This window comes from Capsella rubella, unplaced genomic scaffold (genome assembly GCF_000375325.1).
Source record: "Capsella rubella cultivar Monte Gargano unplaced genomic scaffold, Caprub1_0 scaffold_4, whole genome shotgun sequence".
NCBI lineage: Eukaryota > Viridiplantae > Streptophyta > Magnoliopsida > Brassicales > Brassicaceae > Capsella > Capsella rubella.
This window is the reverse complement of record NW_006238920.1, coordinates 14359787-14426667: the sequence shown is the minus strand read 5'-3', so window position 1 is coordinate 14426667 and position 66881 is coordinate 14359787. Positions and strand designations below refer to the sequence as shown.

The 66881-nt window shown below is 35.8% G+C and overlaps 17 protein-coding genes across 24 annotated transcripts in view; 8 read left to right on the top strand and 9 right to left on the bottom strand.

The window, feature by feature from the left end:
- LOC17890399 (homeobox-leucine zipper protein ATHB-7) overlaps positions 1-364 on the top strand; it is a 1568-nt gene extending 1204 nt beyond the window's left edge. Inside the window, exon 2 of the mRNA XM_006294783.2 lies at positions 1-364. This exon is cut by the window's left edge and continues 376 nt beyond it. Coding sequence (XP_006294845.1) covers positions 1-44 — 44 coding nt within the window. The 3' untranslated portion in view covers positions 45-364.
- Positions 365-8591: 8227 nt separating this feature from the next.
- Positions 8592-10688, top strand: LOC17888418 (cytochrome P450 78A6). The gene is made up of 2 exons (XM_006293923.2): positions 8592-9636; positions 9862-10688. The coding sequence occupies exons 1-2, from the start codon at positions 8659-8661 to the stop codon at positions 10477-10479; spliced, it is 1596 nt and encodes a 531-aa protein (XP_006293985.1). The 5' UTR covers positions 8592-8658; the 3' UTR covers positions 10480-10688.
- Positions 10689-11365: 677 nt separating this feature from the next.
- LOC17888757 (cytochrome B5) lies at positions 11366-12429 on the bottom strand. 2 transcript variants are annotated; one of them, XM_006295161.2, is made up of 4 exons: positions 12313-12429; positions 12123-12227; positions 11944-12010; positions 11366-11848 (listed from the first exon to the last, which is right to left on the bottom strand). In XM_006295161.2, exons 2-4 carry the CDS (start codon positions 12198-12200, stop codon positions 11595-11597), a joined length of 399 nt encoding a protein of 132 aa, XP_006295223.1. In that variant the 5' UTR covers positions 12201-12227; positions 12313-12429; the 3' UTR covers positions 11366-11594. The 2 variants fall into 2 exon arrangements, with proteins under 2 accessions (XP_006295223.1, XP_023640460.1); XM_023784692.1 differs by having other exon boundaries at positions 12123-12427.
- Positions 12430-12979: 550 nt separating this feature from the next.
- On the bottom strand, positions 12980-14894 carry LOC17887846. The gene is made up of 6 exons (XM_006293445.2): positions 14838-14894; positions 14673-14718; positions 14152-14477; positions 13624-13941; positions 13274-13406; positions 12980-13179 (listed from the first exon to the last, which is right to left on the bottom strand). The coding sequence occupies exons 1-6, from the start codon at positions 14841-14843 to the stop codon at positions 13166-13168; spliced, it is 843 nt and encodes a 280-aa protein (XP_006293507.2). The 5' UTR covers positions 14844-14894; the 3' UTR covers positions 12980-13165.
- Positions 14895-16855: 1961 nt separating this feature from the next.
- On the bottom strand, positions 16856-18411 carry LOC17890151 (proline-rich receptor-like protein kinase PERK9). The gene has a single exon (XM_023784337.1). It carries the CDS (start codon positions 18369-18371, stop codon positions 17157-17159), a length of 1215 nt encoding a protein of 404 aa, XP_023640105.1. The 5' UTR covers positions 18372-18411; the 3' UTR covers positions 16856-17156.
- Positions 18412-22675: 4264 nt separating this feature from the next.
- LOC17889590 (AAA-ATPase At2g46620) lies at positions 22676-24867 on the top strand. The gene has a single exon (XM_006294037.2). The coding sequence runs from the start codon at positions 23175-23177 to the stop codon at positions 24642-24644; it is 1470 nt and encodes a 489-aa protein (XP_006294099.1). The 5' UTR covers positions 22676-23174; the 3' UTR covers positions 24645-24867.
- A 1714-nt stretch (positions 24868-26581) lies between these two features.
- On the bottom strand, positions 26582-27157 carry LOC17890543 (calcium-binding protein KIC). Its single transcript, XM_006295658.2, has one exon. It carries the CDS (start codon positions 27097-27099, stop codon positions 26698-26700), a length of 402 nt encoding a protein of 133 aa, XP_006295720.1. The 5' UTR covers positions 27100-27157; the 3' UTR covers positions 26582-26697.
- Positions 27158-28017: 860 nt separating this feature from the next.
- On the bottom strand, positions 28018-30421 carry LOC17888873 (dof zinc finger protein DOF2.5). Of its 2 annotated transcripts, none has more exons than XM_006294385.2 (2): positions 30251-30421; positions 28018-29546 (listed from the first exon to the last, which is right to left on the bottom strand). In XM_006294385.2, exons 1-2 carry the CDS (start codon positions 30272-30274, stop codon positions 28452-28454), a joined length of 1119 nt encoding a protein of 372 aa, XP_006294447.1. In that variant the 5' UTR covers positions 30275-30421; the 3' UTR covers positions 28018-28451. The 2 variants fall into 2 exon arrangements, with proteins under 2 accessions (XP_006294447.1, XP_023639741.1); XM_023783973.1 differs by lacking the exon at positions 30251-30421 and adding an exon at positions 29881-30204.
- A 2160-nt stretch (positions 30422-32581) lies between these two features.
- LOC17889000 (pyridoxine/pyridoxamine 5'-phosphate oxidase 2) lies at positions 32582-33915 on the top strand. The gene is made up of 7 exons (XM_006296246.2): positions 32582-32717; positions 32830-32879; positions 32966-33023; positions 33122-33154; positions 33223-33318; positions 33436-33603; positions 33703-33915. Exons 1-7 carry the CDS (start codon positions 32583-32585, stop codon positions 33802-33804), a joined length of 642 nt encoding a protein of 213 aa, XP_006296308.1. The 5' UTR covers position 32582; the 3' UTR covers positions 33805-33915.
- A 71-nt stretch (positions 33916-33986) lies between these two features.
- Positions 33987-36547, bottom strand: LOC17889421 (laccase-6). The gene is made up of 6 exons (XM_006296392.2): positions 36266-36547; positions 35957-36108; positions 35615-35859; positions 35408-35536; positions 34384-35325; positions 33987-34304 (listed from the first exon to the last, which is right to left on the bottom strand). The coding sequence occupies exons 1-6, from the start codon at positions 36374-36376 to the stop codon at positions 34174-34176; spliced, it is 1710 nt and encodes a 569-aa protein (XP_006296454.1). The 5' UTR covers positions 36377-36547; the 3' UTR covers positions 33987-34173.
- On the top strand, positions 36382-36688 carry LOC111831120. Its single transcript, XM_023784671.1, has 2 exons — positions 36382-36398; positions 36452-36688. The coding sequence occupies exons 1-2, from the start codon at positions 36382-36384 to the stop codon at positions 36606-36608; spliced, it is 174 nt and encodes a 57-aa protein (XP_023640439.1). The 3' UTR covers positions 36609-36688.
- Positions 36689-37758: 1070 nt separating this feature from the next.
- On the top strand, positions 37759-48063 carry LOC17889449. Of its 3 annotated transcripts, XM_023783970.1 has the most exons (17): positions 37759-38149; positions 38361-40787; positions 40950-41051; positions 41222-41660; positions 41991-42219; positions 42396-42560; positions 42688-42960; positions 43046-43291; positions 43573-43923; positions 44043-45410; positions 45484-45540; positions 45884-46294; positions 46488-46711; positions 46872-47005; positions 47117-47338; positions 47432-47610; positions 47740-48063. In XM_023783970.1, the coding sequence occupies exons 1-17, from the start codon at positions 37774-37776 to the stop codon at positions 47845-47847; spliced, it is 7311 nt and encodes a 2436-aa protein (XP_023639738.1). In that variant the 5' UTR covers positions 37759-37773; the 3' UTR covers positions 47848-48063. The 3 variants fall into 3 exon arrangements, with proteins under 3 accessions (XP_023639738.1, XP_006293549.1, XP_006293548.1); XM_006293487.2 differs by having other exon boundaries at positions 38361-41051; XM_006293486.2 differs by having other exon boundaries at positions 38061-38149; positions 38381-41051.
- A 1656-nt stretch (positions 48064-49719) lies between these two features.
- LOC17890532 lies at positions 49720-51983 on the top strand. Of its 3 annotated transcripts, none has more exons than XM_006294121.2 (2): positions 49720-49872; positions 50494-51983. In XM_006294121.2, the coding sequence occupies exon 2, from the start codon at positions 50509-50511 to the stop codon at positions 51685-51687; it is 1179 nt and encodes a 392-aa protein (XP_006294183.2). In that variant the 5' UTR covers positions 49720-49872; positions 50494-50508; the 3' UTR covers positions 51688-51983. The 3 variants fall into 3 exon arrangements, with proteins under 3 accessions (XP_006294183.2, XP_023639740.1, XP_023639739.1); XM_023783972.1 differs by having other exon boundaries at positions 49783-49872; positions 50519-51983; XM_023783971.1 differs by lacking the exon at positions 49720-49872 and adding an exon at positions 49880-50155.
- Positions 51984-52212: 229 nt separating this feature from the next.
- LOC111830969 lies at positions 52213-53435 on the top strand. The gene is made up of 3 exons (XM_023783974.1): positions 52213-52359; positions 52704-52786; positions 53192-53435. Exons 1-3 carry the CDS (start codon positions 52281-52283, stop codon positions 53225-53227), a joined length of 198 nt encoding a protein of 65 aa, XP_023639742.1. The 5' UTR covers positions 52213-52280; the 3' UTR covers positions 53228-53435.
- LOC17889913 lies at positions 53281-54359 on the bottom strand. The gene is made up of 2 exons (XM_006296307.2): positions 53761-54359; positions 53281-53683 (listed from the first exon to the last, which is right to left on the bottom strand). Exons 1-2 carry the CDS (start codon positions 54211-54213, stop codon positions 53612-53614), a joined length of 525 nt encoding a protein of 174 aa, XP_006296369.1. The 5' UTR covers positions 54214-54359; the 3' UTR covers positions 53281-53611.
- A 1333-nt stretch (positions 54360-55692) lies between these two features.
- On the bottom strand, positions 55693-59296 carry LOC17889120 (auxin response factor 11). Its single transcript, XM_006293794.2, has 13 exons — positions 59079-59296; positions 58748-58863; positions 58493-58648; positions 58249-58401; positions 58064-58148; positions 57898-57988; positions 57661-57825; positions 57475-57588; positions 57308-57380; positions 57057-57207; positions 56534-56889; positions 56239-56426; positions 55693-56120 (listed from the first exon to the last, which is right to left on the bottom strand). Exons 1-13 carry the CDS (start codon positions 59113-59115, stop codon positions 55985-55987), a joined length of 1821 nt encoding a protein of 606 aa, XP_006293856.1. The 5' UTR covers positions 59116-59296; the 3' UTR covers positions 55693-55984.
- A 5886-nt stretch (positions 59297-65182) lies between these two features.
- LOC17887898 (exportin-2) overlaps positions 65183-66881 on the bottom strand; it is a 3552-nt gene continuing 1853 nt past the window's right edge. Inside the window, exons 1-2 of one of the 2 annotated variants that reach the window (XM_023783967.1) lie at positions 65660-66881; positions 65183-65568 (exon numbers count right to left, since the gene is read on the bottom strand). The exon at positions 65660-66881 is cut by the window's right edge and continues 1853 nt beyond it. In XM_023783967.1, the coding sequence (XP_023639735.1) occupies positions 65666-66881 (1216 nt within the window). In that variant the 3' untranslated portion in view covers positions 65183-65568; positions 65660-65665. The remainder of the gene's footprint in view (positions 65569-65659) is intronic. The other variant, XM_023783968.1, reaches the window with a different exon arrangement.

Genomic DNA, 66881 nt, shown 5'->3' with positions numbered 1-66881 from the left:
ACCAGTCTAGCAGCAATTACCCTTGGTGGGATTTTTGGTCATGAAACTTAAGCTCTTGAAAAGATGGATGAAACATATTCTAATCGGAATTTATCGGTCTGCATCGCATGAGCCGGAGCCACGGATATAGAGGTGTTCGGTCCAGCAAACGACTCGCCGACAGTGGGAATTTTGCAGGGTTTTGAGCTGAAATTTCATGGTTTGTCTGTATAAATTGTGTTAGAAAGTCGTATATTACCACTTAGTCTTTGTATTTCTGTTTTAAGTAGTAAGTACTCATTATGCTTTGTAGCTAAAGTAGTATAAGTTTTAAGACTTGATTTGGATGAATAAAAAATCAAAAGGCAGAGAATCATATATAATATATGTAAATTGATCAAGACAAGAACTATAAGTTGGGTTTAGTGACAGAACATTGATATTTAACATAATAAATAAAGAAGAATGATGAAACCCATTGAACATAATAAGTTTTGTAACTCATAAAGATTTTGAAGGACCATACATTTTATTTCGAGCAATCATAGTATCGAAAACAGAGTAGCCTGCCGCTGACTCTCTCTCCCCAAGTTTTAACCTAAAAGCGCCGTCAGCCTCAATTTCCGTTGGAATCTCATAATCAATTAAAATAGATAACCAAAAGGGTTGAGAAATTTGGATCCATCTACCCACAAGTGGAAACCCTTATAAGGATTTATATCACGTTGTAATGGCCTTTGCTGAGCGTTCCCTTTCCTTTAATGAGAAAAAGGAAAAAAAGTGAGCAAATAGGTAGGTCGATCTTATACATGTCTAAGCTCCGTTTGATAGTTTCTGATCTTACTCCAAGCGGCTGAGAGCGAGAGAGTTGGAGAAAGCGGATTTGAAGTTGTACATTACGATGTCAGAAATTTTGAAGAATTCAAAAGATGAGAATGGTGAAATTTGCAGCTTTCTCCTTTATAACTCACACGTGCTTCTTGTCTCTGTGATTGTCGAGAGGAGGAGGTCCTAGACTATTTTCATAAAACTACTGAGTATGTATTTGTTTGGGACTCAAGTTTCCTTTTCTTTTCTGCTTTTACTTCTTTTTTTTTTCTTGTTTCCTTTTTTCAGTTAGGTTAGGAAATCCCATACGACGCCGTCTTTTTAGCTACAGATCATATGGGCTTTTATAATAAACCTTGTAATATATATGGATATTTTTCTATAGCGAGCCCATATATTAAACTTATGGCAAAACTCTAGTCTCTTGCAACTATGAATTTAGGAACTACAGAATGCAAGGTTTGATCTCAATTGTTTGGTTTGATACACAACCGAATTAATCGAAAGTTTTATTTCAGATAGTGTGTATATATATAAATAATAGAGTCGGTATATTGAAAAAGTGACAAAAGGTCGATATATGCAGTCAAAAGTGGTATAATTTGATACATGTATATATATTAAACTCTTGTTGATTAGCAAAAGTATTCAAAGTGTGTGTATGTTGGATAGAGAGATGTGATTCATTTGCATGCAAGTTGAGTCTACGAGACACCGTGATTAATAATACTCTTTAATTTCAGAATCAGATCTCTATCTAGCTTAGACTGTCACTGTGCTATCGAATCTTAATTTTAATAGATTGTTAATTCATCAGTGCATTAGCTGAAGACCAATTTCATTTTATTATTTTAAATGTTTCTTTTTCTTTTATCTTCCTTTCATTGTTTTCTTTTTAATAAGAATTTCATCTTCAGTGTTAAAATTACGCAAAAGGATTCGATATAGAAGTATGCAAAATAATAAACAAAATAATATATTTTTTTTTCTATTGATGTAATTAGTCATGCATACGCATAGTAATCGATAATACTGCATCACAATCAAACAACGAACCCAAAGATGTCAATTTATATATCGGTTTATGAAATTAGTCGTCATGTATACTACATACGTGGTAATATATACATGTATTAATCGAAATAATGCATAACCTGATTGGTTAACATTCGAGATCGGTCGTACGAAATGCTTATATTTGTATGAATTGATATTCTCTCACGTCGATTGTTGATTATTATCCTATACTAAACCGCCTAATAATAATCGTATGTTTTTCAGCAAACAAGAGCAAAGATACTCTAATATTTTATAGCTACATTATTTTTTGGTTGGGTGGCATTTATATATATGGACACTAAAGTGTGACAAAGTTGAAGAAAGCTGTTAAATTCTCTTCCAAATAGTTTACTTCGAAATATTTGTATTATTCGGGTGTCCATGTAAACAACATGTTGCGCCATATCTTGCATACTCTTTTTTCTTTTTCTTTTCTTTTCTCGAAAGATCTTACTTTAATTTGGTAGATTTCGAATATCTAGGCATGTACAAATTAATATGTCAACATATCTCCAAACGTGTCTAGATGTTTCCCATATATATTATATTTTATAAAGAGAAAAGGGAGGAGAACAAGAGTCAACCCCTTTCAAGAAGTTAAACCACATGATTGTGAAATTATTTGTTAGGATTTGGACCAGCGATCGTTATAACTTGCATTTTTATTCGAGATCGTTACTTTTTTTTTTTTTTTTGGACAATGAGATCGTTACTTTTATATGATATAGAATTATAGATATGTTGAATCAACCGGAAAAATTATTGATATTGTGGCTATTGTTTTTAATTAGTACTCTACCAGTAAGATGGTTAGTAAGTCAAAGTGTATCATAATAGTATCGACGAAAGTTTTAATGTGATCCATATCATCCGATCCGGACAGTGCAGTGGAGACTTCCATAATATTCTTTTGGGGGAAAAAAAGTAAACGTATATTATATATAGAAAGATTTTTTTAAAAAGAGGAATTTTCAATTATTAGAGGAGCTTTTGACACATTGTCAACAAAATGGAAGATGGTGGTGTACTGAAGTACTGATATTCTGAGTAAGATCATGGCGTCGAATCGAATTCATCATTCAAATTGTTAAGCAAAAGTGGTTAGGCTATCTATATAAATATTACCAATTATATTTCCAACACATAAAACCCATCGCAGATTTTTTTATTTATTTATCAAACGAACTTATATTATGTACTTCCTCATTTTAATATTAAATAGTGCTTGACAGATGAAAAAAAATAATAATAATAATAAATCAGTTAGATATTTATTTTTATTGCTGATTGGATATAACAGCACCAAGAAATTTGCTAAAGAACAAGAATATATCGTATGACAGATAAATAAGTAGAGTACTAGATTTATTTTGTTAAAGGACTGGAAAACAGAATATTATTTAGTTTGAAACAAAAATAAAATAAATTAAAAGAGATTGGGAGCAGAATTAATGTTTTTTGTCCAACTGTTGACCAATAGTGTAAAGAAAAAAATATGATGCTTGTGTAATCTTTTAACTTGAAAAATATTACTAGTAAGTTACGATAAATTTTATAAATGAAAAAAACGATGGAAATATATTAAATTAAAATCATAACTTAAAACAGATATTTTCCCCGTTTATACGTTTTTATATAGTGTAAAGTATCATAAACCAGTGAATGACGAGTTGACGACAATAAAAATAAAGCAGAGATAGACAAAACACGAAAGTAAAGACAATATTCGCAAAGCTTTCATCTTATTATCATCTGTTGACAGAAATAATTAGGGAGATTTTTCAACCAATTTTTTTTTTTGAGAGACTAATTAAACGAATTAATTTGGTCATACATACATATACAGTATATCGAAATCATTAAATGTTGGGGACAAAACAAAATTCAATAACCAACGTTTCTTTTTTAATGTCCTCTTCGGTTCGTCAATATGTGGAAAAAAGCAAGAACGACCGACGTAAACAAATAATTGAAAGGATAGATTTTGTACTAATCGGAAAATTCAAAACTTTGGTCTATACATTATATTTTTATCCACACTACACTCATATAGTTGGATATATAATACTAACACTATATGCAAAGTTGGATATATAATTTATGTTATATTTGATCTTTGTCTAGCAAGACTGCAACAAATATCTATAAAACAACCTAACATTTCTTTACTGTGGCATGTATCATGTATGGTTCAAATGCTATTGATAATGCAATTTGTTTACTGCCGAATGGATCTTTATGGATCCACTATTGATATATAAGGGAACATATGTATATCTTGCTATTTAAGTTTTCAACGACTTTTCTAACTCTAAGAAAATATCTTGCATAGACTTTTAATTTCATATATGCATGTAACCATATATCTCTGATCTCTAGGACGTTATTCGACATATCTAAGGTAATTATATATAAGCAAATCTCTCTTAGTTATTCGATATATGTAAGGTGATTCTCGGAATAATGTCGCGAGTCCAATTGCATTAAGATGTATAAAGTACAAAGATGCTGTGTTTATCTAGCTATGGCGGTCCACTAAGGAACCATAGGGTATTACGTTGTATAATTAACCAAGCCTAGGTATGCTACCTTTAATCGATAAAATATTATAAATAAAAATTTAGTTTGTAATGAAAACGACTTTTTAAATTTCGACAAAAAAAAAAAAAATCTTTTGAAATTCATTACTGTTTTACTATTGTTAGTACTGTTGGCTATTTATAAAGCAGTATTGCCTACAAATACTTTTGACTATAGGTTATATTGCATGGTACTATTCAACTCGATATAATTATTGTTATGTATGGTCAATTTTGAAATTAACACATTAACGACATTTTAGATTGCCCCATTTAAAAGGGCAACGATCACACATTAGGTTAGGTTCTTATAGAGACACCCCCGGTCCAAGAAATCGACGTATCAAATACCCAAAAAAATCGATTGATGAATGACCCTATTCGGTTCTTTGTCCTCCTCAATTTTTTATGTATTAGCAAATCCCACTTTTTTTCTTTTTTTTTTTCTTTTCTTTTTGGTGCCTCTGTTTATTATCTAGCTAGATAGATTTGCTGATGGCATACGTAACCATATAAATGAGAATAGTTAACTATTAAAACATGTTAATTAATTACATATAACTAATGTATACTTTTTTCCTTTTTTTCTTAACTAATGTATACGTTCAGAGTAGCACGTTAACAAAATACAGGCACTTTCGTTTCATATGACAATTATTAGCTAATACACTTTCTAAAATTACAAGTACCATCAAGTTTATATTGTAATGACCAAATTGTGAATAAATAGGTCTAAGCTGGGGGAAGTTGCAATCACTATCAAACTATTTATTGACCCAAAGTCTAGTCTTTGGCTTGATCCTCACTTATTAGAGACCACAACAAAACAAAACAAAACAAAGCAAAACATATACATAAATAAGCATGACAAAACAAGATGCATGCGCACACTTATGTACAAACATGCATAGTTTTGTAAAGATTTTTGTTGTTTCTGTAAAGTTATGCGATTTTAACTTTTTAAGATAAAAAGAAAATAAAGTTACACAGCAAATGCTAAGTTGAAGTTAGATCAACGGCCAGGCACTTCTTACTGCGAGACGGGAGAAATATGAGACCGTTGATGTAAGCCATCGACAAGCACTTGATAAACCGAAAGTTAGGGACCATATAGATTTTGTGTTTAAGCAGATCATGTGGATTGTCTGATTATAGCCTTGCAAATAACCATTTTGCCCTTGCCTTTGAATATGTCTATGTTTAGGCGGTGGGTAATATGGTCATTAATGTTAGGTAAGTACGTAGAATACTTGCCAAGTGTGCATATGTGTCAATTATATCACACACTGAAAATATGACACGATCAAGCGCTTTGTCCTCACATGTGTGGCGTAACGGAAAGCGAAGGATCCTGATCAGTCGAATCTGGAAACGAGATCGACGATGTAAATCAGATGGTACCGTCACTTGGGGTACACAAGACCGCACATAGCCAACAACAAAGATCCACCGCAACATTTGTGTCTGAGGAACATGTTTTATCTTTCGTTGCGAAAATTTCAAAACTCAAATGGTTCTCTTTTATTTATTTGTATAAGTTTTGTATCATATTGCAAAAAAAAATATTATAAGCAAGTATCTTATTAAACCTTGTTTACTACGATTCTCTATATATCGTATATATGGGAGAAATACTACGATTCTTCTATTTCATATGGAATTTTTCTATGGATAGAAGAATATTCTAGTTTTAAAACAAACATTTGTTTTTTTTTTTTGGCTCACAACAAAACATTTTCTATGCTCACAATAAATCATGCGGCTTTCAGAATATACAAATGGGTGAAGTAATATATATATATATATAAATAGGTAAATATGTGATAAGATGACATTAAACTAATGATTGTATAGTGGTTAATATTTTGTACATATAATTATAAATTGTAATTAGTTAAGCTAAATAAACAGCTATAAGTTGAACACATTGTATATAGGATATAGCTGTCATAGCGTCATGTAACACATATAGGGAGGTTAACAAGCTAATGAATAAATTTAATTTTGTCTCGTGGATAAGTAGCAAGTACAACCGTATACGCTATTACCTGTTTACATTAAAATCTTTTTTAACTTTTTCAAAACACGGTTGATTATAATGAATTATTTGTCCTTTTGTCAAATATGTAATAGCATGTTGGATTATCATATTAATGGAGAAAACCAAATTAAAAACTAGTGAAAACGCACATGTTAACAAGCCATTGGAGAACTCCTTAATCGCTCCCACGTCCGTGATTAAAAAAATGTATCAAGAATTAGAAAGTGTACAAGCGGTTATAAGTTATTAACTCCCCAATCCTGACTAATTAATCATAGAACTAGTCAAATATTATAATAATAATGAAGATTAAATATCCATAGATTATATATAGTGCACACACATTCGCATTTTTATTTCTTTATTGGATACTGCTAAGATCACATTTTAGATTCTTCTATAGTTTGGTATAAACCTAATTAATCAAGTCTTTACCAAAAACCTAGACTGTAAATAGATTTTTTTCCGATTAGTTTTGGAAAATGGGACTACAGTATATGTCAGTAAAATCCAAATTGTTTTAAGCTTTAGTTATTGAATTATATACGTTAGGGTTAGATTTTACCATGAGACACTGAACAGTAAGAAGGGGTGAAGAAGATTCATCCCATGGGATTGGAAAGCTTTAGGAGTCACGCGCCAGCGTATGACGGCGCTAAACCGTTGAATCTCAACTCAAGTATTTTGCTTACTAGTAACGGATCTAACCGTACCATTATAATTTTTGTTTATGAATTAAATACGATATAAATTTTGGAATTAAATATAATATTTATATACGTGTATTGAAAGAAAACTATGAAATACTTTTTTATATAACAAAAGTACAAAACTATGAAACATTGTTTGAGATGAAACACAACAACAAAATTGTAAAACTATTTTAGTGTACGTATATATAAAGTAAACAGACAGATAAGTGATTTTAGATAAGAGAGTCCTGCGCTGCGTCTTATCTAGACCGCTGCCAGCCGGATTGAAATTCCAGTTGTTGGAAGAGCTACTGCAACTAAAGCAACAGATACTAGAACTATTGAATTCACAGCTACTTCTGCAACTAACTACTGAGACTCTTACTTGAATCATTTATGGAACTCTCGTCGGAGCCTGTTCTTTCTTCTACGAAGCCTCCTGTAAAGGCAGGTCAACTGGATTAGTGTCTTCATTTAACAGATAAAATCCATTTAACTAATACAAGCAGACTCCATGATTTATGTTTGATATTCAACGGTTATGACGATAATTAAGCAGTGTAAAACATTAAGTTAATAGATGTAACCATCACAGCACACCTATTTTATAACAACAAATATTTTCTTTATAATTAAATAGTAAGATTCATATTTCTCTGATTTGCGACATAAGCCACCTGTTGCTATAAGTGAAACTTGTTTTTGTTACATTCAAAGTTTAAACGTAACTCCATTAATTTTACAATTATTCGTTACATTCAGGAATCCATTTATAAACGATTACATTCAAAGTGGTGTTGCTTTTTTTGTTTGTTTTTAAACACCTTTAATTTGATGTTTATTTGTCAAATAGATCGTTGAACAAGACTCTCCAATCATCGTTATCTTGTGGCTCAACAGTCTTGCTTTTATTTTCCTTTACATAAAAAAGAAAAAAAAAAAACAAAAAACTAGAATCAAATCTACAAGCACTATCAAATTTGTTTTCAATTATAAGATATCCATCCAAAAGAGATTCACAATCAACGTCGATCGAGCTTGGCAACTATAATTTATCTAGGGAAGTTACATTTACATATTTTGTTCCAAGACGTATTTTATGTACCCTCTTACCAATATTACGGTATGTTATATAACTTGGCATTGCTCTATGCTCGCCCTACTATATATACATATTAGCTAAAGCGAAAATAGTATGATATGAAAATTATATACATGTCGAAGTCGAACAATGAACACATTCTCAACAAAGACAGAACAATAAAATAAAACAACTACACAAAAATATACTATTATATAAGAAAAACCCTTTAAATTATATATACTCTAAAAAGGACATTATATACACTGTAGACAAAGGAGAGTTCTCTATATAAATACCGAAGCCATCTGCGAAGCTCTAAACCCCACAGACCAAAAGACACTCTCCTTTTGTTTTTCTCTTTCTCTTCCTCTTCACTTACTTTGCTTTGATCTTGCCATGGCTACGAAACTCGAAAGCTCCTTGATCTTTGCCCTTTTGTCCAAATGCAGCGTACTTAGCCAAACTAACCTCGCTTTCTCTCTCCTCGCCGTCACAATCATCTGGCTCGCCGTATCTCTCTTCTTCTGGACCTATCGCGGAGGACCCGCTTGGGGCAAATACCTATTCCGCCGGTTAGCATCCGGTTCTTACAAGACCGGAAACGTTATTCCCGGTCCAAGAGGATTACCTCTTGTTGGAAGCATGTCACTCATGTCAAGCACTCTAGCTCACCGCCGAATCGCTGATGTAGCTGAGAAATTTGGAGCCAAGCGGCTCATGGCTTTCAGCTTAGGCGAGACCCGTGTGATCGTCACGTGCAATCCCGACGTCGCCAAAGAGATTCTGAATAGCCCTGTTTTCGCTGACCGGCCGGTTAAAGAATCCGCTTACTCTCTGATGTTTAACAGAGCAATCGGTTTCGCTCCACATGGTGTTTACTGGCGAACGCTTCGCCGTATCGCTTCGAGCCATCTCTTTAGCCCGAAACAAATAAGACGAGCGGAGGCGCAGCGCCGCGTGATCTCGAGCCAGATGGTTGAGTTTCTTGAAAAACAGAGTAGTAACAACGGACTCTGTTTTGTACGTGAGTTGCTTAAATCTGCGTCGCTTAACAACATGATGTGCTCTGTTTTCGGACAAGAGTACGAGCTTGAACAAGACCATGCTGAGTTACGTGAATTGGTCGAAGAAGGTTATGATCTACTCGGAACATTGAATTGGAGCGATCACCTTCCTTGGTTATCGGAGTTTGATCCTCAGAGTATCCGGTCCAGATGTTCAACACTCGTACCGAAGGTAAACCGGTTTGTATCCCGGATTATATCAGAACACCGTAATCAAACCGGTGATTCGCCTCGTGATTTCGTCGACGTTTTGCTCTCTCTCCATGGCTCGGATAAACTATCCGACCCGGACATAATCGCCGTTCTTTGGGTATGCATACCATTTCTTTAATTATATTTTGTTTTATAAATTGCTTAGAATTTTGGATTAGAAACATGGAATTTGAGAGAGAATGTGACATGTGGAAGTGGTGGGATAATCAAAGATGTTTGACATCAAATTAGTAAAAAAAAATATTTATTAACAGATTCTATAAAAAGTAACAAGTGCACTAAAAAAAATATATCGCATTTTGATTTTGGGTTATTATTACAGGAGATGATATTCAGAGGAACAGACACGGTTGCGGTTCTAATCGAGTGGATCCTGGCAAGGATGGTCCTTCATCCAGATATTCAATCGACGGTACATGATGAGCTAGATCTAGTGGTCGGAAAATCAAGAGCCGTAGATGAATCTGACTTGGCTTCGCTTCCATATCTGACGGCTGTGGTGAAAGAAGTATTGAGGCTTCACCCTCCAGGCCCACTACTATCATGGGCCCGTTTGGCCATAACTGACACGATCGTTGATGGTCGTCTCGTTCCGGCAGGGACCACCGCAATGGTGAACATGTGGGCCGTATCGCATGATCCACACGTGTGGGTTGATCCTTTGGAGTTTAAACCCGAGAGGTTCGTGGCGAAAGATGGAGAGGTGGAGTTCTCGGTTCTCGGGTCGGATTTGAGACTTGCACCGTTCGGGTCGGGTCGTCGGATCTGTCCAGGGAAAAATCTAGGTTTGGCTACCGTTACGTTTTGGACCGCGACGTTGTTGCATGAGTTTGAATGGGGACCGTCCGATGTGAACGGCGTTGACTTATCCGAGAAACTAAGGCTTTCGTGTGAGATGGCTAGTCCTCTTGCTGCTAAAGTGTGCCGTAGGCGCAGTTGAAAAATCGTACAAGAAAGTTTATTACTGGAAACAAATTATTATTAAGCAGCTTTTTTCGTTTCGCTAGAACTAACATTTTGATACGTGATGTGTTCCTTTTGCCTTTTGTGCGTGCGTTTGTGTGTTGTGACTTGTGAGTCTGAGAGGAGAGTAATGTGTTTGTTACTTTGTTCTAGGTTGTACATATACATGAAAAAGTAATTTTTATTTATATTTTATATAATTATATTTACACCATATTGCGTTTTAGTTAATTTCAGACATATTCGACTGTGGGAAGATATTGGTTACTTCCCAACTCAAAAATCGTAGGTTTGATATTTGTAACATTTGAATATAAATAATTGAATGAACTCAATTACACATCAAGATTGCAACTGGATATTAAATTATGAAATCAGTATTGAGATCTTGGAGAACGATCTTTGCAAGTCCACAAACATTCTTTGATTTCTTATAACAATCACTTGTTTAATACTAAGTTGCATAAAAACATGATTCTCTTAGTTTGTTCTATCAAAATTCATTTCACGCTTTAAAACTAACTTTCTTGAAAGAAAAAAAAACTTAACTTAAAGAATGATATTTTTGATATTTTCTATTTGTATATACAATACTGTACATGAAAACAACAGCACTTGAAGACCAAGTAAAATAAGTATATAACTAGTGTATCACATTCTAACATTTTTAAATTTTCCTCGAATTTGTGGTAAATTAAAAACAAACATTCTTCATTTCTTTTGTGTCCTCTTCCTTTGTTTTGTTGTCATGCTTATTCTTTGTTTTTTTATACATGTGTTTGTATATCATATAGTATGCCTCACCCATTTTTTTTTTTTTTGTAGTAAAAAATAATAAATTAGTTGGTTGTTTTCATAATTAATGACAGTAATAACAAAACCTCATGGTATAAGAAGATATTGGCATATATCAACAAGGGCCTATTGCTACGGCCCATTAGCATAAAATAGACAATAATAAAATCAAATCCTGAATCATGGGCCAAATGTTCGTACAAGAAGCCCGTTATTACGAACACACAAACACCAAGAACAGTAATAAGAAAACTCTATGATCGATCTTTTCATCATAATTCTTGGTTTTTCTTTGGATTACTTGTTGTTGTAGAATCTGAGAGCGAAGGCAACACAAAGAATCAAGAGAGGAATCAAGTAAACGAACAGCTTGTTTGCAGGTTCTTCTTTAGTTATTTCCGCCGTCGTAGACTCCTTCTCCCACGGCGGAGTATACTTCTTCGTCACTGGAACCGTTGACTGGTCAATGTCACCGATACAGTACTTTTTCATTTGCTCTTTCGCATCCTTGCTATGGTTCACATCATCGAAGTCGGTCGACGCGTCTTTGCCTTTACATATTACATCCCACAAACTCACAAAATTTACAAACCGATATATTAAGAAACCAAACCGGATTATTAAACCAACTCGTATTTATACGTACCGGTGACGGCGAGGAGAACATTATCACCGCCAGGATGTTCGTCCATGAAGGTACTGATGTCATAGACCTGTGGGAGATTCATTCACTTGTCTTATTAGATACAAAAGAAACAGAGGATTTTAAAACTTTGGATTTTGATTAAAGAAAGTATAATAAGTAAAAATAAGATGGAGAGGTACCTTTCCATGGATGAGAATCCAACAATCGTTCTTGCACTTATGTTTAGCTACGTCATGAAACGATATTAGATTCGCCATTTGATCTGCTCTTGCCTAAGAATTAATCTTGAAACAGAGAACTTCAAATAAATCTGATTGAAACAAAATCAAGAAAGCAAGATTGTGAGGAGAAGAGTTCCTACGAACCTACCGGTCTATATATAAGCAGCTTCTCGAGACCACACGCCTTGTGTTTATATAATGAATTCTTGAATACTGTTTTGTTATTTCTTGACTTTTATTAAAGTTACCGTCCTACTGTGTATAAAGGGTAAATAATATAGTTCTAACGTTTTGAACATGTAGGATGAACGTAGCAATTTATATATGACCAGTTACATAGTTTTTGGTTGACGTATAATATTCAAAGCGAAAATCGAAAGTAAGTAGAACAGGGTACCTACCATAGTAAAACGTGAAGAATATGGATTTTGTAAGTTAATTGGTAGCTGAAATGGAAAATGCCCTCCAAGGGTCCAAGTGGTCAGCGACTTCAGGTTGGTGAAGCTCTTTTCACGTTTTATTTTTCTTTCGGAAAAAAAGAAAAGGTCAAGCATAACTTTTTTAAATGTTCTTTTTAATTTTAAAGAAGCCTTCAGAATCACTTTTCTAATTAGGCCCAATAACGCAAAAGGGCTTTCTGTTTTCTGTAAGTTGAATTTTAGATTATAAGTTAAATAGTTAAATTGACTTCCACAACCAGAAAAAAATATTTAAACGGAAACTTTCGAGAACGATGATATACATTAGAATATTAGATAGATACGTCTAAATAAAAGCACAGAACATCATTCTAATTTATAAAACAAAATAGCCATATTCAACAAATAGTAGTGACAACTTAGTAATTGTTTGTAATAATAACAAAAAAGCATATATTCTTAACGATACCAACACATTCTGAAATTACAGAAAAGGAGAAACAAAATCACATATAATATAGAAACCAATATGGATCCAATAATGATTGCTCTTGTACGACATCATCGATCTCTCTAAGCCTTCTAGGCCATGCAATCTGTTCCACAAAGCAGATTATTAATTAGTTAGAAAAGAGATACTCATATCGAACACATTATCTTAAATAATTGAAAAAGAGAGACAAGACGGACCTTGAATGTGAAGAAGATAACGTGACTCGAGAGCTTCACATTTCTGAGTTGGCTTGTATGGAACATCTTTCTTAGAAGCCTTAGTCCTATCTATATCTGGATGGATCTTCTTCTTTAGCATTCTCTTTATCATCTACAATATTATATACACACACGTATATGAAGTTGCAATTTGAATGAATAGTTACCCCACATATGAGTACACTTATGAAGCAACAAAAGTTATGATAATAATAACAGACACGCAACATTATCTAGAGCCTGTCGTGACGTCATTTCGCTGGAATTATAGAGGCACATGTAACATGTTCATCATATACAAATTGAATTATATATAAAAATTTAGTTACCTGATGCATTTTCTTGATTGGACGCGAGTCTTTTTCTTCGTCTTTGGACTTTGACATGACCATCTTCTTTTTAACAAGTGAGAACTTCCTACTTAGCTTTGACCCGTTTGGTTTATGATATTTAACCTCCTCCTCGTCAAGATTAGGGCTCTTGGATTTCTTGCCCTCCCACTTGTTAACCTCTTTGTCTCGGTCCTCCATGAAAAGCTCCGCAAGTGTTGTCCTCTTCTTCTGTGGTTCTATCTCGTTCTCGACCACCAAAGCGACAACTGGCGTTTCAGTGGTTTTGATCGACCCAAAGTGATCAGTGTCCAATACCTTGTGCATATTATAACTAATTAATACCGTAAACATCAAGCAAAACAATCTTAAGAAAGTGTATTAGTATGTATAATCTCTACATCTCTAAACACACACACATTCAATTGAGACATGCGTGTCTATGTATAATCTATTTTCTATTTGGTAAAACGACTCGAGGATAAATATGTACACCACTATAGTTTATCTGAACTATTACGTACGTACCTCGATTACATCTTCATGATGATCATAAAACTTATTTGCATCGGAGATAAGAGGATCCAATTCCTGGTCGACGTTCTTGATGATGCTACCATCGATTACGACATAGTCGAGATCCACACTCCCGCATTCATCATCATCTTTTTCATCTGTTTCTTTAAAGTTCAAGGTGTCGAAACCAAATGTGCCGATGGTGAGAACTCCATCGAACCAATTATCAAGAGCATCCACTAACCCAACTTGATCCAATATAGCGTTCGTGTTTTTCTCTATCTCACTTGTTCCCTCGCTTGTCTTCTTTTTCTCGTTTTTCGCCACACCATCTATTTCTTTTCACCGCATGAAAATAATATACAAGCATCGATCTAAATATATGTTGGAGAAAATGTGGGAATGCTATTTTCAACAAGGATGCCTTTTTAATATAAAACTATATATTAAACAGGGAAATCATATGACTATAAAAAGTAAAACTACTATTCAGTTAAGCATAATATTTTAATAGACAAATAAAGAAAACTAACCTTTGATGACATTTTGGTGCAGCTTTCTCTGCACCCAGTTAAAGATCTTCGGAAAAATCGAGAAAACAATAAAAGATTTATAGTTCCGAAATATCTATAGAACTAAATATCGAAGCAAATAAAAATCATACGATTTAAACAAGTAAGAATAATATATTAACGTACCATCATATAGCTAGTTTTCTCTAGTTCTTTGTTGTCAGTAGAAAGAGTGAAAGGTTTCACAAAGCAAAAGAATAGTGTGAAATGAGAAATCTATCAAGACACTTAAATAAAGAGAGTCCTTTAGCTACTGACACGTGTCAACTAGAGCGAGAGTGGGTTAGTTAGGTCTGACTTTTGGGAGGCAAAGGCCAATAAGTAGGTGCCACATGTCAGTGATGTTGTTGTGCTTATCTGGTCGTCACAAACACTATTCGTTCTCCCCCTCCCTATATTATTATGAAAATTAACTTTTTGACCCGATTACTTATTCATAATCAAACTTTGACCTAATAGTTTTTTTTAAATCATTTTCACTTTTAGTGTTTTCCGTGTTTCATTTCTTGTAATCTTGTAGGTAGACTTCTGTTGCTTTCAATGCTTTATATCATTTGATTAGACATTGAAGGTAGAATTCGTTGCACTAAAGCGATAGATTTTGGTTTCAATCAATTTTTAAAAATATTGGATCAGCTAGCTTTGGATTCCCTCAGGATGTTCCAAATATAATGGAAGCAATTTAGCCACTGTGGTCATTATAATATAAATGTCGCGGAATGTCGTCGCGGATCGTTCCTTCACTATCAACAACAATGTATTTTTAAACTCTAGCGATCAAAATTTTAAGAGTGATAATCATCAACTTTTATTAGAAAAGTATATCTTCAAAATTGGAAACAGCTACGCCAGTTCTCTTGAGAGAACCACTTGCTAATTAAGATACTTAAATTATTGACAATATTTCAAATTACATGTACAATTGTAATGGATCGATCAAGTGCCTAATTATTAATTTATGGAATTCTAATTTGTGAACAATATATAAACTTCTCTAAGTTGCGCTAATTTGTGAGGTCGTCGGATACCTTATCGAATCGTCAAAGACAGAATAGATTAGGAGGACTGTTGCATAATGCATGCACATGCATAGTACCCTCCAAGCTTTGGAAGAGCACACAATACCCCACACATACTGTTAGGATTTGGACACTTCACACTCCTTTCTCTTTGTCAGTTGCTTCTTGTTCTCAAACTTTTGTTATCTTTTGCCTAATTATACGACAACAATATATATAGGGGAATTACATAAGTTTCTGAAATTATCGTAGTAAAATGTACACTAAATATCCATGTATTGCGTCTTTATTAAATAGTGATGTTTTTGCTCTTGAATAAAGTAAAAAAAAAAAACAATATTACAAAAATCGAATGGAAAGGTCCAAACAAATTCAAAACTTAATGTTTATTTTCAATGATTGATATAATTAAAATGTATAAGACATATATAGGGTAAATAGATAAGATGTTAGCGATATACATTACTTTTTTTTTAATGTCATAGAGACGTTAGCTAGATATACCTATCTAGGGATCTATACTCATCAAACCATTTCCTTTCTATGTTACTAAAAGAGAGTACTACAAATATACTACTTGACAAAACAAATAATAAATAAGATCCCTCTGGCTTTTCACCTCCTCCAAGTTCTATAATTCTATTTATTCATTAAAAAATTCTTAGTTTAGTTCTGCACTCTATATTTCGGATACGGTTACAATCACTACAAAAGATCTTGGAGACGAATAAAAATTTTCCATTACAAATTAAATAAAAGAAGCATATACATTTGTTGGGGTCCTTGGGGATAATTTGAGGATAAATAAGTACATGGGGATAATTTGAAGCGTTGGCGTCCTGTTATGTCTCATATTGGACACTCGAACCAGTTAGACATTTATTTATAGAAGTAGTTGACTTGAAAGCCACTAGGTTAATAACAAGGTTTGGTTCGCTGTTCCTCGTGAAATTGTCGCTTGTAAGTTGTGTGACCATAATCGTTTGAAAGATTATCCAAATCACTACCCAAATTTCCAAAAGATAAATATACAACCGCAATACAAATTGTATGTAGGCACAAAATATGAAATGGGCCTGTGCAGTAAATTTAATTTGGCCCTTCATAGTAATATGAGGCTTCCTGTGTATAGTAAAGTAATTGATAATCTCATTGATCCATGTAACAGAGAAACAAAGGGCGTTACAAGAAATTAGAAAAGACCGTTTCAAGAAACGAATCAAAGCCTTCAAACGAATGAGAGGTTTCTATAAGCTTTATAAAAGAATCAGAATCCAGTCAAACCCACTCATGTTTTTTCTTTATTCTTTCTTTTCTTCTTTATTTTAATAAAATTGAATTTATTGCAAAACCTTTAGTGTTTTTTTGTTTGTTTTGTTCTTTTTTTTTTTAATATTCGCAAAGGTGAGATATTTTTGATATTTCATCAGTCGGTATATCCGCGATTATTACCGTAATCGTTGACGTGGAAACCATTGTCGGAGCCAGGTTTCCGGGAGATTTTAAGATGAACGCCGGGATCGTGATGAGACGCCGTCGAGTTGTAAACAATGGAGTTGTTTATCATCTGCACGTTACTGTTCATAAAAGCTTTCATCGGGAGGTTACTATTGCCATTGATGTTAGGGTTCTTCGTCGTTTTCTTCTTTCCTTCTCCTTCGTCGCTACTGCTACTGCTGCTGCTTTGAAGTTTCCGTCCTTTCTCTCCGGTGCCGTGAAAAACCTTAGAGGTATGTGTTCCTGAACCTCCGGTTTTGTTGCTTGGAGGAGATCGCAGGATCTCCATTACAGCACCTTTGTTTTCACCTGCAATTGTGATGACACGTGTTCCCATTATGCTCTCAGAATCGGACGAAGATGGTTGGCGATGCATCTTCCGGGGGTTGTTGCCTTGATAGTTATGGTTTTGGTTTTGGTTATGGTTCTGGTTATAGTTCTGGTTGTGGTTGTGGTTGTTGTTGTGGTTATAGCTATGATGATTTGATTCATGGAGTTGGCTTGTTTTCTCGGCAGTGAGGATGTTTTTCTGAGTGGTGTCACGTTCCGAATGTAACTGAGCAGGTGGAAGAGAGTAAGGAGAGAGTACTCTTGGTGATGGTGCTTTCCGATGATTCTCTGAATCAGATGTTACAGACCGAGTTTTCACTGACTCAGACGTTGAAGACCGACTTGAATGAGCTGGACTCGGTGGTGATTTTGGTTTTCGCTGGGGTAAGGCTTCTTGGACCTCCTTGGGAGATGGTGGCGGCGTGTATGACAACCGAGGTGGTGGCGGCGGCGGCGTAGCAGCCTTTGGTGGGGTCGGTGGTGACATGTGGCGGCTTGGAGGTGACTGATATGGGGACCGCTCTTGAGGAGGTGAAGGTGGAGGAGCCTTCGTCTGACGTGAAGGGGTAAGAGGCTGTTGCTGCTGACGTGGAGGGGAAGGAGGCTGTTGCTGCTGACGTGGAGGTGAAGGAGGTTGTCGCTGACGTGGAGGTGACGACGGTTGTCTTGGCGGTGGTCTGACTATGACCGGACGACGAGGGGTTTGTCGGGTTTGAGGTTGAGGTTGAGGTTGAGGTGGAGGTGGGTCGCTTGAGCCTTGTGATGTAGGCCTAGCGATGCTAGAGAGACGGAACCATGGACGAACGTTAGACATTATGTTTCTATTCGAAATGTAGTACGATGTTAGTGTGGCAAAAAACACAATGGAACGATTGAGATGTGTAACCAAAGCTTATATATAGATAAAAAATATAGAAATAAACAAGTGTGTTGAAGAAAAGTGAAGCACGAGAAACATGGAAAGGAAAAAAAGTGAAAATGGAGAAAGGTATCAGATCCATGCAATGAGATTTCCAGCTTGCAAAAACCACATTTTACGACTGGTATCAATCGATAAGAGCCACTTTCAAGCTTTTCCTTATAACTTATCTATCACCGTTGATAAAAGTTTATTTCGATTCTAAATTCGTTGTTACGCGCGTCTGTGAAAAAAAGGTAAAAAAACACTCTGCATCTTGTCACACCGATATGTAAAAGACGATTAGATTGGCAGAACAAAATCTGTACTTGCATGCATATATAATGTTTTTTCAGTCCGTAATTATTATACTGTATGTGAAATTTGCTCGACCAACAAAATGGGGTATATATAATATTACCATTACTTGATTGACTTAGTTTCAACTTAATGCATAATTTTTTACATTTTGTTAGTAGTATGTTTGTATTTGAAAGATTGCCCGTTAAGTCGTTAACACTAACCAATTAAGAAGAGTATAATGTTTCTCCACTAATTATTCATAGATTCTCCTCTCTTTTATCTCGATTTGACTACTAACTAGAATATTTAGGGCAACATTATTGCAAGGTTCTTAAAACCGAAAATTTATACCAACGGTTTATATAGGTCTGATTTTTGGACAAGTTGCTTTAATGCAAGGATTATTAAAATGCATCGAAAGGGAAACTTCAGAAACCAAACATCGAATACTAATAAGCAGTGAAAAAAGTATCTCTGTGTTAAAGCATCTTCGTCGGCTTTTCTTTATCATATATCTATATAATATAATTGTATTGATCACACTGCTCTGAGCCACTAATTCTTTCCTTTAAGAACAAAACAATATATATTTTAGTTTATATATACGACTTTTCAGAAAAATATACAACGGTTCGAAGTGTATTATCGGTTGCTCATAGGCATCAAAAGTGCGTAGCATCTAAGCCTCACTTCTTCTTTTTTTTTTTTTTCCTTTCAATTTTACTTTTTGTATCACCGCTAATATATGTAATATATATTCTGCATTTTCTCCTAAAAACATTATATATGTAGCAAGCGTCAACATAATAATTAAGAATCTTAAAAATCTATTACAAATTTAATAACTTCTTATGTTATAAGAGAGAAATTTTCTTTGTTCGACAACTAATTTAATGTACGAAAAAATGATATAATCACATTTTTTGTTTATTTTAAAATATCAACAAAATTACTAGATAGGAGTGTAATTTCCAATATAAACATATGCATACATATATATATATATAATATAGTATATATGCACAGTATCTTTAAAATTCGCTTCAACATCTTATTGTCCCTTTCTAACAATCTTATTCATTGATGCAAAAATTACTAAATTTAGTAACTTATGAAACTAAAAGTTTATAGATTCACCAACGCTTCTCCATAGCTGAATGGTCGATAAAGATATATGTAAGGGGTTTGAAACTTGTGTAACATGACCAAATGGGCGACCCTTTTGTATATTGTGTAAAGGCCCATCATTCTTTAGAGGTCGATTCACTTCAAATAATGGCCTTTTCCCCATACTTCAGTGTCCTTCAACGCCTTGCTTCAGCGTATTCAGAATATAAATGACAGATTCCTATTCAACTTTCAAATCATAGTCAATAATATAATTCGGTTTGTTTGGTATTCTCTAGCTCATATAACCCTTTTGAATCTAATATGTTTCTTTACTATTCAAGTCAACGTCAAAGAAAGACTATGCTCCATCGTTGGAAACACGTTTTTCTTGTTTGTTACTATTATAGTTTAGTAGTTTTGTTAGGTTTTGTCTCGAATAGTCAAAATTCCCAAACACATGGAATGGTTTTGTCGAATTATATATGTCAATATATAAATATATTAATATAGTCACTGTATATAATATATTGATACATTGCAGAAAAATTCCTTCTCTAATGTGGTTTGCACATGCAAAATATGCTAAACTGGCCCAAACTTGGACTAAGCAAAAACAAAAACCTCTACATTTAGTCAATTTTTATAACCCATGTCCGGGATTGATTTTCCTGAATGCGTTTTTATATAACTAAGTTTGCAACTAACAATATATGTGCGTTTTAGCTAGTTACAATGGAGTTTTATCAAAATTTATACTTTTTTTGTTGATCAGCTCAACGTTATGTATAGTTTGGTTATAAGATCATGATGAATGCACATACCGATGACGTTAAACTAGTACAACTTTACAGGCAATCGATTAGTGCAGAAAATGTAAAGCAAAAGCTGATAAAAAATATCGAAAGACACAGCATTCTTAAGAAAAGAAGAGAGAAAAGTAGTCACTATTTCCATTGCATGTAATTATTGTTAATATTGGACCACCGTGTATGATGGGTATGGCTTCAGAAATTTTGAATATTTCCCATTTGCTAAATCATTCAAAATCCTTTCGAGTCCGCCTATAGGTTGACAGCAAAACATTTATAATTCCCACTTTTACATATCTATATATCAGCGAAGCTATTCTCCTCTGCAAATTACCAAAAAAAATTACGATGAAAAACCAAAAAAAGTATATTTAAGACACATATCATTTTAATAGTAACCCATTTTTGTAAGTTAATTATAAGACGAAACATATATAAGTTTGCATGATATCAGATTCAGAAATACCAAAACTAAGCAAAATTAAATCATCATGACTGCTTTTAACAAAAAAAAAAAGAAAAAAAAGAAAAAGACTTTTATAGATTCACGTAAACGAAATGAAATGTTGAATTCTTGAACCCAAATAACAAAACACCAAACACATGCAATCTTAAAAAAAGGCCACAGGTGTCTTAAATTATGAACAAGACAAGTGTCTTGTAAGTTGTTAACTGTAGTGAGTTAATTATGATTATAGTCTATTGTGATATTGTCCAAATACGGATTAATCCCCCTTTTGAATGACGGTGTTTTGGTCGGCTAAACTCCTTCGTGCTAGGCTGATTTTTGGGTGCACGTGAACCAAATACACAAAACATCTAAACATAAGAAATTAGGATCGTAACTTTTCTTTTTGTTACAAGAGTAACTGTTTGTAATAAATAATGGGATTTAGCTACTCTCATTTGTCAGTGCTAACTATTAATCTGACGCCCTAGCTACATACCAGCAATGTAAAAGCTACAAATTGTTGAAATGATGTGCTTTTCTCATCACTGATTAATTAAAATTTAATTAGTAGACGTCCAAAACAATGAGTCAGCTATATTATTATTCTGCTATACCTATATTATAGGAATAAATATGCGGTTATTACGGAATGATAAAATAGTTTTCTAATTTTAATGAAAAATGTTTAGTTGGTAGTGGAGACTAAAAGCTTTTGTGGTTAATCATGAAATATGAAGTATACAAAAAGATGTCTTTTGATCTAATTGATGGATATATTCGTTCATTCTTTGTCATCAGAAGAAACTAAAAACAAGTGTCAAGTCTAGTCATTCATAATATAACTAGTCATCTCTCTAACTAATTAATATTCCTAATATTAAACTTTACGAGTTGGTTATCAATTAAAACGCTTCAATATCTCAAAGGTTTACGCCGCTTGACAAAAACTGATAAAATAAATTAAAGTTGCTTAAACTCATCTTGCGCCGACCTTAAAAAATTTGGCTGACAAATTAAATTTTAAAAAAAAAACAAAAAATGACAGATAAATTTAGCTTGTTGCTTAAGTGAATTAGCTAAAAACTCCTGTCCTTGATACCGATTGTGTAATAAATAAATACATGTGGAATATTCGAGTTATGAAAACAAAATAATTATCTATTGTATCCAACAAAAGAAAAAACAAAAAACAAATAAAACCTGTTGCCTTAATATTCTCAAATGAAGTTGACTTTAGAAGTTCGTATAGGCACGATAGTTAATTGAAACTACTGTAGTTAGCAACAACTAAGAATATTTCAGATGCCGTATTAAATGCACTATGTATCATGTTTACCAATAAATCACCCTGTGTTAATATTTGCCAATAAATATTTTTAAAAATATATATTACACTTATCCACTTGATTTTTTATTCATGTATATATATTTTCTCATCTTTATATTTTTTTTTTTATAAAAATGTATTGTGTTGTGTAATTAAAGAAATACATGAATAAAACACCAACACCAAAAAAGAAAAAAAAATATGTCTACAAAGGAATGATTTGTTTCCTCCTATTTATTACTCTAATTTGTTTTATGCCATGTGGGAGAAGGAGTACGTACCTAAAGAGAAAACCAAATCTTCGAAATCACCTGTCAAATAGAGAGAGAGAAGTGTGATTTGAACCTTTCAAACAAATAATCGCCGTCACCTTGATTTTACATAAATCAACCCTTTTGATTGCTCAGTTGCATCGTCTCCGTCACGCCTAATTTATTTATTTATTAAAAAAAATATATACGATAACTATTCCTCGTCGTCCTTTTCGGCTTTCTCCGAGTGTTTTCGTTCGTTCTTCTTAATTAATATTCCTGAGGAACGAACTCTCTTGTTCTATATATCTCCCGTCAAATAAAAAATCACTCTCTTCTCTTCTTTTTCTCACAATTCTCCGGACATGCCTTTGATTTCTTCTATATTCTCTACTCTAACCACCTCTTCTTCTTTTTCATCGTTTTGCTAACAGATTCTGAGAATATTTTGTTTTTGGTTTTGTTTCCATGGGGATTCTCTGGGATTCGATTCTCTTGTTACTCGTGGCTGCGTTTGCTCTGTTCTTAATTAGGATCGCGTTATTCAAAACTGGATTCATCTACATGGTCAAGCTCTGGAGGAGGAACCTCATCGACATGTTTCACGTTTACCAATTCTACAAAGTTCCAGAGTTCAACGACAACCTGCAAGAGAATCACCTCTACCGCAAAGTGTACGCCTATCTCAATTCCTTAAGCTCCATCGAGAATTCCGATTTCACGAACCTCTTCACCGGGAAAAAGTCTAACGAGATCATCCTCCGTTTAGATCGGAACCAAGTCGTTGGCGACGAGTTTCTTGGCGCTAGAGTTTGCTGGATCAATGGACACGACGAAGACGGCGTTAGACACTTCGTTTTGAAGATTCGTAAAGCTGACAAACGAAGGATCCTCGGCTCCTATCTCCAGCATATACACACAGTGTCCGATGAGCTTGAACAGAGGAACACAGACCTCAAGCTCTTCATGAACGTCGATGTTCTCAGTAATAACAAGAAGAAGAACGGACGGTGGAGATCCATCCCCTTCGATCACCCTTGCACCTTTGACAACATCGCCATGGAAACGGATCTTAAAAACAAGGTCAAATCCGATCTCGAATCTTTCCTCAAAGGCAAACAGTACTATAACCGTCTCGGCCGTGTTTGGAAACGGAGTTACCTCCTCTACGGACCTTCCGGCACCGGAAAATCAAGCTTCGTCGCGGCCATGGCGAATTTCTTGGACTACGATGTCTACGATATAGATCTCACCAAAGTCGTGGATGATTCCGATCTTAAGATGCTTCTCTTACAAACGAGAGGCAAATCCGTGATCGTCATCGAGGATCTGGATCGGTACCTCTCGGCGAAATCAACGGCTGTGAGTTTATCAGGGATTTTGAATTTTACTGATAGTATCCTCAGCTCTTGCACCGCCGATGAACGGATCATGGTCTTTACCATGACTGGGAAAGAACTAATTGACCCGGCTATGCTTCGACCGGGTCGGGTCGACGTTCACATCCATTTCCCTTTATGTGATTTCACGGCGTTTAAAACGCTCGCTAACAACTACTTGGGCGTTAAAGAGCATAAGCTTTTCTCTCAAGTCGAAGGAATATTCCAAAACGGCGCGTCTTTGAGCCCCGCCGAGATAGGTGAGCTCATGATCGCCAATCGTAACTCGCCGACTCGGGCTTTGAAGTATGTCATCAACGCTTTGCAGACTGATGGCGATCGCAGAGGAACTGGACGGCGTTTGCTTCTTGAAAGCGGTTCCAGAAGAGCGACGACGGAGGAAGTCTCCGAAGATATGAGTGGATCGCTTTGCGGCGGTGGAGGAGGAGGGAGTTCGCCGGCGGTGAAAGAGTTTAGGAAGCTGTATGGGTTGTTGAGGATTAAAAGTAGTAGAAAATCTGGATCGTTCGATGTGGCACGAGAGATCAGGGACGGCTAGTGATTAAAACGTTTTTAAGAGTCAGCAGCCACGTGGGCTGGTTTTATTGGTTGAGAGAGTCTGGACAAAAGCGCAGACTAGAGAATGTTTACTCTGTTTTTTTCTTTGTGGTTGTCCTTTAGTTTAATGTACAGAAGGTTTTATAAGGTTTTGCTTTTTGTTTTTTTTTTCTTTTGCTATGAAAGAAATTGAAAAGCTAGCACAGATTCTGGGTTTATAACCACTTGATAACTGAAGAAATACCAAATATGCCCTGGATGATAGCGTCAGCCGTCCATAACACGCTTTTGCACTTGTACTCCTTTTGCTATGTTGTAGTGTTTAACTTCTTAGGCATTACTGTTCGAAGAGTGAATGTTGAGAGAATTCAAACGGAACATGAGTGTGTTAGGGCACCTCCAAAGGGAGGTTTATAATGGGGTTGTTAGATTTAATGTAATTAAAATTAAATCATAAATGATTAATTAGCTAAAGGTCGCTCCTAAACTAACGAGTTTAAACATCGGTGCTTAAAAGAACGTGGCATTTAGCCATTGGTTGTGCACTCTTTAATTATTAAATGGTTAATTTTATTTTTTTCTCTTTCTCTTTCGCCGACAAAATCTCTCTATCTTACCCAGAAACCAAATTCGAAAACCCGACCAAATCTATTAAAATCTCGAAACTTTAAGTCTTTTTTGTGGTTGGAAATGGAAGCTTTTGTGAAGGATGAAGAATACAGTTTCAGGGAAGTGGTGTTGCCGTCGTTTATTTCGGTGGTTCCGGAACCGGAACGAGAGAGAGAGAGAGCAGAGAGATGAGGAGAGGAAGAACCTACCATTGGAGGGGAAAAAAACTAAAGACTTCAATTGAAATTCTTAACTTCAAAAATACCAAAATTTATTCCTAAAAAATAGTTATGAACCCTTCATAAGGTTCAACCATTGGAGATGGTCTTAGCGATTGTGTTTAACAGCGGAGTTGTCGTATTCATGGGATTGCCAACTTCTTCCTGCAAATAGAACACCACATTAGAATGGTGAAGCGAGGCTAAGCAATCATTCAAAATTGAACAAAGAATTAGGTTTTTATTTTTATTACCCTCTCATAGGCTACATTCTACAACTATACATCTTTATTCACTACTACATCATGGAACGTCTCTACATCTTATGTACCAGCCTCCACAGTCGATGCATGTGTTGTATATTTATTTTAGTTTCATTGTTGTCGTTGTTGACATGTTGTTGTCTTTCTATAGGTGAAAATGTGTTTTCTCATTGACTAACTCTTGTTCTTTGTAGGCTGAAACAGAGTGTCAAGTTATGTGCTCTGCTTTGTTATATCTTGTGTTTTTATCTTCTTTCAGGTTATCCTTTTGTGTATTTTGAGGATGTGCGTGATGCTGATTGCTGAAGATGCAATCCGTGGGAATGACATTACCATTCTTCTGTTTTTCAGGGTGAACGTGGGAAGCCTCAAAATCAGAGGCCTACAAAAGACACTCTTTGTCATCAACTTTGTCCGATATGGAGAGACACTTCGAGCCATATGGTGTAGTGTTCGTATTAGGCGAAATTTTGCTTTGTTAGATTTGCAACCCAGGAAGATGCAACCAAGTCCCTTGACTGTACACAAAACAGATAAAAAAACACACACACAGACACACTTATTAGTACCTTTTTAATCTAACAGATAGTGATTGGCCAAGTAATATTCCCTTTCTTGGCAGCAGAATATTGGATAGGGTTGTTTCCGTTGAGTATGCTTTGAGGGATGATGATGAAAGATTGAAAGGTAGGCGGCTAGTGGAAGAAGGAGATCTTCTAGTACGAGTCTTGACCACTTATGACTTGAGTGGTATACGCTACATATCATATGTGGTGTAGTAGACGTATTAGTAGTTTCTTATAATGACAATGATCTCTTTTGGAATCGGAATATTATCAAAGATTGGGTTCTGTCAAATCATATAAGTTTTTCATGATCAAAGAGAGCTCTTTCATTTATATTCAGAAACATTTGATAAGAAGAAAGATAATAATACACAAGAAAGGAGGATAGGATGGGATGATCAAGGAAGAGAAGAGTGATTGTGATTAGAGAGTTCTTGGGTGAGTGCTTTCTCCAGCCAAGTTTGTGCATCTTCCATCATCTCGGGGCTTAACCGAACCATGAGAACGCAGAATTCGGTTTGGTTAAGAGCACCATCTCCATCGAGGTCACCTTCTCTAACCATTCCTTCAGCATCTTCCTTGCTCATACCTTGAATCCCAAGTATCCCTGAGTTTCGTCTTAGAGACTCGGCTGTGATGAGATCTCTCTGTGGATCCGCAAGCAAACTGAAACCTTTGCATAACTCTGATACAAAGTCTTCAACATCCATCTTATCCGCCATAACCGGTAACATATCTTCGTATTTGGTCTCCATCTTCGTGGTACTTTCTAGTATCATGGATTTCTCGGTTGGTTCCATTAGAGGAAGATGATAGAGAAGAGAGAGAGAGAAGAGATTTTGGTGAACTAATTTGATTAGTCCAATGGAATATATAAGTGAGTGGCGTATCTGTACCGATGTGAATGTCACGTTCGAGCCTAATCTGTGTGGTCTAAGACTCTCTCTTGAACTATAGCCGTTGGATTCTAATAATGAAGGGCTGTGATTCCATTCCAAGATAGATGCGAGTCAGTGAGTACGGAAGCAGCTGATTATTAGGTGGTTTCGTGGAAAGTTCTAAATGGGCCGTGAACACGACGCATTCCCACTCCACATATATATTATTTATCCAAAAGGTAAGCTTCGGAGAAGTTTCGTATTCTTGATTTCTTGTGCCGTATCTTTCGATTTCTTGTTTGTTTTCAATGCTATTTTGACAGTGATAAACGACATTGCATCAATTAAATATCTCTTCCTCCGTCCAAGCCTTAACCGAGTTGACGTAACGGTAATTTCTATTTTGAGATGTCACTACTATTTCGTTAATTAATTTCTCCCCCAAACTAACAGTTTGAAACACTATACGTATATGATTCCGCACGATAAATAACAGTTTAGAATGGATCACTAACCACATCAAATTTTATTCACTACAAAATAATCTACATATTAACGATCCATAAGTCAAAGTATATTGATCTTTGTTGTTGACTTTTATTTTAATCAAAAGAAAACATAGAATGTGGTTCATATATTATAATATAATTACTTTTAAAAATTAATGAAACTAGATAATCGGTTATTTGGTTTTCAAAGAATTTTAACATATGTCAAAAGAAAAATCACATATAAAAAACAAAGTGCATGAGTTTGAAGAAAACTATTCTTTGTTATACAGGATAATTTCGTTATTAATCTCCCAAGCAACATTCGATTTAAAGTGTTCATCACACTAACTTATAAATCGAGAATATTTATATGAATAAAATCTGTAACGAAACCACTTATACGTACAGTTAGAAGAAGCGATGAATACATTAGTTACATACCCACCCATGTAACAACACTCGGGAGATTCGTATTCACATATTCTTCTACCCATACACAACGCCGTGATTTATATACTACTTCATCAACAAACCAAAATGAAAGAAAAAAAAGACCCAACCCAAATTACCATCAAACCCAACTATAAAAACATTTAGAAAATAATAAATATTAATTTAAACCAAATTTTTTAAAAAAAAAACCCAAAAAGAAAGTAGAATAAAAAGACTATGTTGTGTTAGCTAAGTTCTGACAACTTTAACTAAAGTAACCCATGTGAGGCAAAAGATCATGAAAGAGAATTAGAAAGCTAATTTCATAATCTCCTTTTTGATCATTTTGCTTCACCATGAAGATCCTCCTCCTGTAGTACTGAACATCCCACTCCAATATCCATTAGTAGGGCTTGGATTATTATTATTATGATTTCCATGACTCTTCTGCTGTTGATTATCATCATGATCAACTTCTTGTGTTATGCTTGACGAAAGCTCCTTCATCTGATCCCCAAATGGAAACAAAACTCTACCTTCCTGATGATGATCATTATGAGCTTCGGACCTGTTGTTGTTGTTGCTGTTATGTCCAAGCCCTTGGTGATCAGTAGAGAAGGAGAGATTACTTGGCTTGTAATCCACCATTGTTGGAAAACCTGAAGAAGTGTAGAGCACAGTGTTTGAATCCATCATTGGACCGGGAGGCATGAATGAGTTGATCCCTGATCTTGAGGAAACATTAACTCCGGTTCTTAAAAGCTCAAGAGCTGAAACAGGAGACGACGAGGAGCCATAGAGAGAAGAAGATGATGAAGGCTGCTGATGAGTTATGTTACCATTTCCCTCCATCTTCGGCATCTGAAGAAACTGAGACATATGAACATGATGATGATGATCTTGCATGACGGGGAAAGACAACAAGTTGAGATCTTGCGATGACCCTTTTGATTTATTAGGGATTTGGTTGGAGAAGAGAATTGGTGGGTTTAGATCTGGAAGTGTTGTGGTCAAACCAAGTGAAGATGGCATCGTTTGAAGAATGTTGGATGAGGAAGAAGAAGTTGATCTCTTGTTCTTTCTTGAGCTTCCCCCCACAGGAACATTCCTAAGAGATCCACCTTCGGTCCAATACCTTCGACAACCTTTACAAAAGTATCTTGGTTGTGTGAGACTATAGTTGTTGTAGTAACAAAACTTTGTGTTGGTTGAGTTACATCTTGGACAATTTAGTTTCTCTAGTGGTCTTGCTTTCCTCTCCGCCACAACCGCCGTATTGTTATTGTTGTTGCTTACGCCGGAGACGGGGGCTCCAGCGGCTGAGACACCGTTAGATGAGAGAATGGTGTTTGGTCTTGCATTAGATGTTGTGTTTGATTGATGTGTGCTGCTATTGGGAATCATGATCTGCTCCATTGGTTTTACGTTCATCATTTCTTGAAAACCCTAGAAAATGATTTTTAAATAGTTAATTAGAGCTTAATTTGAACACACATAAGGACTCATAAGTTAAATAATAAACTAATTAATTAAGACATTAAACACATGATTACTTCCCCCTAAAATTTGCAATTCTAAGCACTAATTAAACTGAGATATATACATATGAAACATGCACATTAGATTTTTCCTTGTTTGATATATACAGAACTATATATGTATACATGATTTGGTGGAAAAAGGAAAAGAGATGAACACCAAGAACAAAGGGTAAATAACAAATCATGACTTTCTTTTAATATCTTAATTAGTTTCTCAAATCTAATTAATGATTAATTACATGAAAAGGCTGAGAAAAAGTGCCGTGAGCTGCCCTATAACATCTTTCTAATTTTTTTCTTTCCGACCTCGAAACCTACAAAAATACTACTAATAGTATTCCCATGCAAATTATTGAAATATATGTGCACAAAATCTTAAATACACAAATCTCCATTCTCCATAACCACAAATTATTCATCTATTTATATAAGAGCACATGAGGACAGAGAAATAATGATATATATGATGCATATGATTAAGTATGAAAAATTTCACGGATCATGGAGGAAGGTAAGAGAAAGAAAAGAGAGAAAAAGGAGGAAGTAGTTAAGAAGAAGAAGAAGAAGAAGAAACAAAAGAGAAGTGTCAAAGGAAGATCTTTTAAGCACCTGTGTCCACTTCGTAGCGTCCATGACTTCCGACAAAGAGAAAGCCAGAGAGAGAGAGAGAGAGATATATGTGTGTGTGGGTTTTGAGTAAAGGCCAAAGAGAAGAATGTTTTTGGAGAACTTTTTTTTTTTTTTTTTTTTTTTGCCTTTTCTTTGTTTGTGAGTGATGGCTCTTCTATGCGTTGCCTTTCACTTTATGGGTGATGAAAAAGAGCCAGCGAAGAAGACGGAGAAGAGAAGAACCCAAATTTTAACTTATTATCTAAGAGAATATAGCTACTATACTTATACTGAAGATGTGTATGGAGTACAAACATTCGGTTCTACTAAACCTATAGTTTAAATATGATTTAATCAATAGACAGATAAATACCTGTCTAATATATAGAAGAGACTTACTTATTATTTACTAACATATTTTTTTTTGGATATAGATATGAGGTTGGAATAGTATTTGTTATGCCATTATAGCTAGGATTTTCAACATGAAAAGAATGTAGATTCAGATATTATATTTATGTTTTGTAATTTCATAATTTCATCCGTCTAATTCGGGAGAAAAAAATGGACTAAACTTTTATGAAAATTTCGGTTATAAAAAGATTAAAAGTTGGAAAAAAAGAAAAGTTGGGTTTGTTGATTTTGACTAGTGATGATGTCTCGTGACCGCTCTCTCTTGCTAGCTCTTTCTGGTCCCTCATAAAAAAAAAAAAAAAATATACTTTTCTAAGAGAGAAAAATCGTGTGTAAGGAATGATGTCCTCTTGCTAAAATAATGTATATTTGTGAAAATGGATATAAAACTCTTTGTGTGTATCATAATGCAATGCATAGTGTGAGTGGAACTATGAGTTGTAAGCTATTTCTCGGCCTCCCATTTTGTGATTGGATACTATTTGTTGGCCATATGGTCCATCAAATCGCCTAGCTAGATTTTTAAAATCCCAATACCATACCTATATGTATATACACCACATGTCTTGCGTACATGTGATTAGTGGCTTTTGACACCTAAATTTAGCTCGACTTTAAAAAAAACTTTACTATTATCAGTATTCAATAATATATAACTGGTACGATCTCCGTTTTGTGTAAGTAACCGATGAGTTTCGTCAATGGTTTAAAAAATCCAAAACTTAAAAAAGAATATTGATCATCATGTTTTTATAAGTCTTTATTTTGTAGTTCACTAACACACCTTTGCAATCGAATATCTAAAAGACAAAAAAAAAACAGAATTATGTCAATCTATAATTCATTTTGTTTATAATGATTACGACATAACATAATGTTACCAAACAACACCAATATCTAGTTACATTGAAGTCTATTACCTTAGCTTTTCAGATGTCATTACATCATACATATCTAAAGTGAAATATGATTTTAATTAAAAGTGATAAAGATCAAACATCTTATATTAAAACTATACTATATACTGTGATATATATAATATGTACACGGAAAATTCATGAGAAGTATAATAAAAACCGTGTGAACCATCTAGGTTGTAAATGATTCTACATGAGCGATAAAGCAACAAAAAATAATCCGTTTAGGAAAGAAAAAAAAACGAAGAAACATGCTTTATTGTTGTAATGAATGAATTTGACTACTTTACATCAATTCATAGATTCATATCGGCAATCGCTACAATTATACAACGAATAATAAACTAAAAAGAAATCCAAGTGATAGAAAGGTTTGTAAATAAAATATATAAAGTAAAGAGATTGCATCTATTTGGAATTTTCGAGGAGGAGAATTTTGAAAAAGAGGACGAGGGAGAGACGAAGAAGAAGATGAAGAATTATTAAAAAAAAAAAAAAAAAAAAAAAAGAGAAGACCGACAGGAAGCGACAAAAAGGAGGTGGAGCTGGGTCCCACAATTCATGGCGTGATTGAGTTTTAATTTTATTTTATTTATATTTCTTACAAAAATACAAATAATAATCTTTAAGATACTGTTCTAGTTTTTTTTTTTTTTTTTTAATTTTCTTAGCTGATGTTGACATCTGTCTTCTCTTACCCAACACCTTCCCCCACCCAATAAAAATATCTCTCTCTCCATCTACTCGTGTCGTTTTACTGTTTCAGCTTTCCCTTGCCTGCCGTTTTACTTTAACGACTTGCCAGTTGCCACTTGTCACTTAAGTCGGTTAGCAAGTATTTGTAATTTTCCTTTTATCTGTTTTGAGTTTTAATTGTTTAATAGATACGGCAAGCCCAATACAAATTATGGCTCAATAGGCCCGATAACACTAAACAACCAACACGACACCGTTTTTGCTGTGGTGGGGGATGATCCAATACACAAGTTTCCATCGCTAACATGGCACACACAAGTCGGAACTCGGAAGAAAGTGATAAGAAGACGATGGGAACAACTGTGGCGCCATGGAAGCAGCTGCTCTTTGGTGCCATTGAGGCTAATTCTCATCTAACCCACTCTTCTTACCTTCAGCTCGTATGTTTCTTCTTCTTCTTCTTTCTCATCTTTTTTTTTTAATATATATATTTTTTATTTTCTCTCAATTTGTTGATGATTTTGTGTGTGTGTGTGTGTGTGTGTGTTTCAGGCGACGATTGGTTTAAACGGACGGCCTTCGAATCGTACTGTTGTATTCAGGTGATCTATGAATGCGTGATATTTCTGGGTTTAGTTGTATTATGATTCTTGTCAGGTAGTGAACAATTTTTGTTGGTGTTTTTTAGGGGATTTGAAGAGAACGGTGATAGAATTCAAATCAACACCGATCTTCGTAGTCGTAAGGTCTTATGAATTTTCCAAACTTTGTTTGTTTATGCTACTTGCAGATATTTTTCAAAAGCTCTCTTTGATCCTGAAAAATTTCTGCATTTTTGTTGCAGATTGAAGAGCTTAAGCATTGTCCTTTTTCTGAGGTAAGCAATTTATTTTAGGTCGATTTTAATCACGAGTTAATTCTATTATGGTGTTTTTTCTTTTCAAGATATGTTGGTATTTCTCGGATACTTGGGAGCAATTCCGGATCAATGGAAGAATTGAGGTCATTGATGCGTCGAATCCTGACCAGACTAAGCTTCAGGTTGGAAATACATCTTTAAACCTTATAACTCTCTGTAACTATTTAGTACTATCTTTGAATGGGAGAAACAGTTTTTTGGTGTTTATCGTTTTGATTTTGATTGCTCCATGTATATAGCAAAGAGAGAAAGCTTGGTTTGCTAATTCCTTGAGGTCAAGGCTTATCTACATTTGTCCTACTCCTGGTAGTCCTTACAACAGTGAGCAACCAAGCCAAGAAGTTAAATTAGATCCCTCAAGTGGTCCAGTTCCTGAGTACTGCCTTATGCTTCTAGAGCCACAAGAGGTTTTGTTTTTTTTTTTGTTTTTTGTTTTTCAACTTTCTTTCTTAAGTTGTCCCCTACGTAGAAGCAGGTTTTCCATGAATGATTTCCCTTAATGACAGGTTGATTACTTGAATCTGAAAAGCAATCAGAGGCTTTTGTTTTCGTCGACGGCTAGTGGAACAGGAGAAAAGTGCTGGACTTCAGAAAAGGTTAACCCATAATTAACTTTTAATGTCTAATAGGGTGATTAAAGAATTTCTTATTTATGTTTGTGGATTTCCCTTGTGTGATACGCCAGTTTGTAGCAATTCATAATACTTTTACTTTTTACTCTTGGCTTTCTAGCGTGAGACAATCTTTGTTTTTTTTTTTTTTGGGGTTAGATCATATTAAAAAATCTGAATAAAAGAATCTGAATCTTTTTCGTCTATACCATATTCTCTATCCCTTTGAATGACATTTCATATGCTCTAGAATAATGAATAAGAGCAAGGAAAATAGAAGCGAGTACTTCTCTTCCTGTGGTTGTTGCAAAAAAATTCTTCCTCTGGAAACTAGTTCCCTGTCACCATTTGTTAATTTCAATTAAGCTAGCACTTTGGTAGATCTGTAGGAGGATGAGGCAGACTCTCCTGCACCTTCTTGCCATTTTTCACTATAAACATCGTGCTCATTCCCCATGTTTGATGTATGTCGAAATGACAATGCAATAACCAGAGGCCTATTCATTATAAAAGGAAGAATTTATCAGAAAATGTAATGTGTGTTGTGATGTAAGGAGTTTTTTTGTAAGAGAATACCTGGATTGTTGGCAACAAAACGAATTGCGGCCCATCCTCCTACTGGGACTCCTATAGTGTTCAAGTATGGAGGATCCTCCAGGTTAAATTGTGCTGTTTGTTGATCATAGTTACCTGTTCCATAGCCGATAACATAAAAGCTGTGTCCATGAAGATGAATTGGATGATTTTCTGTTGTGAGTGTGCCAGTATTCTGGAAGATGATTTGTATCCTGCTCCCATACTCGAAAACTATTGCTCTGGTCCCATTTGCAGCCTGAGTGTCATTGGCTATGTCATTGGGCGCCCCATTGACAAAGTCATAAGTTTTCTCCGGCGTGGTTGGGAAATCTAAAGTGAAGTAACCTTCCAGTTGCTTGTAATAAGCTTCCAAGATCGAGACTTTAGGTTCGACGAAGCTGATGTTGTTCATTGAAGCTGCTAGTCGTCCTTTTCTGGGACCTTGGCACTTGTTGTTTGGATTTTCAGAGTTACACTTGTTTACGTTTATCCCGATTGTGATGAAGAGATGAGCGTCAACATTTCTTGGAACATCAACTGCATTTAGACTTCTGAGCCCATCCATGACAGTCTTAACAGCAATATTATCATTAAACATAGGTAATTTGGCTGGTACTGTTACACTGTTAGGCAATGCACCAATGTATTGGAAATTAGCTGTTGCTGATATGTTTTGAAACTTGACGTTCTTTGCAGACTCATACGGACCCATGGCGATGTAGTATCTCCCAACGGCTTGATCAGCTGTGACAAGAACGTTCATTGTCTGCCCAGGTACAAGCATCACACGCTCTGTTGCAAATGGTTTGGTGTACTCACCATCTACTTCCACTATGGTCAATTTGTGATTAGCTATGGTGAAGAAGGTCTCCATGTTAATGCCAGCATTTATCAGCCTTAGTAGGTACGTCTTCCTTGGCATTATCTTAATCTTATAAACATCTGAAATATAAAGATAGAAAAAGGTTCTATGATCTGTTTTCTCCATATATACCAATCATACTATTGTTCATCTGATATTTACCATTAGAGGAGCAATTGTAGTTAGGTCCTGGTTGACCATTAATTGTGAATGCATCTGCTGGAGGCGGAGGTCCTCCACTCTCCAGTACATTTTGTTCCAGCTCTACCACGTTCTTAAGCCAATACTCTCCTAGATTTATCAAGAGGAAAACAAATTCAGTGAAACCACTTAGTGAAATAGACTAACTTTATCAAGAATAAAAATTACCTAGGAGAATTGTATGCTCGTTAAAGGGTTTCTTGAATGGGTAAGGAACAGATGATTTAGGATATACAATAAGCGGACCATAAACTGTAGCCCTAAGCCAAGAAAAGTGTGCATGCCATAAAAAGGTGCCCTTTTGTTGTGCCACTGTGAAGTTGTATGTGAAACTTTGTCCACTTTGAATTGGACATTGTGTGATATAAGATGGACCATCATACCAACATGATAGTTTTTGCTTAATACCATGCCTGGGCAGAGTAGAAACAGGTTTTTAGTCTAGAATTTGTCTTATAAGCATTTATATATTATGTACATGAGTATATGCATATGAGTATATCGACATACCAATGAATTGTGGTGTTATAGGGGGTCATGTTGATGACTTCAACGACAATTCTGTCATCTTCTTGAGCGGATATTGTAGGGCCAGGGAATTTCCCGTTCACTGTTACAATCTCTTTTGTTTGGCATAGCCTTGTAAGTGTTTTTGTTTGTACCTGTTAGAAAATTTAGTGACACAACAGACCTCTGTTTACCTCTTTTTAGATATCTGAATGCAGTGAAGATAGACCAAAAAGGCATGCATGAAATGAAATATGTGTTCCATTTTCATTCAAAATTTGGATACTGAGATAACATTTACGTTGCTGATACCTTGAATTGGTAGAACCTAGTTGCAGCGCTAATCCTGCTAACAATCATTACTTGAAGAGTGAACAAGAAAAAGCTAAGCTGGAACAAGGACGGGACAGCTGAATTGGTCATCTTGAATGGAAAGAGACACAGAGTTTTGAGGTTGAATGGTACTGATTTATGCAACTGAATTTATAGTGTTTGAAGGCAAAAGATAGGAAATATAATATATAGGTTTGAGAAAAAGTTTCATGATTTGGAGAGAGTTGGAAACAGAGACATTAGTGATTATAAGGTGTTGGGAAGGCGTGACTTGTTTCTTGACCCCAGCGTGAGATTGAAGGTAACACACGAGTTACTCTAAAAGGGTTAAAAAAGGAGAAATATACTGTTAATTAGTGTCTGCACTTTGATTTTAAATCAGTAAAAGCTTTATATATTATGATGCAGGATTCTCTACCAAACTTGTGAAACTGCTGACTGATCTGGACCAACCCAGTTTTCACCAAGACTACCAAGCAACTTTCTTCGTCAGGCTTTAGTGGAACCGACCTGGTGACTATTTCTTTTGACCTGTCGTCATATATTGGAATAACATACGAGTTTTGGGATTAGCCAGGATAAGTGAGGTGCATGATTCAGCATCATTAAGAGAGTGTTTAGTAGGGTCGTGTTGGTATTTTGAGAGTGTTAAAAGAGAAAGAAACAAGAAAGAGTAAGAAGGGATCAAGTTTCTTGGTCGGATGTTTGAATGGTCTTAATTCTTTATTGGTGGCGTCATCATCAAAGTTTGTGCACGCCTTAACTTGCCAAATACTCATCCTATTTGAGATTTTTTTTTTTTTTTTAAGATTGGAACATGATGATTGATTCGAATTTTGACCTACTCATATTTTTCATACTCGAAAGGTAACTGAATTTAATGCGTTGCTTTGCATGAAGATGGTCGCTGATTATGTTTTGACTGATTCACAATGTTGAGTTTTAACATATTAAAATTCTTCCAAATCATGCACGAATAGAAAACATAGTTTTATGTAATCGATGCCAATCTGCTCCTTCGTTTATATAATAGGAATCCTTTATAAGAAATTCGATAATGACTTTTTATTTGTGTGAAAAAATACTTTTTATTTGTGTGAAAACTATAGTACGTCTATTTGTGAAGCTCTTTCCCGAGGTAGCTAACCATCCTTTTCACCTTCTATTTGTGAAATACATAGACGAGAAATCATCATTCATCATGCTTACACATAAAATATCTTAGTTATTTAAAAAGATATATGTTCTTGATACACACAGACAATAACACTTGAAAATGGGTCGTTCAAAAGAATTCAAAGGAATAAGAAAATAATACAGTATATGGGCCCAGATGAGATATGGGCCTAAGTGAGAGACAGTCTCGAGGTGAACCTTCTGGCCTAGACGGAAGTTCGATGATCCTCTGCTTAGTCTGCTGGTAAGTTGCAAACGGAAATAATATACTTTTGGTCTAAGATTTGTGTTTTCCGTTAAAACCCGTGATTATGCCGGAGACGAGTCACGACGCGATCTCACCGGTCACGGATCCGATCGATAATTTGCCTCTCCGGCAACTCAGATCGGACATCGTTCCACCGGCTCCGACTCGATCTCAGTCTACTATTGACTGGCTTCCCGACTTCGCTGGTTACTCATGGCTTGCTTACGGGGCATCCACTCTCCTCGTTATCTCTCATCTACCTTCTCCTCTCCGCGGCGAAGATTCTACGAACGCACCATTTTTCCGTCAGATTCTAGAGATTTCCGGCGATGTTTCGTCTCCAGTTACTTCCGTGTCTTGGTCTCCTGTAACGCCGTCTGTAGGCGAGCTCGCTGTTGGGTCTGGGAACTTTATCTACCTCTGTGCGCTTGATTTGAATGGTAAGCCTCGACATAGAGCTGGTTGTTCTTCATTCTCTGGGGTTTAGTTTCTGAGCAAGTGGTCTGGTTTGTGATGCCATTGAGTTACGAGAGAATTGTTATCCATCTTACTGGTTAAGGAAAAATCCATTGTAAAGTGATATAATATGTGTATTTCATCTCCCAGTTTAGTTTGGATATCTTAAATATGTATGTCTCTACTCATATTCAGGTTCTTTTTGTTGGAGTCAGAATGCCATATTGGTGCAAGAAACAAATGTTGAGGCCATTGAGTGGACAGGATCCGGGGATGGGATCATAGTTGGTGGAACTGATATTGTCTTGTGGAAGAGAAGGAACCAATCTTGGGAAATAGCTTGGAAGTTCTCGGGGGATCACCTTCAAGATCTGGTTTCCTCCACCTGGTCGTTTGAGGGTCCTTTTGCGACAGCAACTTCTTGTAGCAAGTTTCCAGCTGAGTGTGACGAGGCAGGTAAAAGTGTCTTGGCCTTTTATAGTGACGGAGTATCATATCATAAACTTGAATTGCCTCATCCTCAGAGAATATCCATGATCCAGTGGAGACCGATGGCTGCAGAACAGTCTGCAATAGGTATAGCGAACTCAATGAGGAATGTGCTAATGACATGTTGCTTGGATGGGGCAGTAAGGTTATGGAGTGAGGTAGATGGTGGAAAGACAAAAAAGGGCGCTAAAGATGTGTCTGATCATAAGAAATCATTTTGCGTGGCAGCTGTGATAGAGATAAATCAGGTCTTGGATGGCTGTTTGGGCAGAGATTTATTTATTTTTTGGGGAACTCGTACAGGGGGTATATTGAAAACCATTGAAGGTACTAATCAATTTTTTTCTATGGAAAATTATGATCAAGAGATAGTTGGAAAATGTGAGTGGTTGGTGGGGTACGGCCCTGGAAAGTTGGCTACTCTGTGGGCTGTCCATTGTCTTGATGACATCTCTCCTATAAGGTTTCCCCGAGTAACATTGTGGGCGAGACAAGAATCAAATGAAATTGGTTCAGGATCACTCTCTCTAGCGGATGCTGCTGGTTCTTCTGATCGATTACCCCTTAAGAAAGTTTCTCTATTGAGAAATAACCTTTTTGGCACACCACTAATATGCTCGTCGATTTATCTATCTCCGGAGAATACTGTGTATTGGTCTTCCTTGCACACAATAAAATCACATGACTCAGAAAATTCATCCCCTAATAAATCCAGTTTATTGAAGTGCATTACTGGAAAAGTATTATATCTCGATGGTCATGGTGGGAAAATCCTACAGGTTGCCTTTGATCCTTTCAAATGTGAGGTGGGATACACTGCTTCCCTGGATTCTAATGGTTTGATAATAATATGGTCTTCTAGTGCTTATTTGAACCGTGCCATTGACCATCCTATATCAGTTTCCTCTTGGAAACCTTGTGGACGGCTACAGAAACAAGATTTAAGATTTAAGTATACATGTTTATGCTGGGCACCTTCGTCATTGAAAGATGAGAGATTTCTACTTGTGGGACATGTAGGAGGGGTTGATTGCTTTAGTGTAAGAAATTGTGGGAAAGATGATGATGGTTATCTAACCCATTACATATGTACCATACCGTTTGCAGTAAAGAGCCCTTTGCAGAGTGGTCCGACCAGCATATTTGCGAGAGCTCTGTCTAATTCTTGTGGGAAGACATTCAAAAGTAACAGGTTTTTGCTGATGAGTGTATCGATGAAAGAGAAACGGTTTGATGCTCTGTCATGGAGCGTGACCTTGCATCATTTTGATGCAGCAGGAAGCACCTGCGATTGTCATTTTCATGATTTTGATTGTACTGGACTGGGAAAGTGGTTATTCAAAGATACTTTTGCTGGTAAGACGAATTGCATTGCTATTAGATCATGCTCTTCAGAAATACCTGAATCTCACCGTGATGATGAAGTTACGAGTTTTGCTGTGGTCAATCCAAGTGGTAGGGCTCTAGAGAATGACGTGAACAGCGAAAATAAAGATTATACTATGGCAACTGGTCTAGCTGATGGCTCTTTAAAACTTTGGAGAAGTAGTTTTCAGGAAAGTTCAACACCTTCCCTTTCGTGGGAGCTTGTTGGCATGCTTACCATTGGCCAAAATCCTGTCAGTGCTATATCTCTAACTGATGCGGGACACAAGATAGCAGCCGTCTGTACAGAGAATCATTCCAAAGCTGCCTGCGCAATTAGTATATGGGAGATTATACACCTTATAGATTCAGGGGTTTTCATACTAGAGCATACGTTACATTTGGATGCAGAGGTTGTTGCAGTAAAATGGTCATCTACGGGTAATGATCAGCTATTGCTTGGAGTTTGCACACAAAAGGAGATGCGGGTGTATGGTACTCCTCGGCAGCCTTGCAAAAGTACCAGTTTTGCGGTCGCTGATTATTCTTTAGAGGCACAGATTTGGCAATGCTTCGCTGTTACTCGTACATTTTCTGTTTTTCGCGATTTATGGTGGGGATCTAAAGCCATGACTTGCCTTGTTCATAATGATTTTATTAGTCTACATGGTCAATGGCTGGCTGTTGTTGATGAGAAACAAAGGATAGATAACCTACCACACATATTTGCAGCCAATCTTCCCAACTTAGTAACTGCTACAAAAGAAGGTAGAGACTCTAAATTGTTATCTGATTCTGGTACTAATGATATCAAAGAAGCTGATACTGCATCTATTAGCAGAGGATGTATTCCTCTACCTTCAACTAGTAATGCAATTGATGACAGGCAAGTCACTAGTATGTCGTTGATTGGAACCGCATATGGTTCAGATACTAGTACTGACATTACGAGCATGGAACGCATGGTGGATAAGTTAGGAGGTGCCTTACCGCTTTATCACCCACAAGCCCTCCTTGTAGCTATACATTCAGGTGAAATGCTGCAAATGTTTTCTGTTTTCCCCTTCTTCAATCAGTTCTGAAACTAAGCTGTTTAGCTTTTATTTAGCTTTCCTTTCTTATTTTTCCTTCGTGCAGGAGCATAACCTGTGTCATGCGGTTAATTTCACCTTAGCTAAGATTGTTAACTCTGATGTGTTCAGGCAATTGGAAACGAGCAAGCACAGCTCTAAGGCATCTTGCTGAATGTATCACTTCAACTGATGCCTCCGAGAAGGGTGCTTTAAAGTCTGTTCTTTGTCCAGATGTCCTTTTGTCAATGTATTATGAAGGGTCTCTTTCCAATGACCGAAATCCTAAGGATTTCCAATGGGGTGGGACATCTGGTTCACAGTTGCAGTCAGGGTTGCAGTCATCTGGTTTCTTTAATATGGATTCTTATAATCCCAACAGTAGTTACAGTTCACCTGCAACAGACTTGGATTTTAGTGGCTTCTGTGAGCAGCTGAAGAAGTTATCAGATGGTGGAAATATTTCAAGGATAGAAAAATTGCAATATTTTGCAATTGTTGACCTTCTTTGTGAAATTAGTAACCCACATTCTACATCTGTCTATGCAAGTCTTGATGAAGCTGGCAGAAGGTACAATGATTCTTCGAATTTTTGTAATTGTAGTTACTGAAGACCAATTAAATATAGAGTTTTTAAGAATATGTTCCATCAAGTATGTTCGATTTCTTTGTTAACTGGTAAATACTAAAAGATAACAATAATGTTCAATTAGCAAGGCCAGATTGGTCCCTTATTCAAGAAATAACTTCTAGCACGTTTGTGGCTTCTTAAGTTACATTATTTGCAAAATATTGATCAGAGGGTATTGTAGCACAGGGGAAGTTTTTTTTGCTTTGCTTCATGAATGATACTTTATGCTGATTGGTATTCATGGATCTTTTTGTTCTTTCTGCTGTGTAGATTTTGGGTCACACTTAGGTTTAAACAGCTATTCTTGGCTCGAAGTTCTGGGAAAACAGCATCTTTGGAAGAGTTGGATATTGACTCTAGCATGATAGGATGGGCTTTTCACTCAGAGTCTAAAGAGATTTTATCTGGTTCTCTTTTACCTAATGAATCATCATGGCAACAAATGCGATCACTGGGATTTGGATTTTGGTATTCAAATGTAGCACAACTGCGTTCACGAGTAAGTTTTAAAATATAATGCTTGGTTCAAACTAGCTATGCAAGAACCCTTGTATTAATACGCCTTCTATTTATGCTTGCTTTTCTTTCTTTAATGATATTATCTTTGATACCAACGAACAGAGGGTAAAAGAAATAGATGTGCCTCACTAAATATGATGCTATTTCCTTTTGTAGATGGAGAAACTGGCCCGACAGCAATACTTGAAGAAAAAGAATCCTAAAGATTGTGCGCTTCTCTATATAGCTTTAAATAGAGTTCAAGTTTTGGCTGGTCTTTTCAAATTAAGCAAGGATGAGAAAGATAAACCCTTGGTTGTTTTTCTTTCACGCAATTTTCAGGTATTTGGTACAAACCATATTTTTATTGGGATGATACGTTCCTTTTCACCTTTTTCCATACGACTTAAGGCATCTAGGATATCAATGAGTGACACGTCTCCTAATTTGAGTGCATCTTTTCGTACAGGAGGAGAAAAACAAGGCAGCAGCCTTGAAAAATGCGTATGTGCTAATGGGTAAACACCAACTGGAGCTGGCGATAGGTTTCTTTCTCCTTGGAGGTGAAGCCTCATCTGCCATAAATGTTTGTGTGAAAAATCTTCAGGATGAGCAGCTTGCGCTCGTAATTTGCCGGCTTGTTGATGGTCAAGGTGGGGCCCTGGAAAGTAATCTTATAAAGAAATATATACTTCCATCTGCTGTTCAGAGAGGAGACTTTTGGCTATTAAGCCTTCTTCAGGTTATTATAATTGCTTGCAAATACTTTTACTTTCCTTGCTTGGTTTTACAAATTATGACTATGAAGCTGTCCCTTGTTTATACAGTGGGAATTAGGAGAGTACCACCAGTCGATTCTTGCTATGGCTGGATGTCTAGGGAACTCTGTTACTGGGAGTTCTACCGTTTCTGCAAATCACATCTCTTTTGTGGATCCTAGTATTGGCCTATACTGCCTCATGTTGGCAACCAAAAATAGTGTGAAGAACACACTGGGGGAAAGAAGTGCTTCAACAATTAGTAGATGGGCAACCTTAATGGCTGCTAACGCTTTCAGCAGATGTGGCCTCCCGGTAAGTTATATAAGCAACTATAACATGCTGTGTGCTTGCAAATGACATAGGATTTAGAGTACTTCTTGCATAAATTACATGTTTCCACCGAAGCACCATGTTAAAAGCTAAAAACATAGTTTTTAGGGAAGGGAACTACCTTTTTTTAACAAAGTCGTTTTAGCATAAAATATTTTTTTTTTATCTGTAATTTCCTCACGATGGAGTATATCCTGTAGAATTTGATGTTTTTTAATTTCTGTGCCGTAAAATCTGAATTTATCTTCTTTTAAAATTGTTAGCTCGAGGCGTTGGAATGTCTTTCAGCATCTGGCGTTGGTCGTGGTGGTACCCATCAGACAAGCGTTCCAAGTAACGGTCAGCTGTGTACCCCGCAAGGTGTTTTTGAGCATTGTGTCCCTCATTCGTCGAATTGGGTATCAAGCGGTGTTTCATCTACTTTGGACACTCATTTTAAATTGGGTTTAGCCGTTCAGTTCCTCTCGAGGCTCTTATGGGTAGCAACTGCACCGTTAATGAATTCTGATACTGTTTCGTGTGAGAAACTCTCACGATTTCAGCATACTCTACAAACAGCTTTGGAGCAATTTTACCTGAGGTTTTCGCTGTCTTCATCTTACCTACGTGATATGGTATGTGGTTTCCACTACTAATACTTGGACATCATATAAGATTTCTTAGTTAGACTAATTTGACAATGCAGATACTTTGATTGTTATGTGTAATCTGATTTTTTGTTTTCTATTGTCAGGTTATTTTGTCAGCCTACAGCCGTGGGTTACTATCCATGGGACACAATATATTTCAGGAAAATAGTTCCTCAGGACTCTCAGACGACAAGTCTCACATAGATGAAAATCTTCTCCAATATTCAGCTTTACCAAAATTGGTTCTAAAAGCGATTGAAGAGAAATCATCTGTATTATCACGTATCATTGCTGCGTGCAGTGTCACTTGCTTACACTCAGTGCCATGCTTTGAGGAAAATAAGGTGTCACCTGGACCTGAACCAAAGTGGTCCAATGCTTTGCGTCTTTACTTTCAGGGAATTTTGGAATCGTTCTCTAGTTTGAGAACATCTATTAGCCTGTGCTTGGGCTCCTCTGTGGAAGACTTGGAAACAAGACTCGCAGTTGTTCTTGATTTAGTCGAATATTGTTCGAGACTCGCAATAGCTTGGGTTTTGGGGGATGTAAATTGTCTCTTCAGAATGGTTCAGCCCCTTACCATAGCATATTTTCATGGGCAGATGCCTCATGAGGTTGACCTGGAAAGCGTGAAGAGAGTATACCACCAGGAAGCCTCTGTTAGTGTTCTAGATGCATCAGATGTAGAAGTTAATTCTAAGGTCAGCAGAGATGTTGAAAATAACGAATTTGGCTATCCAGTGGACTCAATTCCAGAAGATGAAAGACGTCTTATAACGCAAGCATGCTTTTGGAAGCATGTTTCAGACTTTGTGAAACATAAGCTGGTATCTATTTCGATCAATCTAGATGGTGTTATCTCGAATAGCTGTTCCTCTGAGAATTTTGGTGCTCAGGCAGCATTGGACTCCAGTGCTGACATTGTATTCGTAACAGAGAAGATAATGTCTGTTCTGGGAAATACACTGATTAGCACTCTTGCCCAACTCTCTTCCTATCATGTCAAACAACTAGTATTGGTCTTGAAACAGAAAATAGAGAAGAGAACTCAGGTTCCTACCTTGTTATGGTTACTTGAATGTGGCAGATCTCAAGCAAAGTTTCTTAATCGAGATCCCCCAGATGCAGGTATAGAGAATGAAGACAATGGTGACCTAGCTGTTTCTGTGAGGTTCTGGAAGCTTTGTGTTGATCCTCATTTACTGTACGAGGCTATCTTGCTAGAAAATTTTGACATATCTGAGTGGTCAAAATCCAAACCACTGGATGATTGGAGCGATATGTACAGAGAACTTACCAGGAAGAATGAGCTCAATATGTTGTGCAATCAAGATGGTCGGAGTAGTAATGAAGTGGCTTCGCTTGCAAGCTACTCTTCAAATTCTTCACAGAAAGCTGCGGTAACTGCCAGTGATAACTCTGCTTTCCAGAATCCCAAAGAAATCCATAAGAGGACCGGGGAGCTTATAGAGGTAATTCTTTTTCTTACATTCACTATAAGTTACTGATATCTTTCGTGATCGAGTATGCTTATCTTTCTAACAGGCCCTTTGTATCAATGCCATCAACCATCGGCAAGCTGCATTAGCTAGCAACCGCAAGGTCAGTTATTGTCGTAGTTTGCCTTTAGCACTTGTTCTATCTTTACTTTTGTGAATTTCATAATTCATTGTAAGCTGCCATATGCTATGTACCAAAACTTTGACTAATGCAAAGATGAGTCTGAATCCTGGAAAACCTCCATATATCTTTTATATGTATCCTGCATCGGCATCTCGAGACAAATTTCAGATAAAGTTTCTATTTGTTGTTATTTTGTTGTTGCAGTGTCTTCCTATGCTTAGTGTTGATGTGGCATCAGGCATAAACAAATTTTTCTTATGCTTAGTGGTAATGTGGCATCGTACATAAATACATCCCTAAATGTGCATTCTGTGACATGCAGGGCATAATTTTCTTTAAGCTAGAAGATGGTGGTTCCTGCATAAACCAGTCAGACTATATCTGGTCAAATGCTGACTGGCCACATAATGGTTGGGCTAACTCTGAGTCAACTCCGGTTCCAACATATGTCTCTCTTGGTGTTGGTCTTGGGGACAAGAAAGGAGCACACCTTGGGTTAGGGGGGGCCACTGTTGGAGTTGTTTCTCTTTCCAAGCCTGGTAAATCTCACAGAGTTCCGGGTTACACCGGCTTAGGAGTCTCTGGTCTAGGTTGGGAAACTCAAGAGGACTTTGAACAGTTTGTTGATCCTCCTCCAACAGTTGAAACTGTTGTTACGAGAGCATTCTCTAGTCACCCAACATTGCCTCTCTTCTTGGTTGGCTCGAGCAACACACACATTTACTTGTGGGAGGTATGGGCCTTAAACTTGCACCATCTGGTTGAGGAGTGAGGAATGAATGATAAGACATTTCATATAACTTCTATGAGCCTCTATTGATTGTTGAATTCTTTTACGTACTCAGTGTCTTAGTAGTGAAAAGTAATTGATATGACATTTGTTATATATTCTTGTGGGTTTTATAATGCAACCTTACATCTTGCAGTTTGAAAAAGAGAGAGCCACTGCAACTTACGGTGTTCTGCCTGCTGCAAATGTTCCTCCTCCATATGCTTTGGCGTCTATATCAGCAGTGCAATTCGGTCCATGCGGACACAGATTTGCTAGCGCTGCACTGGATGGAACTGTATGCACTTGGCAATCAGAAGTTGGAGGAAGAAGCAATATCCATCCTGTTGAATCATCTCTTTGCTTCAATGGCCATGCATCGTACGTTTCGTGATCTTTAACTTCTTGTTCACTGATATACTATAAAGACCCAAGTTTGGAAATATTTCTCCCAATCATGAAAATTACCAGTTTTTCTCTGTTTCATGTTCTACTGAGAACATTAGCTTCAGCTATGCCGTTTCTGTTATTATGGTTGCAGAGATGTAGAATATATTAGTTCGAGTGGATCCATTGTTGCAGCTTCAGGATATAGCTCAAGTGGTGCGAACGTAGTTGTATGGGATACTCTAGCTCCGCCTTCAACCTCCCAGGCATCTATCAATTGTCATGAAGGTCTCTTCCGATAAAACAAGTTGTAAATTGTGTTAACCATTAGCGTCATTTTCCCATAATCATAACTCTTGACAAGTTTGTTTGTTTTTTTGTCCCTTTTCTTTCATGAAGGTGGTGCGCGCTCTATCTCAGTATTCGATAATGACATTGGTAGTGGCTCAATTTCACCTATGATTGTGACTGGTGGCAAAAACGGGGATGTTGGTTTGCACGATTTCCGGTATATTGCTACCGGAAAGATGAAGAAGCAAAGGAACCCTGACGGAAGATCTTCAACTGATGGGGATCAACACAAGAATGGGATGCTTTGGTATATACCAAAGGCTCACTTAGGTGCACACCTTAAACCCTATATTCACCTGCATATTCTGATTAAACCGGAAAGTATTTCTCACAACTTTGATTTGACAACGATTAAAATTTTAGGGAGCGTGACGAAAATATCAACAATCCCGCACACAAGTCTGTTCTTGACAGGAAGCAAAGACGGAGAAGTTAAACTTTGGGATGCGAAAGCAGCCAAGTTGATACATCATTGGCCCAAATTACACGAAAGACATACATTTCTACAGCCGAACTCTAGAGGCTACGGTGGAATCATCCGGGTAAGTAACCAAACCACCTAAAGCTGAATCCTTTCATCGCGCTTCTGTTTTTTTTTAATAAGTAATTTAATATTATAAAATCGGTGTACGGTCATTAAAGTTTGCGTTTCTGTTAAAAAATTGGTGTAGGCTGGGGTGACTGACATACAAGTTTGTCCGAACGGATTTATAACGTGTGGCGGTGATGGCACGGTGAAGTTGGTCAGCCTCAGAGACTCCTATGACGATGGTAAATAAAAGTAACCTTTTCCAGGGGAAAGTTTTATAGCCGAGAAAACGAGTTATATAGCTCTTCTTGTGATTTTGTTTTTTGTAATGTAACTTTTTTCTATATGGTTTGGTTTTATTTTGGGTGTATACATATATAACACGCGCATATATTATTTAGATTATGAAGCAGTGGCATCTTGAGTTGACCTTAATCCAGATTTTTAAAATTTATCTTTGACTTGACTTGAATTACTTTGGAAAATATCATCTGTGTTTTATCTTTGACATGGATTTGGGTTGACTTTCTTGCATCGGACTTTTGACCAGATTGATGATCGGAATGATTCTCATTAGATTGGAATTAAGTGTGGTGCAATAGAGCAGCACACTACAGTTTAAATAAGATTAAGAAATCTTTGACGGCCAAGAACCCGGCCACTATCGTATTACGTAGTGGAATCTTTTATCTTGTGGTTAATTTATTAAACTGCGGAAATGATATATTATGAATCATCAATTGTTTGATTAAACCCATTGGCAAGTATGATTCCCAAATAATATTAAGTTAAAGGTAAAAGGGTCCGGTTCACAAAAAAAAAAGAAAGGTAAAAGGGTCCATTTCAGTAAATAGTTATTCTAATGAAGTTAGTTGTATATCATATGGTCGTAATTATGACTGAATATATATTAGTGCTGACATAAAGCATAATATCAGAATAAAAATGGTGTCAGTTTCAACGATTATATACATCTAGATGATCAGTCCTCAAATAAAGGACATAGAAGATATAAATCTCTAATTAAAGCATCTTATCAATTAGTATACAACATTTTTGATATGTAGGGTGATCTCGAATTGTTTGGATTTTACCGTTTCCAAGCAAATTTTTATCCAGGTTAATTCAAGCTTTATATTAAAGATTTCGTTAGTAATAATACTACTTATAAACTATACATATAGAAATCTTCTCTCCTTGAGAGTATTTTGGTTACATAATAAAAGCAAGCATCGCTTAAATTGGTTTCTAAAAAGTTATGAAATCACTTAGTAAAACAGAGATATCTCTCATCAGGTAGGTAAGGTAACTATCAATAGGAGAATAGTGGAGAGAGACTTGGAAACCATATAATACGTATGACTTGAAGACGTTAATGCCTTCACCTAACGCTCAATTCCTATGCGACGCCACTATTTACATCCTCTCTGTACCTAATTTTCAAATCTATATTAAACCCGGAAATTGACCTGTAATTATTAAAAAAACAAAAAAAACAAGAACTTATAATTTATAATACAATTATTAAGCTTATTATTGATGGCGAATTGAGAGAGACTACCTTAAATTAAAACCTCAAAAAAAAAGTACTCAGTGTTATAGAAAATCAATCTGAATGACACTTACGTTGATAAAAAAATGACCTTATATTTGTTTATTTAGTTTTTATTTGTTTTTAAATTATTATTTGGTATTTTAAATTTAATTTGATATAATGAGAAAAATATAAAATCAATTAGGCAAAAAATCGAAATCATCATAAAAAATTATTTGACGTGATCTAATTTAGCGTATAGTGAGAAGTTAAAGAGTTCCCTCCAAATGATAATAATGCAATGCAGATAAAAATAAAAAGGTCTTATCCGGGAAAAAAAGAAAGAGGAGCCTTTTTTTTGTCGATCTTCGCGTTTCATGCCACGTGTAATTAATATCTAATCGAACGGCTGTCGTGTGAAATCTACGGGCAAATCTGTGGACTCAAAAGACTCATTAACACAACACTATGAGCCTTTGACGCCCTCTCAAAACGGTGTCGTTTAAGGCGAGGCTTGCGTGCTGAATGATACAGGAAGAAAGAAAACAAATAAACTGCAAAGAAAAGAAAAAAAAGATTCAAAAGCTTTTGAGTTTAATCGATAGCAAACAAAAATTCTCTGACAAACCCAAAAAAAAAAGAAATAAAATAAAAATCTCAGAACGAACTCTTATCTTCACGAGACGGATTCTCATATACTTTTCCTTATTGAAATTTTTTTGGTGTTACTCTCTCTTTCTGGTTAGTTTTATTTTTATGAATCTGCAAATTATCTTTGTTATTGTTTCTCTATGATTCATCGTTTTCAGTTGATGAATTATATCACCCAAATCCGACAAAAAAATTGGATCATCATCCGCTGTTTTCGTGTCTGGGTTTCGATTCTTAGGTCTCACCTAAATTGGATGTTATGTCTCTGTGTGTCTGTTTGTTATATTATAATTATATATCAATGGGTTTAATAATTTTAGTTTGAAGTTTCTGGGGATCTGAATTCGATTGCAAAGTAAAGATGATTTCGTTGGTAAGTTCAAAAAATGAGTTTGCTTAATTTGACAAAGAATCTGTCTCTGGTTTTTTTTTTTTTGCTTGTAAAAAAATTAGGAACCAATTCTTCATTTTCTCTTAAGGCAAAACATCAGATTCCCTTATTGACAAATATAAAAAACGGATTTGTGTAATCTTTTTTTTGGTGATGGATCTGTCGGCGATCAGAAAGATTCTTCCTTTATAATGATGTCTTATTTGTCTCTCCTATAAATAGAATCAAAAACGGTTAATTGCTAAAATCTGCCTGATTTCTGAATCACATTGATCTTTTTGAATTTGATGTTTCTCAGTATCTTGTCTTTGTTTTAACAGAGTTATGGTGAAATAATGGCTGCAGCTGAAGCTAGAGCAGTGTGGCAAAGAACTGTTAACCGTTGCTTTGTCCAAGAAGACGCTAAAAGAGCTCCCAAGTTTACCTATTGCCAGTCTTCTTCTTCTTCCTCCACTGCTTCAACTAAGCAAGTCCAAGACTCTGGATCTTCTCGAGCTTCTCTTGAACCACTTAATCAGTCATCTCTTGCAGGTTTCATGCCTCTTCATCGTAACCCGAATTTTCATGATCTCTTACCTCACAACACCGGATTGTGGAGTCCTCACCATCCCTTTCAGATGAATAAGAAGCCACTGGAGTCTGAGGTCAACAATCAAGGCGTACCCGAGAAGAAGCCTGAATTGGGAGCTGGAGAGAAACAAGGGAAGTCTTTTAATTCCGAAAGCTTTCAAGAGTTTATAGAGTTAATGGAAACAAGGGAAAGTTATGGCTCAACCGGGTATGATGAGTCCACTGTGAAAAAGTTAAATGAGCCAACTTTCGATCCGAGCTCGCCATGGAATCCTCTCGCAAGCGAGAAAGCTGGACCGTGGTGGCGAACTACGGATAAAGATGAATTAGCTTCCTTGGTTGCACAAAGATCGCTGGACTATGTTGAGAACTGTGATCTTCCAACACCGCAGAAGATGAAACGCTCTTATTATGGTAGTCCACGTGGTTTTGATTCTGTCTCTAACCAAACCATCCACGAGCACGGGACAAGCAGAGGAAACAGCTGCAAGAACAGAACCGAGGCTTCGTCTGAGTCTGATTTAAGCAAATCGGAACTACTAGAAGCGCTGAGGCATTCCCAAACGCGGGCAAGGGAGGCGGAGAACATGGCTAAAGAAGCTTATGCAGAGAAAGAGCACTTGGTGAAGCTCTTGTTCAAGCAAGCATCAGAGCTTTTCGGGTATAAGCAATGGCTACAACTGCTTCAGCTCGAAACACTTTACCTCCAAATCAAGAACAAGAAGGTTGAGAATAACAACAACAGGAAGAAGGGAAACGAGCCACCGGTATCCATCCCTTGGAGCAATTGCGAAGCAAGAAAGCCGGGGAGAAAGAGAAGAAGCAAAAAGGGTAAACCGAATGGAGCTAAGTACGCGGTTAGTTTAGCTCTGGGGATGAGTCTTGTTGGTGCTGGTTTGCTTCTTGGTTGGACTGTAGGATGGATGCAGATGCTATCGTTCTAATCAAAAGAGAAAGAGAAGAGAAGAAAAGAGACGAAAGACCTCGAAAGGTTTATCCTCTTTTTTCTCACTGAACAGGTCTTGAAATGAGAGTTTAAGATGTGCTTCGAATGCAGCTTTTGGATTTCGTTAATGAGAATGTAAATTGTTGTAAGAATTTTGTTAATATTGTGCTTCTTTACTTTCTTCTACGTATAGTTTCTCATCTTTTTTTGTTTTTTCTTGAAAATCATATGATCTTTCGTGTAAGTAAGTACCTTTCATGTAAAATCTGCATATATTACTTTTTCTTAGCTTTATGATCTTTCTTTTTTCACTCTAGAGATTTTTACTCTTGGGTAAAGAAACAGAAGAGAAAAGGTAAAATGTAATTTTCACTCCGTTTTGATTTTGTCGTTGACCTACGTGGCAATTATTATGGGCTGAATTCGAACATTCGGGCCCGGTGACCTGACCCGACCCGACTAGAATCCATAATTGAATCCCCATGTGAAGGAAATGGTGTACTCTGGAACTATATTAATTGAATCAGAGACATCGACGACGACGAGCTTCGGTCGTAATCACAGAGGAAGAGACTGAAATCGGAAAACAAAATGCCGGTAATGGAGAAATTGAGGATGTTCGTGGCCCAGGAGCCAGTTGTTGCTGCTTCTTGCTTAATCGGCGGCGTTGGTATGAACCCTAAATTCAATCTCTCTTTGTAATCCCCTTTTTCTTACAGATCGCAAAATCCAGATTCGAATCTGTTGATGGTTTGCTCTATTTTTGGTTGAGAATAAAGAAATGCCTGATGATCCAAATGTAACAAGGGGACATCTCGTTCTTATAAGAGAGTTTGTTTAGGAGTTGATAAGTTTTATTACTTCAATAGATGCAAGCGTCTTCCTTTTTCTTCCATTTTTCTTCGATTTTGTAGCAAAAGATTATGTCTTTTTTGGAATACTTGGAACAGTAGTAATGTTAGCAAAAGACATAATCTTTTTATACATGTGCTGATGGTTATCTTCATTTCCTAGGACTATTTTTGCCTGCTGTTGTGAGGCCTATTCTTGACTCACTCGAGGCATCCAAACAAGTTAAAGCTCCCCCACTTACCGATGTAAGTATTCATTTTATCTCTGTGGAATTTTGTTTTGTTACTTGGACGAGATGGTTAAAATCCTTAAACATTGATTTTATATCGCTTAGATGTTTCTGATCCGGAATCTTGGCATGATGATAGTTTGTGTTTGTCGATATTGTTATTGTTTCTGTCATGTTTTGCAATGTGATTTTTAGCTTATACATCATCTCATTGTTTTTGTTCCTCCTCGCCTTGCTTGCATATTTATGTGATTTGAGAGTTCCATCTTTGATTCATGTATGGCTTTGTGAAAACTCTGTGTCTTTTAGTTAGTAATGGATGAGTGCCATGATCTCGTTAATAATCCAACACTTTGTTGTATAGCCTATATAGGCAACCAAATGTATTAAGTATTAACTGGGATCCATTTTGCTTTTGCAGGTTATTGCTGGTGTGACAGGGAAGAAACAGATTTAATCCAAGCAATGATTTTCCCCTGTTTTCTTACATTCACAATTTATCCATTTTCCTTTTTGTCTTTTTAACTCTTTAATTCGCAAATGAAATAAGGCAGACTCATGTTTTTGTTCTGAAACTTATATAAAGGCATGTGTGTACACTCACTCTTGATCAGAACTTGATCAGATGTATTCATTAATGAAGAAGCTTGAAAACTTTGTTGCCATGGCTCATGACTCTTAACATTATATATATTTATATATACATCAGACATATATATTAGTTTCTCATTATAATAAATCTTACATACACTCTTAAATAGCTCTTTTACATCATCTTGATCCCTCGACAGATAAATAGAAAGATGATAAGATGTCTCTTGTAATGCACTTGGTAACAGGCTCAAACGCTTTCGCTTCTTAGCTTCTTGTTCTTCCATGGCATTGCTAGCTTCAGTCCCTTGCATAAACCTTTCTGCATTGTCCCAACCAAACCCATTTTAAGTAAAAAAGAAAAGACGAAGAAAGAGCGGAGAAAGATGAATTCTTTACCCAAAAGTGAGATCCTTTAACAGAACCATGGTAACTCCCTGATCTGTTAAACTTGATGATCTTCATGTTATTCTCGTTGATCTCTCCTGCTCTCTGATTCTCCGACAGAAAGACATAATTACCCCTGACAACAACATCACTATCCCCTCTCCCTTTCCTTCGCAAGAACCGGAAAGGACCATGTTTCCTTTCAGACAAGGGCATTTGCGTAAACTCACCAGGAAGGAGCAAACGAGGAGGCAAGTCAAGACACTTGGGGTAAGAAAGGGGACGGAGAGGGTTCTTGGGCTTGCCTGGTTGGTCTTCCCAGCAAAACGGAACAGAGGCAAGAGTGTGAATCGGAGAAGCGAACACGCGTGGACTTGCGGGAGATGAAGTGTACAACAACGATCTCGACTTTGCAGCTAACACAAGTGCCAGCTTCGCCTTCTCGTCTTCCTTTTCTTCTCTCATTTTTGTGTGTGTTCTCTTCTCTGTTTCTTTGTTACTTAACTTGTTCTTCAGCTTTTTAGTCTTGGGCTGTTTCTTTTTTTAGGTAGTGGAGAGTGAAGATAAAATAGACAATGCATTAAATATGTCACAAATCATTTGTGATTATAAATGATCCAACGGTGGAATTTTTATTACTGTTGACTAAATAAGAGATACATAAAAGTCAATACTCTTTTGTTAAGAAGAAAATGACAGAGACCACGTCACCAAATCCCTTGAAATATTTATCCACCAACTAAACTGTTATCATTTGTTTTCATTTTACTATTCAAAGACACTAAAGTTCAAGCAGTGTTATTCTCTCTACATGATTTATTAACAGCATTTTAATGCTTCTAAGTAAGTGCATCACTATTAATGACTATACATACAGTGAAAAAATAAATAACCCAACAACTCCAAATTACATTTCAGACAGGGCGAGAGTTGAAAAAGCAACACCAAAGCGCAGTCCAAAACCATAATCTCTTGGGACTGTTCATGCAAAAGGCGCGTGAGACTGTTCTTTTAACCCTATCTATGCTCTCTTTACGATATCCGCTGCTTTTGTAAGTAACATTTAATCATTTTTGTACTCATGCAAATGATAACAAAATGCTTGGGCGCTTGTGATATCAACAAACTACATCCAAGAAAACTTTGTGGTATCAACAAAATTGAGAAATTATGTTAGCTGACGTGAAAATAATCTGCCGACAAATGACTTTATTATGATTAGAAAACGAGTTTAAAGAAAGCAAAAAAAGTGGACCCATTACTCAAATGTGGTTTTCATCAGTAAACACATTCCCACCGACACACCCCCCAGCCCGAGCTCATGAATCATGATCTCTCTCCCAAAGCTTATTTGTGTGTTTCGCATGTCTAGAGACTACTAATACAAATAATGATGATTAACTTAAGTTAAGAACAATTATTAAAAAAAAACGATGAATGTGGTCTTAGGTGAGGAGGCTCTTTAATACTATTATTATTATTATTATTAGTCAATAAAATTAAAGGCAAGGGTGTGGGTCTTTTCTTACGCGAAACACAAGATTAAGGGAGCAGGTTCTTTCCTTTTGTCTTCTTTGACTACTTAAATATTAAAGGATTATCATATACTAATATCATCATATTATTAATAAAAAAGAACAGTCTCACTAAGCCTTTTTATTATAAGTATGCATTAACAAATTTGCAAACACTTGTATATTATTGACACCTTTTTCTTTTGTTTTTATTTTCTTGTGTTAATTAGTCAACTGATTATAAATAAGAAGCAACAATTTATGAAATCTAAAAAGATTGAGGACGTGAAAGATAATATATTAATTAACAATCTTATGGGCTCAGTATTTGGGCCTACTACCATGTTAATTCATCTTTATTTAGGCCTACACAGAATCTTTACATGAGAAAAATGTGACCCTTCTTTGTTATATTATTTGCTGCTGCTAATAACACATCATCATTCATAATTCATTCATTAGTAATGACGACGAAACGAAAGCCACGTCGAAAAAGCTATCACTTCACACATATCGACGCCGTCTAGAGCCTAAATATGATGATACTTAGTGCATTCGTCTATCTTATTATATATAGTTGATATATATTAATTATATTATAGTCTTTTATGTTAAATAACAAACCCACCTAATTTCAAAAGCAAAACACATAAAAGCCCACCTAACTTCGCAACTCGGTGTGAGGAGGATCCAAGAAAGATAGAAATCATTTTCGTTCTTCATTAATCTTGAACTGTCCTCTGTTCCGATTCAAGATTTACTATCGTAGCTTCATCATCCAACAACGACTTTGAGCTCATTTTCTTGACCTCATCACTCGAATATATGAACAACTTCTTCGCCATTTTACAAAACTCACTGCACATTCAAGATAACATATTTGTCAAAAATAAACACAATCGTTAGAACAAGAGAGGGAGAGAAAGCTAAAGACTTTAAGAAAGGGGAACAGAGAGAGAGAAAGAGAGAGACTTACTCCCACGGGTCGTCTCCTACGAGCATTATGTCGTCTTCATCGTCTGTAAACACAACAGCCCATTTGTCTTTAGGATTAAGTTCTCCTTCAATCTCAAACATTTTCTCTAACTCTTTGATTAGTTCGTCGTATGATCTTAACAATGTTAAATCAACCGCGCGACCAACCGCTGTTCCTTGCATTTGCACCTTTACAAGAACAAACATACACAAAGTGGCTTTTTTTTTTATATATAAGAAACAACAAAGTTTGTTTCTTTTGAGTTTTAAGTGAAGAGTAATATGGTTTGTTTTACCTTGGTTCGGCTTCTTGTGGATGTTTGTTGCTTCTGCTCTCTTGTTGAGTTAGACGAGTTAGGATCTTGACACTTGGTGGTAGAATCAGAGTTGTTTGAATTCACACTTATTAGTTGCCTGTCAGGAGGAACTGGAGCAGAAGCAGGCTTGCTCGTGAGATCGAATCCGAATAGCCTACAGCAACTTGTGCCCGGAGCCTCTGAGTTCTTGCCTTGTAATCCGCTTGACAGCACCGTTTTGTCCACGTTTCTCTCGGTTGCTGGATCATGGAACAGCAGTTTGCCTGATGGATTAGACTCGTTGCTCTGCGAGAAGCTGCTCAAGAAATTAGAAGCTACAGGACTCCCTGTGATTTCTGCAATGCAGGACAGAAGAAGTTTCATTGTCGAAAGCGAATGAGAAAAAGCAGTAAAAACTAGAAAAGTAATTTCTCTCTGTTTTTGGTTCTTGGAATGTAATTGTTTGTAATACAGTGGACCTGATTAACTCTAAAAAGTATCTAAAGATTATTTTTGAAGGTACCTGAAACTGATGAATCAATTGGTCTGGACCGTTTGGACTTGGATTGTGGATGAGTAGGCGTAGGGGTTAGCGCGGATGGTGAGAGAGGCTCGATCTCCCATGGTGAAACCTTGTTTGGTCTTTGAATAGAGGATGACTCGTCCCATTGGATCTGTATATAGGGAGACAAAAGATTCAAAATTTATAGCAAGTATGCAACAAGAATCATATGATATATCAGCTTCTAGAGAATGATTCAAATTCACTTTTACCTGCAGTGACCTCCATTTTGAAGCTGGCCACTGAGAAGATAGATCTCCACTACCAATAATAGTACCTGTAAATCTGAAGAATAAACCAATCTGAATTTCAGACAACAACAATCAAGACAAGACCTAAGAAACCAACGAAAGACCAAAGAGAAAATTTAGAAATGTACATTCTCTCAGGAGACTCTTCTCCTTCAAATCTCATCCTAAACCGCATACCGAAAGAAAACCCGTTCTTCATTGCCACCATAAACTTGTTCACACTGATTATAAATTGGCTTATCCTGAAGAAAAGTCAAGTCTATAATAAGCTTAAAACATTTCACTATCTAAGATGCAAAGTTTGAAAACTTTACCTTGGTTTATATAACACAATAAATATAGATTTTGTATTAACGGCATGAGAAGCTGTAGCAAGAACTCCCAAACGCATACTCTGACTGGAAATAACGGATGCGGGCATCGTGCTTTGCTGCCTAGCTAAATGTCTCACGCCAACCCGTAAATCCCCGGTTTCACCCCTTAAAACAACATAAGAAGATTACTTATGATTATAAGACCTGAAAGTAAAAAGGGCCAGGCCTTGTAGATACCTCAAGAAAACAAATGCATCTCCAGCTACAAGTTTTTTTGATGTTACAAATGTACTCCAACCTGTTGTAAGTAAATGCCTCCTCGGTTGACCTACGGAAATCAATCAAAACTAAATAGACTGTTGAAACCAAAGAAACTCTTAGAGACTCTCAAATAGATTGTTACCTCTAAATATATGCTTAAACCTCCATTCATAGCCGTGGAGATCTCTAGCTACAAGCTCCTGAGTCGGTGTAGCTTGAGTCATATCCTAAGTATTGAAAATAGAAATCGATAGATAAAGAGACAACTTAAGCTAAGAAAGGCCATAATCTGGAAAAATGGAGAGGGAAGGATAAAAAAGCATTTACAAGTAAAGGCAAACACTCAGTGGCGTGTTTACGGAGGACTGAGAATCCACCATGAGTGCTTGTATCAGAAGCTGTTAGAATCTTCACAAACGAATCAACCTTTGGTTTAGCTGGTTCGACTAATGGTGGATCAAGGCTTGTGGGTTCACTTTGCTGCAAAAAGAAAAAAAGAAAAAAAACAAATTCAAACAACTGAATAAATCAACATTTAGTCATATATATACATATGACTCTTTTCACTTACATCTTCTTCTGGGTGTAATGTGATCTGAGCGTAGACCTCATCAGTCTCATGCTCTGCTTTCAACATAACACTAAGAACACGGCAAAGTATCTTCGGAGGAAGATTAAAAACTGGTATTTCTTGATCAACGACTCCTTGATTACTCGAAGCCACCAACTGTTATTATAAAAATATATTCGAAGTCTTGAAATTGAGAAAGGAAATAAGCAAACAGAGAGAACAATATTTGAGAGAGTGATTATATAAGGGATATACTTGTTCCATGTGACCTTGAGGGAAGTAAAAAACTCTTTCACCAGAACGAGGAACTTCCACAAGTGGCCCTGCACAAGCTTTCCATAGCTCCGTGTACAATTGACCGTCATTAGATCCTAAAATTCCAAAAAAAAAAAAAAAAAAAAAATCAAACCTTTGAATTTCAAAAGTAGAAGTGGTCTTGTTTAGCTCGTTTAACAACAAACCTGCGGATGTGAAAGAAGTAAAAATGTTGACTTTTACCCAAGACAATTAGCTTAGCTACCAGGGGAAACCAAAAAAACAGAAAACTAAAAATTGGGGTTATAGAAGAAGTCAAAATTGAACTCACCTGATCTTCCGAAATCAGCATCTACTACATTCGCCATCGAGAAGTAACCTCAGAAAAACAAAAATCCAAGCTTTCCACAAAGCAAACAACAGCAACAGGAAGAAGCTAAAAATCGAGCTTCTCAACCAAAAAGAAAAAGAAAAAACGCTCAGAGCATTATTAACCCATCAGAGAAGAAAATAAACAAGAAGAAGACAAGAGAGTCATCAAAGGAGGGTGGTAAGAAGATAGTATGTAAAAAAAAAAACTCTCCTTTCTTTAAACGACGGTTATGTCTGTATTCAATTTATTACAGAACATAAATTGATTAACAAAAGCACAAATTGTGATAATAGATAAATTAATTAAAATTTGTTCTCTTCTCTCTTTTTTTCTTTTTATTTTTCCGGGTTTTTCTCTTTTTAAAGCTTTTTTTCAGTTTCAGTTACGAAACCGCTCCTTCTCTTCCTATCTGGCTTTTTGTCTTCCTCCTTCTTCTCTCATCTTTATCTCAAACTCCTTGTCGTTTTTATCCATTCGCTCGCAAACTTCTTGACGTTTTTTTTGTCTTTATTGAGGTACTTAAAGTAACGTATGGTCGGGTCAATTCAATTCTAGTGAGAACGAATCTGGACCGTTAATGACGACGAGTTTTATTGGGAAGGAAGTAGTAAATGTCGAGTTAAATAGTGTGAGCTCACTCACTCACTCACTCACTCATCTGTCGTCTCTCATGTCTTATCAGTAACTTTTATTCACTAGTGAATAAACAAACACTAGTCGAAATAGCTTCTTCTTTTGCCGTGAGGCGCGTGAAGCCAAAGAAGATGATGGATTATGTTGTTTTTCGATATACAATTCATTTATTTAATTGTTTCCGTTACGAGTCTTGTTAGATATGACGGACGATACCGTTACTTTCTTTAGGTAGCTTGTGTCTGGAACGTGGCAGGCAAACGTGTTGGCTCGTGAATGTACCGGCTGTGTTCATCGAACGTTTTGGTTTAGACTCACTTTAGAGAGAGAGAGAGCTTTGGTCTGCGTGCCATCTTTTTTTTTTGTAATTATTTTCATGTGTTAATTCAGTTTCTAGTCATTTATACAAAAACAAATTAATCTAATCAACTTCTCTCACGCATTCGTTCTTCTTCGTTCCTCTTCACGCTCTACATGAGACTATATCATGTTTTTTGTAAATAAACGAAAACATCTTGTTTTATTAATGTTAATGCGAATCAAACTTATTGGATGTATCCTTTAGAAGTCGTCATTTAAACACGAACATCAAAATTATTCTACGCTTATTTAAAGTTTACTTTTGAGGTAAAACCAAATTATTTTAATATTAAGATAATTGTGTATGATACTGATTAAGAACATAAGAATCCATGAAGAAAATCATGTTTAACCCCACCATATCTTGCATGTACTTACGTTTCTTATGCAAGGCTTTTATTTTATGTTACTTTAAAATAACAATTATAAGAGTTCATTTCATTAGATTACTTAGGAAAACATTTACACTATAATTAAAATAGTTAAACCTAAATAATTATTTGGTTTTACCCATTCTACATACATAACTTATTCCAAATGTCTAGATCATATTATACGAATCATGATTGTTTTACTCATTACACTTATGCGGTTTATTTCTCATATCTAATCATCGTATTTATGCGGGTTATTTCGCATGATATCGAAGTTAGTTTTACAGATAATAAACACATGATTAGAATTTAGATCATATAATTTTACCAAAAAAAAAATGATTAGATCATATATATAGATAAAAGAGAAAAAAACTAACAATAAAAATTAGAGGACCGTTTGCGTCAAATTGTTGGCTGGGAATATGATCATTATTTAAAAGTGGATGGGAACGCACGGATGGGGAATATGAATTTTGTAGTATTTGTTAATTGCTTTAATTAGTGGTGCAAATCGAATTAGTTTTCACATTATTTTTCCACTACTTTTGTTGTAATTATTACTTTTGCCCATTTCACTTTCTTGGACATTATAGTTAATCACTCGTTTGGTCATAATCACAACATCAATGAATAAGAATTAAGGAATATTCGTTTTACAGATATGCATGTCTCAACTAATATTGTAGATCGTCATTTTTATTTATTTCTGGCTTTGTTGAGTGAAGTAATGGGAAAATGACATCATGATTCATGACCTTATATCGAATATTGAGACTAAAATTATGATTAAACTATTAGAAGAAAGGTATGGTTATTGCATTGGTGTTTAAAAGATTAATATAGCTGCAGTAAAGAGAATCAAATGGTTGGCTTAAGTTAACAACGCATTCAAGAAAAAGAAGATTTGATTCCAACGGCGTATCTATTATCTTGAATGCTATTTTCACTAGTTTTTTATCATCTTTTTTACACTAGAAAATACTGACTTTTTAACATATTAAACAAAACAAAAAATTTAACTGGTTGATTGGACATTACATGTTTTGGGTCTTGCATATTTTTTACACTGTTCGTTTTTTATTAGTACAATACAAACATTATAAAATATATTTTTTTCACTTGTAGGTAGAATCTTAAATAATAATAATAATAATAAAAATTACTAGAGCTTCGTACCAAAAACAGTATGATAATTTATTTATAAATTTTTTTTGTTTGTCAACATATTTATGATATTTCTTGCTTTTATATCATTTTATATTTTTATGGGTTTTTTTTTTTTTGTTCTTGTTTACCATTCCTTATGTAACTATGTTACTAATCATATTCAGTTTAGTTTTGTCCTCTCAAACTCACAAGTTGGAAATACATATTTCAGATTAGAATTAGCAAGCAAAAGAAAGTATATAGTATATAGTTTAATTCTATAAGAAAAAATGACCCTTCCCTTCACGTAAAGTGTAAGGGTCACTCATATAACTCGTAGGGAATCTGAGAAACACTGCGCTCATGGACCTGCATGGCTAGTAATTTAAATTATCAAAAAACAACAAGATCAAAGTTCGGATCAATTATATATAATATCTATCTTTGCAACCATCGGTGCAATGGATCCAATCCATTTATTCGGTTATGAAATTTAGAGATTAGATTCCGTCGTGTATTCTTAATTGCTACTTGTCAATATTTTACAATTCTTAAGGATGCGTTTGGATTCACGCTTTGCAATGCATGCTTCTTATGCTTTTCAGTTTTCCAAACTGTAAAAACTAAAACTGTATAAATGTCGTCAACTAGCTTAAAATGATAGAGGTATCCGAATAATAAAAGAGAAAAACTAATGCACGCAACAACGGTTTTTATCAGATCATTTTGTTCCAAATGTTCAATATATATTTACTAATAATCAAAGTAAGTATTGGTGCGTATGTGTGGACAGGCAAAACTTAGGATCTTCCTATAAGTTTTATAGTCAAATAAGATTCGCTACCTCCAATACAACTAAAAAAACCTCATGCTTCATATATTACCAAACTTTTTCTTTTCTTCCAATATCGTAACGGATCTAAGAGACGAATATGAAAACAACACATGTAAAGATGGATTTAAAAGTGATATGTGTTTCAAATATATATATCAATGAAAACCAAATCGTTTCCTAACATTTGTTTTAACTTTGCATGTTTCAAACTATTTTAATTAAAAAGATTAATAACATGCAAAGTTTTTACGGCCGTGATATATATTACAAAAGATTTTAACCAAAAATCATCGACTAAATGAAATGTTGTTAATTCCAGTATCCATGAATTAATGATCCAGTGTTGGTTGCATGTATTTGACCAATATAATGCATAATAATTCCGATATATGTTAGTAGCTCGTTCTGAGTAGTCGATCTTGGTTATGGGAAAGGGTTGAAAATAATTAAATGTTAAATTATGAATACATATACATAAGACAGAGTACAAATTAGTATCACGCTAAAGCTTGATCACATGGAGAATAGCTACATGTATTGGCATGTTCCGACCAGCTTGTTTGATATATATGTTGCCACAGAAACATATATAATGAATTATTACAAAAGCGAATTAGAATGAATAACTAGTACGAGGAGACACATATGCACATCGATCACAAAAGACCACTCTCTCGATCTCTACTTCTTGTTATGTTCCTGGTCGTTTAATTATAATTATGGTAATCTAAGTGTGATCTCACACCCATGTGACAACTTAATTATATACTGTTCTGATTTTCATTTAATATTTGTGCTTTTCATTCGCTTGTTTATTTATTTTTGATAATTAAGTATTTACTTATAGAGTTATAGAACAAGACCAACAATATATGATACATCTGTTTCAGATATGATTTCTCAAGAACAAGAAAATTATATGTGAGGAACTCAACTTAAGAAAATATAACAAAAAGCATTTAAGCCTGTTATCGATTTCTATTATGCATATCATGATTTCATATCCGATAGCAAAAATAAACATCCAATACATGTTTGTTTCATTGTTATGCACTAGCAGTAGCACGACATGTTGATTCAATAGCAACCATTCGAATACCATTATAGAGAAAAAGACCATTCAAAACTTATAATTTAATTGCAAACCCTTTTATAAAAGAAAATACTATAATAAATTAAAAGTGTATTCATTGAAAGGGGTAATCTCGTAACAAGATCGTCCGTACGACTCCAACTATTTGAGATCCATGCCACTGAATAATTCAACAATAGTTGTAGTTCGTACCATTTTACTTTTTATAATCATTTTATTTTCAAATTCATTTGGCTCATACGATATATTATTGTTGTTGGAAATTCATAATCGAGTGCAGGCTAAAAGTTTTAAAATGCATATATAAATTTATAAACATTTTTTCTAAAATATTTCTTTTGTGGATTTTTTTTTTTTGTTTATTTTCCCCACTCCCATGATTGCCCTCTTAAGTAAATTTAATATATCTGAAGGAAATGGTGGACATGCAATAATTTTGTTAAACAAAGAAAGGATTCCTAGTACAAGTTTGTGTTTATTTAATTTATTATCTTTTCCATTTTTTTTTATAATTCAAATAAAGAGAACCATCTCACATGTTTGACAAAGGATTGGTCAAATTTCTTAAAATAATTATTGGGGGAAACATTGAAGTTAATAGTCAATTAAGAAAGCTTACATAAACATAAACATAATTTATTTACTCATACATACATATTCGGGAAAAACATTAACATTAAAAGTCTAATTAAATATAAAATTCTTACACAAACATAAACATAAAACTTACACTTGTAAACAAAGTTCAAAAAGAGCTGAAAGAAGAAAGTTACAACTACTATACATATAATAACAATGGTTAGTCCAATGTATTACAAAACGAGGGGACCAGATGATAAATTACATGATCATATATATATATATATATATATATATCATATGACCAATCTCTTATCTCTCACTGCCAGGATAATGAATCATGAAGATGATGGGTCTCAATCTCCTTCTCTATCCCTCTCCATTATTTTCCCCCTTCCTTGTAACATTATACGTAATCTAACACACTAGTAATAAATGGGTGCAATTTGCAAAGAAGAAGAAGAAGAAGAAAAAACATAACAATCATTGATATCGCCAACGCGCGAGGGCCATCTTATATGTGCACCAGGCAACCGAAACTTGATGGTTTTGTTATATATAGAGATATTTTATTATGACAGATTTGTTACAAGACTTTTATCTACTGTTATGTCTGCTAAGTTATAAAAAAAAAATTAGAAAAAGAGTTTCCATGTGCTGTCAATGACGACATTGTTAATTAGGGATTAGAAAAGAGTTTAGTGGTCATAGGTCCATATGATTAGCACTAACCTATAAACCCCTACTCTACTATATCACCTCCTAACCTCTTCTTCCCCATTCACTCTCTCTCTCTCTCTCTTTTTCCCAATTTTATTTATACAGTCCACTCCACTTTATCAACCTCATAAGTTAAAAACGAAACTTTCAAGCTAATAATTAATTTGAAAGCGGAATTCCAAATTTAAGAAATATATATATATATATATGCTGGCAGAGGCATCTATGATACTGGATTTGAATCTGAAATGTCAAATGATATGGGCCACAACACGATGAAAGCTGTTACAGGCATCGACGATTACAAAGCCCATATATGAACTAAAACTTTTTCAAATCGAAAAATGCTTGCTTTATCCTCCATTTATATAAGTGGGATAACCATAATCCATGAGACCCATATGACAACGACAAAATGCACATAAACACATAATACCCTGTACCCATCCAAACAGAGATCAACATGCTTTACTTTTTCAAGGAAAAAAAAAAATGCCAAAGCCAAAAAAGGAAATCCAAGTTTTGGAAGATTTGATGCTCTTCTCTAATCTAACTTCCAAGTGCTATGAAAAAACTCCCGATTTAAGACAAAATTATGCATATGACTTTGACCACTTTTCTTCGCAGACGTAATGCAATGCAACGAGATGCTTTTTTTTTTTTTTTTCCTTCTTCTTTCTCTTCCAACCCATCTCTCCATTCCACCTGCCAAAACATTTTTTAAAATCACATCAAGATTGATGATTCCCGACTACAGTTCTGAAAAACATTTCTTCAAGTTTATACTAACACTTACCCACCTTCAAGCAATTCCACAGTTGTAAGCATTGCAGAGCTGGAGCAGAGCTGCTTGGTTAACTTGTTCCAGATTCTCACCAATTATCTGCGGGTATCTACCAGGAGAAGCAGAAGCAAGCCTAGAAACAGATGCAACCACATACTGCTTTGGGTCCTTGATGTCTTTGAGAGGATCCTCTTCTTTTTTCCCAGCATTGTGAAGGTTCACAAATGCAGCTGTGTATCCAACATTCTCCGAGATTTCCGGCATTTCAGGTTCCTCCAGGACCCTTTCTTGCTCAGGCCTGGAAACAAGCGTCACTATACTATCAAGCATCTTTCCCCAGAGTTTTGCACCTGATGGATCCAGGAGAGCCTGAGTCTCACATATGAGTCTTGTTGCAGCAACTGCCGTTAACTTGACCTCGATACTTCCCATGATCAATTTCAGGTTCGGAATCCAGAAGTGCTCCAAGATTGCAGTGAAGATGTTTGGCTGGACAGTATTCATAGTCTCCACTAGATAAGCCTGCCCGTGCTTCACCAAGAAAAGCGACATGAATATCACTAGCGACTTCTGAAACTTGACTGTCTTTTTGTTTTGGAGGCGTGTGAATAGAGCACTCCATACACCCGTCATGTAAGGTGCAATCACACTGTAGTCCAGATTCTCAATAATCGTGTTAAGGATATAAAAGCCTTGCTCATCCGTGCTAGGTGATGCAACCAGCTTGTCAAATATACCCAGCACTTGACTCAACCGATTCTCTTGAGTAACTTCATGAGGTGCTTTCTGCAGAAAAGCTTGAAGCAGACGGACCAGGGCTGGAACATTGCCACTTCTCTTCCATGACTCAGGCGAGAGGAGCAGCATGAAGATCTGCATGTAGTTTGGAGAAAGAGGTGGTCTATTTAACTCAACAAGCTGAGCCAGCAACTGAAACGCATAAGGCAAGAACTCTGTGATATCATTAGCCAAAATCATCTGGAGGCTTGGGAAAAGACTCGTTTCAAATGCAGATATAAGAGAAATGTTGCGTTCACATGCCCGTCGAACAAGTACAGCCACAGACTCAAACAGATAGTGGTTAAAGATGGGATTTTTAGGATTTTTGCAGACTTCAGTGAGAATAGAGGTCAATCCCCCGATGCAAGGTCCAGCAACCTCAGCACTGATATCAGCAATACCAAGGACCCGCATTATACACTTCATCAGATACTGATTCTCCTCTGATTCTGGA

Coding starts and splice junctions, on each gene's coding strand:
- LOC17888418 (XM_006293923.2), top strand. CDS start 8,659: ATGGCTACGAAACTCGAAAGCTCCTTGATCTTTGCCCTTTTGTCCAAA. Junction 9,637..9,861: donor ACATAATCGCCGTTCTTTGG/GTATGCATACCA, acceptor TTATTATTACAG/GAGATGATATTCAGAGGAAC.
- LOC17888757 (XM_006295161.2), bottom strand. CDS start 12,200: ATGGCGAATCTAATATCGTTTCATGACGTAGCTAAACATAAGTGCAAG. Junction 12,011..12,122: donor GGATTCTCATCCATGGAAAG/GTACCTCTCCAT, acceptor AATCTCCCACAG/GTCTATGACATCAGTACCTT. Junction 11,849..11,943: donor TGTTCTCCTCGCCGTCACCG/GTACGTATAAAT, acceptor TAATATGTAAAG/GCAAAGACGCGTCGACCGAC.
- LOC17887846 (XM_006293445.2), bottom strand. Junction 14,478..14,672: donor GCACCAAAATGTCATCAAAG/GTTAGTTTTCTT, acceptor TGCGGTGAAAAG/AAATAGATGGTGTGGCGAAA. Junction 13,407..13,623: donor CAATCAAGAAAATGCATCAG/GTAACTAAATTT, acceptor ATAATATTGTAG/ATGATAAAGAGAATGCTAAA.
- LOC17890151 (XM_023784337.1), bottom strand. CDS start 18,371: ATGTCTAACGTTCGTCCATGGTTCCGTCTCTCTAGCATCGCTAGGCCT.
- LOC17889590 (XM_006294037.2), top strand. CDS start 23,175: ATGGGGATTCTCTGGGATTCGATTCTCTTGTTACTCGTGGCTGCGTTT.
- LOC17890543 (XM_006295658.2), bottom strand. CDS start 27,099: ATGGAACCAACCGAGAAATCCATGATACTAGAAAGTACCACGAAGATG.
- LOC17888873 (XM_006294385.2), bottom strand. CDS start 30,274: ATGGACGCTACGAAGTGGACACAG. Junction 29,547..30,250: donor ACGCTACGAAGTGGACACAG/GTGCTTAAAAGA, acceptor ATCATTTTCTAG/GGTTTTCAAGAAATGATGAA.
- LOC17889000 (XM_006296246.2), top strand. CDS start 32,583: ATGGCACACACAAGTCGGAACTCGGAAGAAAGTGATAAGAAGACGATG. Junction 32,880..32,965: donor AATCGTACTGTTGTATTCAG/GTGATCTATGAA, acceptor GGTGTTTTTTAG/GGGATTTGAAGAGAACGGTG. Junction 33,604..33,702: donor TGCTTCTAGAGCCACAAGAG/GTTTTGTTTTTT, acceptor CCTTAATGACAG/GTTGATTACTTGAATCTGAA.
- LOC17889421 (XM_006296392.2), bottom strand. CDS start 36,376: ATGACCAATTCAGCTGTCCCGTCCTTGTTCCAGCTTAGCTTTTTCTTG. Junction 35,860..35,956: donor TATAACACCACAATTCATTG/GTATGTCGATAT, acceptor TACTCTGCCCAG/GCATGGTATTAAGCAAAAAC. Junction 35,537..35,614: donor CGAGCATACAATTCTCCTAG/GTAATTTTTATT, acceptor TGATAAATCTAG/GAGAGTATTGGCTTAAGAAC.
- LOC17889449 (XM_006293487.2), top strand. CDS start 37,774: ATGCCGGAGACGAGTCACGACGCGATCTCACCGGTCACGGATCCGATC. Junction 42,561..42,687: donor TTCTTTCACGCAATTTTCAG/GTATTTGGTACA, acceptor CTTTTCGTACAG/GAGGAGAAAAACAAGGCAGC. Junction 45,411..45,483: donor GGACCGGGGAGCTTATAGAG/GTAATTCTTTTT, acceptor TCTTTCTAACAG/GCCCTTTGTATCAATGCCAT.
- LOC111830969 (XM_023783974.1), top strand. CDS start 52,281: ATGCCGGTAATGGAGAAATTGAGGATGTTCGTGGCCCAGGAGCCAGTT. Junction 52,360..52,703: donor TTGCTTAATCGGCGGCGTTG/GTATGAACCCTA, acceptor TTCATTTCCTAG/GACTATTTTTGCCTGCTGTT. Junction 52,787..53,191: donor AAGCTCCCCCACTTACCGAT/GTAAGTATTCAT, acceptor TTGCTTTTGCAG/GTTATTGCTGGTGTGACAGG.
- LOC17889913 (XM_006296307.2), bottom strand. CDS start 54,213: ATGAGAGAAGAAAAGGAAGACGAGAAGGCGAAGCTGGCACTTGTGTTA. Junction 53,684..53,760: donor TTAAAGGATCTCACTTTTGG/GTAAAGAATTCA, acceptor GGGACAATGCAG/AAAGGTTTATGCAAGGGACT.
- LOC17889120 (XM_006293794.2), bottom strand. CDS start 59,115: ATGGCGAATGTAGTAGATGCTGATTTCGGAAGATCAG. Junction 58,149..58,248: donor CTGAGTGTTTGCCTTTACTT/GTAAATGCTTTT, acceptor TTCAATACTTAG/GATATGACTCAAGCTACACC. Junction 57,381..57,474: donor GAAGAGTCTCCTGAGAGAAT/GTACATTTCTAA, acceptor TTTATTCTTCAG/ATTTACAGGTACTATTATTG.